The sequence below is a fragment of the Spermophilus citellus genome (genome assembly GCF_964194105.1).
Source record: "Spermophilus citellus genome assembly, chromosome: 4".
NCBI lineage: Eukaryota > Metazoa > Chordata > Mammalia > Rodentia > Sciuridae > Spermophilus > Spermophilus citellus.
In genome coordinates, this window is record NC_138185.1 from 140,712,665 (window position 1) to 140,784,753 (window position 72,089).

Consider the following 72,089-nt stretch of genomic DNA (forward strand, 5'->3'; position numbering starts at 1 on the left):
GAGATGATACCTCCTTTTAGATATAATTTCAATGTAGATATCATTTTAATTTGGTTTCCTTAATGATTAGCATTAAGCAAACATTTTTTCATGTATCTATTGATCATTTGTATTTATTTTATCGAGAAATGTCTGTTCAGGTCCTTCACCCACTTTAAATTGAATTATCTTTTTCTTGCAATTGAGTTTCTTACATATTTTTTATATTGACCCTTTGTCAGATGCATGGATTGCCTGTTTTCTTTTATCTATGGTTGTCTCTTCAATTTGGTAGCATTCAGTAGTGAAGCCATGTGGTCTATGAGCTTTTCATTGATGGGAGATTTTGTAATACTGATTGTCTCCTTACTTGTTATTGGTGTGATCAGATTTTCTATTCATGATTTAGTTTTAGTAGACTGTGCATAGAAATTTATCCATTTCTTTTAGGTTATCCAATTCATTGGCATATAACTATTTATAGTAGTTTCTTACTATTGGTGGTGTCAGTTGTAATGTTTCCTTTTTCATTTCTGTTCTTATTTATTGGAGTAGTCTGTCTTTTTTTCCCCCAGTCTAGCTAAGGGTTTTCCAATTTTTCTATTTTTTCAGAAAACCAAATTTTAGTTTTGTTGCTTTATCTATCTATTATTTATTTATTTATTTTGGGGTACTACGGATTAAATCCAGGGGCACTTAACTACTGAGCCACATTTTCAGCCCTTTTTCAGAAACAATTTTGAGCCAGGGTCTCACAAGTTGCTTTGGGCCTTACTAAATTACTGAGTTTGGCTTTGAACTCCTGATTCTCCTCCCTCAGCCTCCCTGGACACTGGCATTACAGGGGTGTGCCACTGCACCCTGCTTGATTTTTTTCCATTGTTTTTCTAGACTCTAATTTCTTTCCACAGTAAACGTTCCTTCTTTTGCTAACTATGGCTTAGTTTGTACTTCTTTTTCTACTTGAGGTGTAATGTTAGGCTGCTTATTTGTAATTGTTCCCCTCTTTTTGATGTTGCTGTAAATTTCCCTGTGAAGACTGATTTTGCTGCATCCCATAAATTTTGGTATGTTGCATTTCCATTTTTGTTTGTCTCAAGGAATTTTTTAAAATTTCCCTTTTCTTTTGTGACTTATTGATTATTTACGACCATGATGCATAAATTCCACATATTTGATTATTTTTCAAGATTTCTGTTAATTGACTTCTCAATTCATGTCATTGTGATCTGAAATGACACTTAATATGATATGATTTAGACCCTTTAAATTTGTTAAGATTTGTTTTGAGGCCTATCATAGAGAAATTTCCATGGAACATTCTATATGTGTCTGTTAGGTCAATTTAGTTGTATAATTTAAGCCAAAAGTTTCTTCTAAATAATCTGTATATTGTTGAAAGTGGGATATTGAGTTCCTCTACTATTATAGTATTGTGGTCTATCTTTCCTTTCAAATCACTTAATAAATAATTTCTTTATTTATTATTTTGGTGCTTTGAAATTGTGTGTGTGTGTGTGTGTGTGTGTGTGTGTGTGTGTGTGTGTGTGTATGTTTTAGTCAGAGCCCCCAGTCCATAGATGCCAGCCCCATTCCTTGGGGCCTGAGGTGAGGTACAACATCATGACGAAAGAGTGTGGAGAAGGAAAAAAAAGGGAGAATATGGCAAGAAACACAGAAAGAGGGAGCTCCTTTTAGGGACAAAATGTATGCCTCAAAGGCATGCCCTCATTGACCCACCTCTTCCAGCCACACTCTACCAGCCTAGGTTACCACTCAGTTAATCCCTATTAGGGGATTAATGCACTGATTGGGTTAAAGCCCTCATAACCCCTTCATTTCATCTTTAAACCTTCTTGCATTGTCTCACAATGCAAGAGCTTTTGGGGGGCACCTAAATCAAAACCATAACAGAGTATATTATTAGTAGTTGTTATGTATTCTTGGTGAAATAACCCCTTTATCACTATGTAATAAACTTTTTGTCTCTTTTTATAGTTTTTATCTTAAAATGTTTTTAGGACATATTTTATGATTTAGCTACATATACTCTCTTTGTGCTTGCATTTGTGTGGAATACCTTTTTCCATTCCTTCACTTTATGCGTGTCTATTAGTAAAGCAAGTCTCGTGTAGGCAGCATATGGTTAGATTTTTTTAATCCATTCAGATAATATATTTTTTTTTTAAATTGAAGAAATCAATCCATTTACATTCAAGATAATTATTGATGGCTAAAGGCTCCTTATAGCTATTTTAAAATTTATTTTTAAACTTTTTTTTAGGGCCTTAGCTTCTTTTTGTCTGTCTACCTTCATTGCTTGATGGCTTTCTGTGGTTGGCTTTAATCTTTTCTTTTAATATTTTGTATAATAAATGTAGGTTTAGCTTTGTGATTACCATCAGGCTTTCATAAAATATCTTACTTTAAAACAGGGGAATTTAAATATTTATTTTTTTAGTTGTAGTTGGATCCAATACCTTTATTTCATCCACTTATTTTTATGTGGTGCTGAGGATCGAACCCAGGGCCCCAAGCATGCTAGGCAAGTGCTCTACTGCTGAGCCACAATCCCAGCCCCCAAACAGGCTAATTTAAACTGATGATAATTTGCTTTTAGTTGCATAGAAACTGTCTACATTTCTACACTTTCATTCCCTCCCGATTCACTTTAAATAATTTTTTTTTTGTATTGGGAATCTAACCCTGGGGGCATTTTACCACTGAGCCACATCTTAGCCCCTTTTATTTTTTATTTTGAAATAGCTTCTAGCTTTTGCAAATAAGTGAATGGAGTTGGAGAATACTATGCTAAGTGAAGTAGCCAATCCCCCAAAACCGAAGGCCAAATATTCTCTCTGATAAGTGGATGCTGATCCATAACGGGGAGGGGGGAGGCATGGGAATACTGGAGGAACTTTGATTAGGCAAAGGGCAGTGAGGGTAGGGAGGGTGCGTTGGGGCAGGAAAGATAGTGGAATGAGATGGACATCATTACTCTAGGTATATGTATGACTGCTACATATAGTGTGATGCTACATTGTGTACAACCATAGAAATGTAAAGTTGTGCTACAATTGTGCACAATGAAATTGTGTACAATCAAAATGCATTCTGTTGTCATATATACACCAAAATAAAATAAATACATTTTTTATTTAATCATGACAGTAGAATGCATTACAATTTTTATTACACATATAGAACACAATTTTTCATATCTCTGGTTGTATACAAAGTATATTCACACCAATTCGTGTCTTCATACCTGTACTTTGGATAATAAAGATTCTCACATTCCACTATCATTAATAACCCTATGCCCCCTCCCTTCTTCTCCAACCCCTCTGCCCTATCTAGAGTTCTTCTCTTCCTCCCCTGCTCCCTCTCCCTATAACACTATGAATCAACCTCCTTATATCAAAGAAAACATTTTTTTTGGGGGGGGATTGGCTAACTTTACTTAGCATTACTTCTCTAACTGCATCCATTTACCTGCAAGTGCCATGATTTTATTCTCTTTTATTGCAGAGTAATATTCCATTGTATATATATGCCACATTTTTTTTATCCATTCATCTATTGAAGGGCATCTAGGTTGGTTCCATAGTTTAGCTATTGTGAATTGTGCTGTTATAGATAAATATATTAATTAAAAAAAGAAATAGCTTCTTTCTAAGTTGCTGAGGCTGGCTTCTAACTTGTGATACTCCTGCTTCAGCCTCCCGAGTTACTGGGATTACAGGCATGCACAACCTGTGCCCAGCTCACCTTGTAGGTTTTGATGTAAAAATTTATATTATGTAATTTGTATCCCTTATGGATTTGTTGAATTTACAGTCATTTTAATAATTTTCCTTTTTGCTCTCCTAGTAGGAATAAATTTTTTTATACTCCTCTTGATAATATTAGAGAATTATGAATATGTCTGTTTATTACGTGTGTGTGCATGCGCATGGTTTTGGGGATTGAACCTATGTCCCTATGCATGCTAGGCGAGAGCTCTCCACTGAGCTACATTTCCAACCCTTGACTATTTATTACATACCAGAGGTTTTTTTTTTTTTTTTTTAATGGAAATTCTTTCATTTTAGCTTAAAGAACTCCCTTCAGCAGTTCCTATAAAGCAGGATTGGTGATGAACTCCCTTAGATTTTGTCTGTGAAAGAGTTATCATAGCAGTTAAGCAGGAAAACAATAACACATCCTTTCATTATTTATGAGTTAAATGACTCATTTTACTCTGATGAAAAGTTCACTTTAAAATTTCAGTAAATTGTTCTTCTCTTCTACTCCGTGCTTTAAATCCCAATTTCTTGCAGTTTTCACATTTTTATGGCCTAGTATTAAATCTTCAAGTGGCATTTTAAACAAAAATTCCCCCTCCCCTTTTGGAAATGGAATGTTGGAATAGACAGCTCCATAAACCTGTTTATTTTTGCCCCAGAACCTGACAACTCCAAGGTTCAGCTCTACCTCAGGCTGTAATATCACTGATGTGGAGTCTGACTCAGGCAGAATCCAGGCTGTGGGGACCGTAAACAGAATGTTTGTATCCCTTAGTATTCAGATGTCGTATTTTAAAATGATTTATTTAGCTCACAGTTTTAGAGGCCTGATCTGTTCAACCCTTGGAGAGGACCTCCTTGAAAACATCATAACATGACAGAGAAATGAAAGGCAACTGGCTGAAACAGAAGGGGCCAAGCACGGGGTGGCTTTGCTTCATGTAACCCATGCTTATAAGAACTAACTCACTTCATGAGACTAGCATTAATTTCATGTAAAGGCAAAACCTGATGACATAATTACATCATAAAGGTGCTTCCTCCTCCCATCACTGTCACCCTGGGTCTTAGCTTCCATTACTTGAACTCTTGTAGGACACACTTGAACCATATCCAAACCATAGCAAGGCCCTCACTAGGGACTAAATTGACTGATACCTTGATCTTAAGACTTCCAGTCCCCCAAACCAGGAGAAATTAATTTCTGTTGCTTAAGTTACCTGGTATATGATACTTTATTATAGAGACTAAGATAGCCTGTCTTCCTGTTTTCTCTGACTTTGTCCTCTTGATGTGGCACCTGTGCCTGTGCTTCATTCCTGTGAAGTGTTCAACCCTATTCTTCAGTTTTGAGCTGTAGACCCCATAATTCAGGGATTCAGTTCTGGCTAATTCTGCATTTAGATTGTGTTCTTGTCAGAGCTTTCATGCGTGGATCTCTGACCATAAATTCTTCCCCAAAGCTTGGGACCATCTAGAGCTTCCACATCTCTTTAAGGTCCTGCCTATTCAAGTCCCCATGTTTCTGTGGTTTTCATGTTTAATGGGGGCATAGCCCTGTTGTCATTACTTGGATTTCCCTGGTTCTAAACACCTGCCCCATCTCTCTCCTTTGCCTATACTTGCTCTCTAGATCTCAAAGTCTTCCCAGAAACCATCCTTCCCTTTGCTGCTGAATCAGATTCTTAATTGCTGCCCCTTCGGGAAGTTGTTTTCCATTCTAGTCTCAGCCCTTCCTAATATGGAATGTTGTGTAACAGGAGAAATGCTTGTGGTTATAATATGAATGTATACATTGAGGTATTTCCTATGAAAATGAAAACAGATACTTTAGAATGAGCTACATTTTGAAAAATCTATTCATGGAATGCAATTTGGTCATCTTAATCACATGTCATTGTAGGGAGTTGTTTTCACATATAATGTGTTCTTTTTTAAATTTTTTTTTTAGTTGTAGTTGGACATAATACCTTTATATTCTTTCTTTCTTTCTTTCTTTTTTTTTTTTTTTTCATGCTGGGGATTGAACCCAGTGCCTCACACGTGCTAGTCGAGCACTCCACCGCTGAGTCACAACCCCAGCCCCTATAATGTGTTCTTTAAGATTGGACTCTGCTGCTATTCTGGAGTAAAGGTGCTCCCCTTAAAACTTGACCTTTTATTTCCACTATTAATTGATTTTTGCTTGGTTCCTTGTAATATTTAATAGCTGTCTTTCCTAAGAAAATGTAAATAAACCAACAAAAATAAAGCTGAGTGTTTTCTAAAGCCAATTTTAGTTTTGAAGAAAATACCTCTGAGAGGTCAAATGCAAGATAATTTTGGAATTCTAAACAGGTTTTATAACCTCTATTGGCAAGAGATCTGTATTTGCAGAATCCATAAAGCTTTTAAGGTATAGTTGATATTGAAACAATAATGACCCTGGAACAGGATATTTCCTGGAGATTAATGACCAACTGGGAGGGGTTGATGGCCTGAGGTGTAGTTGAGGGCCATTAACCTCAGACAGTCATTAAAGCCCAGGAAATGTCCTATGTCTAGGTCGTTATTGTTATTATAAATTGAAAATGGAAAAAAGAAACAGGCATACAGATTATTTGAAGGGTGACTCCATTTCCAATGGTTTCAACAGGGAGCGGTTCTGGGAGAATTTATTCCCCATCCATTAGCCAACCGATCTCCCTGAATCCTTTGTCACTTTGCCCTTCAATTGATGGGTCTTTGTGCTGGAAATCCCTGAATTCCCCAGGTGATGGTGCAGGGAAGACTGTTCCTCTCCTTGCAGCCGCCTTTACTCAGAGTGACTGGATGAAACAAGCAGGAGTGGTGAATTACTTTGCCACTGCTCTTAATTGCATCCTACATTACCATCTCCTTGCTTCCCTTGGGATCAACTGTTTTCTTCTCTATTTAGCTGCAGTAAATTTCCCACAGCTAAATTTTAAGGCCTTGACTATTTTGTTTGACCTTATATCCCAGATCCTTAAGGGTGAAAGTGCACATTATTTGCTTAGCAGTTAGTTGTGTACCTATGACATTCCAGTCCGATGCTTTGTTTCTTTCTTTTAAGTAGTATAATTCAGATGTATTTTGAGTTTCCAACTAATAGATAATACTTCGTTTTGAATGCACTTGTTTCCACTTCTGTATTATAGCAGTAGAGTCACCTTGGTCTTTGTTTCCCAAGAAACTCAGGAACATTCAAACGGGAAAGTTATCACTAGGGTTTCCAGTATCTCTTTAGGACTTTATAATGAATAGTTGAATATGAAATATTTAGTGAAAATATTCTGAAATAGAGCCTGCCAAATTTATTTTCATCATGAATTATAAGAAATCCATTGTTGGACTAAAAAAAAAAATCACAAATCACAGAAGTCTGACCTGAGGATCACACACTTGGGACTCTGTGAGGCAAACATTTTGTAAGGGTCCGGCGGAGCATTGGAGAAAGAGACCACACGAGACTAGCTTCATGCAGTGGCAAGGGGGATTTATTAGGGATCCGTTCCAGCGCGCTGGGGCTCTGTGCTCACTCAAGAAGGGAGAGCAGCCCAGAGCCCAGAGCAGAGGTCAAGCAGAGCTTAAGTACACTTTTTGGAGAGGGCGGTGGGCTTTGCATACATCAGAACAAATCATCATGAGGTGCGGGAAAATTGAACAACAACTCTGAGACGGGATTAGTACATTCATTGGCGGGAACAATCTGGGTAGAGGTGATTGGTCACTTCTAAGTGGGGTACACATTTAAACTGATTGGTTTTGGGGCCTAGATGCTTACGTGCCAAGTTACCTGGAGTCCTTAGCTATTAAACAACCAGGGAATCAATGGAGATATTTATTGGGCAGTTCCCGCATTGTCCTAACAATTTACAGAGATTACAGGTTCCGGGGGTAGCAGAGGAGTTGTAACAATAGACTTTTACAATTGTAACAATTGTCTTTTACTTTTTAGCCCAGGCCTTGTAATCCAGAAGCTTTACAATGCCCAGTCTTTTACACTTTAACTCAAGCTTTTGCAGCTTGGAATCAGCTTAGAAGTTTTACCTTTACAATTTCACTTATTCAGTGGTCACAAGGAAGTTTGGGCAATGAGTTAGAATAGCTGAGCAGTGAAAGTAAAAAACAAACAAAACCAACTCAAAACATTTGCATGGATAACAGCACTCAGAAACACTAGCTTTGTAGAATAACATATTAATATAACAAATTTTGTAAATATGCAGTCTATCCTCAAAAACTTCCTTTTCTTGCTATAGTGGTTTCTGAAATTCCCATGTTACTTGTTCTAAGATATCAAAAAGCTCAGTTAAAATACAGTGCTAAATTTTCAACCATTTTTACTTATATTATAATCTTAATTATTAAGTCTTCCAGACTACAACCAACCTAGAGATTCAGTATAACCAAAGTGGTAAGACTTGCAAGTAATAAGGAAAAATATTATGAAAAGTTTTTTTTTGTTCAAATTATTATCAACATAATCCATGAAATACCTTTTCTTGGAAGAGTCTTTGGACTACTTCACTTTCTAGAGAAGCCTATAGAAGTCCTTCTGTGCCACCATTTCATTTTCACTTTCACAGGCGCATGTGGAACACATTTTTGGTTGCCTTCTTGCTCCCTTCTTTAAGCTGATGTCCTTGATGAGGTAGACCAGTTTCCCGAAGGCTTCAGGATTTGTCATTGACTTATGGTGGCATGACTCCTGTTGTGAATGTCATCACATAGGGCTGTAGTGTTTTTGCAGTGAGGTAGAGATAAATCTCTTCCCAATGGCTACATTTAAGGAAGACTGCTGGCCTAGAAAAGAGAAGGCTTTCTAGAAATCCTAAAAGAAGTCTAGAGGGATGAGAACTACTGTTCAAGGGTTGCTGGTGCAATATTAACTGTCAACAGAGGAAAAAAAATCATTTATGGCTCCCGTTCATCTTCCTTCTGGAAAAACAGACACAAATATATTAAGAAGGGATCCAATCACAAGTAGTGAGAGGAAGCAGAGAACAGCATCAGGCCCTGCTACATCACCCCCATGGGGCAAAGAACCAACAAATACGCTTTTTTTCTGATTATCTTTTTCTGACTCTGATTTCTGATATCACCAAGAGTTTTTTTTTTTTTTAACCAAGAAAAAAAGTAGAAAAGGAAAGGGATTTTGAAAACCACGGGATGATAATTTTGATGTCAGTCCTAAGCATCATTTCTTCACTAGATTCTTAAGTAGGTGGTTTCTGAGCAGTTAGGAGGGGAGTGTGATCACTGGGAGCAATATGGGTTCCAGAGGAATGACAGCTGGCTAAGCAGATTTCATCCTCTTTTCAGTCTAGTACTTCAAGGAGTAAAGTTAAAATATAAGCTATCCTAGATTCCACAGAGCACCTCACATTTGGTCACAGCATTCTTAAGAAACATAATGGGAAAGGAGAGCGGAGTATTGCTTAGGTGGACTCACAGCTGTTTGAAAACCCATTCATTCAGCAAGAACCTTGGATTCTTGTGTTCTAGGCCTCAAGATGAAAGTTTAGAGAATGAACAGTAAGTGTCTGCTATGTACCATGCAAAGGGATTTAAACTTGTGATTTCTGTTACTTGTCTGAGAGATGAGTATCATCTCTATTTTACAAATGAAGAAGTGTTGTTCAGATAGTTGCTCAGGATCGTAACACTAGTACACGCTATAGCTGAGATTTAAACTGTGTTCTGCCTGATGATAAAGCCATGATTTTCCCATGGCATGGTCTTTATTGCTTCAGAGAGTAGAACTAGGTTAATGATTTGAAGTTGTCGAGAGTGAGTCAACAAAAGAAAATCAACATAAGATGCTGGGTCAATAGGAGAAACTTTTCATCTCGGAGAGCCATGAACATCACCATTGTGAATGACCTCTGAGCCTAGTCCCTCCCACTCTCACTGCAGCTCTTCAAATAGAAAATAGATGACTGTCAGAGGTGCTGTGACTGTGATAACTGTGTTAGGGAAGATGTGAATCCACACGACTCTGAGATTCCCTTCCTGGGAGTATCCTTTGAGTCTGTGACATTTCACATACTGCTGAAAACTATAAAAAGAGTTTTAAAAGCTTCTCTTGATTTCAACATTGTGCTTATTACAGGCAGAGTGGTAAGTAGTATTATAGAACAGTAGTAAGAAAAAAAAAAAAGAAATATTACCCAGCATCCCAGTGTGAGTCATTATAGTGCTTGACATAACTTCTTCCCTTGTCTCTGTTTACCTAATTTTTTAAATAGTCATAGTCATAAGTTTGTTTACTGCCTTTTTAACTTACAGATATTGTGGAAATATTTTACTGTGCTTTTGAGAAACCCAGTAAATGTCATTTTTAATCACATGATTTTTCAAGTTTCTTATATGTGTTTTATCTCTGTTTCAGATAATTCGTAGGATAATTCTTAGGATTATTGTAATGAAGTGTTCAAGGGTCCAAGTATCTACATATCATCCAGTGTTTTATAGAAGATATTTATACAGATACACACCTGCAAGCAGTGCTTGAGAATGCTGGTCTTTCCTCATCTTCACTTCCATTTTGTATGACTCTTAAAAACTTTTTAGTAAACTTTATAGGTGAAACATGGTATCTAAAATATGTTTTAATTTTATTTCTTCGATGATTGATGTGATATATTTTCAATTTTCATGTTTGTTATTCAATCATATTGTTTTTCATTTTTCAGTAGCGATAGTTTTTCTGGTTTTTATAAGTAATTTATATATCTGGAAAATTGCTACCTTTATGCAATGTTAGCTATATATATTTTTTTCTTATGTTGAGTTTTAATATTTCTTTGGTTGTAAGAGACAGAAAGTCACTTCCAGATAGTTTAACAAAAATGGAAATTTACTATTTCATGTCACTGAAGACGGGGGAGAATCGCCCTTAAATAAGGTGAGTTTAGGAACCTAACGGAATCACCCAGGTTCAGAATCTTCATCTCAGTTGTGATTTCCTCTGGGTTGATCTCATTCAGGCTGACCTTTCCTAACTGGAAGTCAAATGACGAGGCAGTGGCCATTCAGCCAGCTCTAGCCAGCTCTGTACAATGAAGATAGATTCTCTTACCCAGGTAATTCAGTACAGCCTCATGAATTGAGTCTCACAGGATGGACAAACACCTTGTGCCTATTCCTAACGTAGTCAATTTGCCTAGAGAGACACAATGTGAGACTGACCCCCAAGTATCTCAAATGTGTATTTTTGGAGAGACGAAGACAGCCCCAATTAAGCCAAGAAGTAACACTGTTTGCTCAAAGAAAAGTTAAAAGTGCTGCTACTAAAAATATTAGCTGTCTATTATGTTTTAGATTTTGATCCATGGTGTTTTCTGATATAAAGACTCAAACATGTTTCCAAATTTGACATTTAATTTCTTATTAACTGTTAAGCTTTAGAAATCAAATAATTGATAAAATCATCTTTTATTTTCTCCTAATTTTTATAGTTTAGATTTTTGTACTTTTAAGTAAATTAGGTACTAAATAGATTCAAAAACCACATAGTTAACTAAATATTTTAGTAATATTTGTTGCTGAAACTGATTCAGGTTATACATTTACTATACATAAATATTAGTTAACACTTCCATTTCTAAGTCATCACTTTTTTCTACATATTCTTATGTCAGAACCACAGAATTTTAGTTGTTGTAGATATGTAATATGCTTTGTTGTTTGATGTTCAGCTTGACTAGGAAAGGATAAAAAGATCTGGAATCAGAAACTTGATGTACCATTTGGAACCTGTTTTTACCCAGAAGGGGCTTCCTGTGCACATGGACTTTCCTGGAGTTGAGGTTAGGAAACAGCTGAAAAGTAAAGAGAAAGTAAGAAAGGAAGGGCATTTAGGGCCAAAGATTCTAAAAATTGCCTAAAGATACAAAAACATGGTGGTATTTGTGCTAGATGTGTTGGTGTCTTCTTTATTTGAGGCTTAAGAAAATGGTTAAGAAGGCAATTTATTTTTTTCTTTTAGATTTTTTAATTTTAGTTGTTGATGGGTCTTATTTTATCTATATGTATATGGTGCTGAGACTTGAACCCAGTCCAGTGCCTCATACATGCTAGGTAAGTGCTGCACCACTGACCCACAATCCCAGCCCCACAAGGCAATTGCTTTTTAGCATATTCCTTTTAAAATTCTTGCTTGCTTTTGACATCTCCAAATCAAGCTATCCATGCCACTCATGTTTAGAGAATGACATCAGTTAGATGTTAGTGCTTCATAAACTTGCTGATTTCAGGGCCTTTTGTCAGGGAGAGGGGCAAAACTTAATATTAAACAATGACCTTCTAATAGTTAGATTTGATGCTGCTCTGAGAGCTGGAGAAGTTCAGTGAAAGAAAGGGCCTCCTGTGCTTCTCAGCTAGTATCATGTAAGTGGTGTCTACTTTATCCCACTGTAAGGCTGATTCCACCTCTACGCAGTTCACAGAATCTAAGGGAGATATCATGCCTCTTTTATCCATAAACTGTACTGAACTCTAATATCTGCTTGGGAATGTGCTTGGTTCTGGGGATTCTGATATAAATAAAACACCATCCCATTCTTGAAGGAGTTCATTTGCAGGTAGACAGTCATAATTCTTCACACTTGTTTTCCCATAGTTGAAGCTCCCACTGTGAGGACCTAAGACCCCTGACAGTTCATCCCAGCACTCTATTTAGAAGTCAGGATAAATTGCCTTGCATATTAGATGGGTTCTGTAGCCTTCATGGTTCCCACCTATGCTCACATTGTGGCAGAGACTACTACCCAAAATATTTACTTTCCCCATCCCATGTCTGCCTATTCGTAAGTGTAATAGAACATTTTTTTTGAGTTCTATTCTTGATATGGTACTTTGCTTAGTTTTTCAAACTCATCATGCCCTTTTTGTCAATGTTTATATGATAAGATTTTTCTACCTTGAAATCTTGATCTGAGTTTTTCAAAGAGCAAGCTTTAATCTGCATAGCACTATTACTGCATTCTCCATGTGTTTGGTGCTGATTTTAATGATTATGCCCCCTCAAAGATTGTGCTGAAACTTAATTCCCAAGGCAACAGTTTTTGGATGTGGGACCTTTAGGAAGTGATTAGGCTATAATGGCTCCAGTCTCATGGATGGAATTTATGCTTCATAAAGCAGCTGGAGGGAGCTAGGGAGGCCTCTTTTTGCCTTTACATTCCATCTGCCATGTGAGGACATAGCACTTGTCCCCTCTGGAGGATGCAACTTTTAAGATGCCATCTTGGAGACAGAACCTTAACTTCACCAGATACTGAGCCTGTCAGTGCCTAGTCTTGGATTTCAAGCCTCCAGAACTGTAATAATTCAATTTCTATTGTTTATAGATTGCCCAGTCTGAGACATTTTCTCACAGTAGCACATTTTATCTTATCCTGTGAAATTTTGTTGCCGTCAAGGAATTTTGGTGGGTCTGAAGACCAATTCTTTTCAATGTTGCAGAAATGCAGTTGTTGTGGGTTCTCCTCAATGGAGGCAGGACGTGCTTTTTTTTTCATTGATCCTGCTAAGTGGCAAGATCCTGTCTTTTGGGGTGAAAAAATCTTCATGTGATTATATGTTCTAATTTATCATGTGATGATCATATTAGTTCTGTCACCCACCCTTTTGCATTCTGTCATCCTAGCCCCACTGGGAGGTGAGGCTATTACCCTTCACAGAAAGGTGCTGATTTACTCATCACAAAGCTCTTGACATATCATATTTCATACATTAGAATCAAGTGGGCTATGAACTCCCATTTTTACCCCAAATACAGATTGCAGAATCACATCGGTTACACATCCACATTTTTACATAATGCCATACTAGTAACTGTTGTATTCTGCTACCTTTCCTATCCTCTACTATCCCCCCTTCCCTCCCCTCCCATCTTCTCTCTCTACCCCATCTACTGTAATTCATTTTTCTTGATCATGTTTAATCATAAATGTAGAAAATGAAGATTGATTCAGTAGCAGAGTTTTTTCCCCCAGAGAATTCGTTCTAACGTTGCTTAAGGAGAGTTACTGACCAGCCCTAATTTGGCCTGTCCTTTGGATCAAAGCATTTCATTTCACACTCTCCCATTTTTCCTATTATGAAGTTCTCCTGCTTGGCTCATCATTTCTAGCTGTCATGAATAAGGTATGGAAACTTAGGACCAGATTTCTTACCAAAAAAGGATAAATTCTCTGATTCTCAACAATTCTGAATTAGCATATTTCCTCTAATATCATCATTGATTTTGTTTTTTGTAGTGGAAGTAACGATTTGTTACCTGTATTCTGGTTTTATATATGATGTCTTTAAAAATAATCAGTGATGCATGTAATTACATGTTATTTGTATAACTATCACAACCAAAATATATGTTTAAGCCTTTTGAGGATCAGTCTCCAAGACATGTGTTCATCTTGGCAACCTCTACTATCTGAAAAATTTTTAATTTTAAAAATTTTGATTTATTCTGCAATTTTTATTGCCTCTGATTCCATTGTCTGTACCATAAAACAAATTTCTGTGAACTAAACAACTTAAAAATTAATACATAATGTAACATGTACTAATTAGTATAATCTTTTGATATTTTAGCCCAAACTTGGAATCTAAATTTAAGTTAAAAAATTGACTATGTGTTTTCCACTAGTAGAAATAGTTCAACTGAGGTTATTGGAGAAGTGTTTACCTGTTCGCTCAGTGTACTGGTAATGAGGTCTACAGACAATTCACAATTTATTCTGCTGCTTGGATGTGGTCAGATTTTCTTTAGACATCTATTCTATGTCTCACTTTTAGAAATGTTACCATGGAAAAATTGTTTCTTAGAAACCAGAAAACATGAGGTATAACTTTTGTTAATCTGGTATAACTTTCTCCTTCTTTCTGTCCTGCTATCAAAGGCAAATTTATATTATTATTATTATTATTATTATTATTATTATTATTGTTTGTTTGTCACACTCACAGTCCTGAAAAGATTTAAGGAACTGAAAGTCACAAATACTGATGATATTGTGTATGAGCAAAATAAAGGACACTAAATTGGCTGAGAAGCTTGGAGAGGGTTTTGGTATCATCTCCTCTTTGGAGGGATTCTTTCTGTTAAAACATCAGAAGCTTCCCCCTTGCTCTTTGTCCTGCCCAGGGAGAGAGAGTCAATGGGCAGGACATTTAACAGATTTATCATGTTCTTCCAGGACAGAGAAGGGAAGGCCCAACACCTCAGAGCTTGGGCCTCCGAATGAAAAATTGCCATGAATTTGAATGAAGATAAGAGAGAAGGGGACAGTGAAGGATGTTCCAGTGGTGAGGGACTGTTGGTGCTGGCGGCTGCCCATCCCTCTTATCTCACCTAATGGCGGGCGCCTGCCAATGTTTATTTGGCCATTGCCATTCACCAGCTGCTCCTCTACCATGTTGTTTTTCTTCCCAGATGGCAACACGATGTTCCACGATAAAACTGACACAAAAAACAATGCAAAATTTGTCTAAGAGAGGTTCAGCAAGCATAAGAAAAACATCTGATATCTCTCAGAGCCCGCCAAGTTCACAGCTTACGGTGCCAGAGTAATTATGGGATGATTTGAACAGAGGCAATGCATGGGGAAGCCACTTCCAAATGTATCAGGTAGGTTTCCAGAAGAGGCAAAACATCCGGCTCTCTCTCTTGGTCCTCTGGCACCCTGACAGAATCAATGAGTAGAGTCTGTGGCTCCCAGAAGCCTTATACATTACTGAATCCTGTGCTTTACCCCATACTGCCTAATTAATGGCTCACTATTTTACAAACTCTTTTATTCAATTAGACTCTGCTTTCAATAAGATAAATACTCCTCCTATAAAAATCCTAGGAAACCAACATTCTAGGTTGCTTTCTTGCCAAAGCACCTGCTTTTCTGTTGCTCCTGGTTATCTTATCCTATCCAGTCTGCATTTGGCTATTTGGTTTTATAAAAATGGACTGGCATATTGGGGATTAATATGAAAGGAGAGGGTGTCCCTCCCATCTTATTACTATGAGGGCTATTTCCCTGGTAGCCTCTACACAAAAACAGAGACTAAAGAGAATTATATTGTTATTTTTATTGATTACAAAGAGCCACAGATGATATTTAAAATGGGACCATTGGCTAGGTCTCATGTTCATCACAGTCAGGCAAAGTACAGCCTTTTACATGGGTTACCATCACTACACTCTTTGTCAGACTAGATTTTTAGGTGAAATGCCAGAGAGGTCTTTAATTTCATCTTGTGTTTCCTCATTTGACTCAGAGTTGTCTCCAAGGGATGACGGTATTCCTGTCTGTCTGGTTAGAGTTTTCAGAGTTATTAAAGTTTATTTGACTTATTTTAGAGATAATACTGAGAAAGAATAGTTTTTAGAAATTCTGTTTGGAATCTGAAGAACATGTCCCAAACTCATTTTACTGTGATATCTTGGTTTTGGATTGTTAGTAATGAAAAATAAAGAAGAGAAAATGCCCAATAACCTTTAGTGAAAAGTGCTATTGTTGTCAATGAATTAACTTTTCTGACTTATAAGTGGTACAATGTATTGATAAAATTTAAGTACAGATTTTACATTTATTTGATCTGGGAAGAGAGTTGTTACTGTAGGTAATATCTAATAGGAAAACTTATCCCATAAGCCTTGACACATTTCCATACATAGGGAAAGGCTGTTGAAAGGCTCAAGATTTCCTGAAAAAGATCTGAGTTCAGGTCTGAGCAGGGCCATTAACATTGGATGAGTCTTGCAATCTCTATTTCCTTTATAGAAAATGGAAACATGAGTGATAATTCTCAAATACATTTATTATGAGGATCAAAGCAATTGACAGATATAAGAGTTTTATAAATCATGGTACAAGAGGATTGGAAGATGGCGGCGAAGGGAGTGCATCACCCCAGTGCACCGCGTCACTGTGCGGGAGAAAGACGAGGTGAAACAGCTGAAGGCTATCTTGTTGGGAATTTCCAGTGAAATTGAGGTGCTCCAGAATCTAGTGGACGGATTTCCATCGCGCGAGGTTTGGCTGCGGGGGCTCGGACGCGGGCGATTTCTCCGCACAGAGGGTCGCGCCCCGCAGCTGGAGTCTGCGGCGCACACTGGGAAGCGGCGAGGTGCCGGAGCGGGGGTGCAGCGATGCGGATTCTGGGGGCTCCTGCCAGTGGTGCAATGGCCGTGCTTAGTGCTGAGTTCCGGCTTTGAGACAGAGGAGAGAAGCTGTCCAGTTCAGTTCTCGACACCGGTCAGACCACGGAGGAGGACAGCAGCCGCCATCTTGGAGAGCTGATGTAATCATCCCAGTTTTCTACTGATCTCAGCTCATTCAGCTACGGAACAGGTGATTTCAGGCTGGTATTTGCCTGCGTCTCGCAGACAGATCGCTCAGGCTCGGGGCTGGAGAACCAGTGGAGAATACTCCTAGGGGCTTGCTCCTGGCAAGGCGTGCGCCGGGCTCTGAGAGGCCGGATTCTGGTTCCCGGGGCTGCTTTGGCCCAGGGCTGGGGAACCCGCGGAGACTGCGTGTTGAGGCCAGCTCCAAGTGGAGCGTGCGCTGAGCTCGGGGTGGCTGAGTTCTGACTCCCGGAACAGTTTTGGCCCGGGGCTGGGGAGCCTGCGGGGACTGCGTCTTTGAGCCTGCTCCCAGCGGAGCGTGCACCGAGCTCGAGCTCGGAGAGCTTGGAGCGGCCGGGCTCTGGCTCCCGGAGTTGCTTTGGCCTGGGGCAGGGGAACCCGCGGGGGTTGCTCCTTGGAGCCTGCTCCTAGCGGAGCGTGAGCCGGGATCGGAGAGGCCGGGTTCTGGCTCCCGAAGCTGCTTTGGGCCAGGGTTGGGGAACCTGCGGTGACTGCTTCTTGGTCCGGGTCCTGCTGGGTGCTGTGGGGGCCAGGGGGGCAGAGTGGAGCTGCCGCCTGCACCCAGAGCAGGCCAAGTGACCCGCCGGCGTGGTATCACGACACCCCAACTGCAGCTGGGGCCGAAGAGAGTAGCCGCCCATGCCTAGAACAGGACCAGCGACCCGATGGCGTGGTAGCCAAGTCACCCCATTTGGAGTAGGGGCTGTGCAGAGCCGCCATCTGAGCCTGCAAGGTAGGCAGACCTGCGTCCCACTGGCAGGACAGGCCCGGTAGCCTGCCAGTGTGGTGGACACGTAGCACCGAGGCAGTCATGTCACACTGGTTGGAGTGGGGGTGGAGCAGAGCTGCCACCCGTGTCTGGAAAAGGCCCAGCGACCCGTTGGAGAGGCAGTCAGGTACCCCCATTGGGAGTGGGGGCTGAGCAGAACTGCCGCCCGAGCCCGCAAGGTAGGCAGACCTGCGACCCACCGGCGGAACAGGCCTAGAGGCCTGCCAGCATGGTAGACACGTCACACCAATTGGAGTAGGGGCCGAGCAGAGCCGCCGCCCACATCCAGATCAGGACCAACGACCCGAGGGTGTGGTAGTTACGTCACCACAATTGGAGTGCGGGCAGAGCAGAGCTGCCACCCGCGCCCGCAGGGTGGGCAGACCTGCGACCGACCAGAGTGGTAGACAGATCACCCTAATTAGAGGAGGAGCACAGCCACTACCAGCCCTGCAAGGGAGATTTTCCAACTATACAAGAGCAATATAAATAAATAGGGGGAAAATTTCAAAAACACAACAGTTTCACCAAGCAGAAAGAAACGCGAGCAGTATGAAAAGACAAGGAAAGAAAGGACCACAAGCAATGCAGGTCAACTCAACTTTAGAAGAGGTAATAGCTGCAACAGATGGAATGTCAGATAAAGAGTTCAGGATATACATGCTTCAGATGATCTGGAGTCTCAAGGAAGACATGAGACAGCAAAATCAGACAATGAAAGATCACTTTGACAAGGAACTACATAAACAAATCCAGGAAGTAAAAGATCAATTACACAGGGAGATAGAGGTAATAAAAAACAAACAAATAGAAATCCTAGAAATGCAGGAAGCAATAAACCAACTTAAAAACTCAATTGAGAATACTACCAGCAGAGTAGATCACTTAGAAGATAGAACATCAGACAATGAAGACAAAGTATTTCAACTTGAAAAGAACATAGACAGCTCAGCAAGACTGCTAAGAAACCATGAGCAGAACATCCAAGAAATATGGGATAACATTAAAAGACCAAACTTAAGAGTCATTGGGATACAGGAAGGCACAGAGCTCCAAACCAAAGGAATAAACAATCTATTCAATGAAATAATACGAGAAAGCTTCCCAGACCTGAAGAATGAAACAGAATCCCAAATCCTAGAAGCCTACAGGACGCCGAATATGCAAAATCATAAGAGATCCACACCTAGACACATTATAATGAAGATGCCCAACATACAGAATAAGGAGAGAATTTTAAAAGCTACAAGAGAAAGGAAGCAGATTACATTTAGGGGTAAACCAATCAGGATAACAGCTGATCTCTCAACACAGACTCTGAAAGCTAGAAGATCCTGGAATAACATATTTCAAACACTGAAAGAAAATGGGTTCCAACCAAGAATCGTGTATCCGGCGAAATTAAGCTTCAGGATGGAAGATGAAATGAAAACCTTCCACGATAAACAAAAGTTAAAAGAATTCGCAGCTAGAAAACCATCTCTTCAAAAAATCCTTGGCAAAACATTACAGGAAGAGGAAATGGAAAATAACAATGAAAACCAACAGTGGGAGGTAGGACAGTAAAGGGGGGAAAGTAATCAAAGAGGAAAACAAATCAGGTTTAGTAACATTAATAAACAAATATGGCTGGAAGAACAAACCATATCTCAATAATAACCCTAAATGTTAATGGCTTAAACTCACGAATTAAGAGACACAGGCTAGTTGAATGGATCACAAAACAAGACCCAACAATATGCTGCCTACAGGAGACGCATTTGATAGGAAAAGACATACATAGACTGAAGGTGAAAGGTTGGGAAAAATCATACCACTCATATGGACTGCGGAAACAAGCAGGAGTGTCCATACTCATATCAAATAAAATAGATTTCAAGCCAAAGTTAATCAAAAGGGATAAAGAGGGACACTGCATACTGCTCAAGGGAACCATACACCAACAAGACATAACAATCATAAATATATATGCCCCAAACAATGGTACAGCTATGTTCGTCAAGCAAACTCTTCTCAAGTTCAAGAGTCTAATAGACCACCATACAATAATCATGGGAGACTTCAACACACCTCTCTCACCACTGGACAGATCTTCCAAACAAAAGTTAAATAAGGAAACTATAGAACTCAATAACACAATTAACAACCTAGACTTAATTGACATATACAGAATATACCACCCAACATCAAGCAGTTACACTTTTTTTCTCAGCAGCACATGGATCCTTCTCAAAAATAGATCATATATTATGTCACAGGGCAACTCTTAGACAATATAAAGGAGTAGAGGTAATACCATGCATCCTATCTGATGATAATGGAATGAAACTGAAAATCAATGATAAAAGAAGGAAGGAAAAATCATGCATCACTTGGAGAATGAACAATAGGTTACTGAATGATCAATGGGTTTTAGAAGACATCAAGGAGGAAATTAAAAACTTCTTAGAGTTAAATGAAAACACAGACACAACATATCGGAATCTATGGGACACATTGAAGGCAGTTCTAAGAGGAAAATTCATTGTTTGGAGTTCATTCCTTAAAAAAAGAAAAAACCAACAAATAAATGATCTCATACTTCATCTCAAAATCCTAGAAAAAGAAGAGCAAAACAACATCAAAAGAAGTAGAAGGCAAGAAATAATTAAAATCAGAGCTGAAATTAATGAAATTGAAACAAAAGAAACAATTGAAAAAATTGACAAAACTAAAAGTTGGTTCTTTGAAAAAATAAATAAAATTGACAGACCCTTAGCCATGCTAACGAAGAGAAGAAGACAGAGAACTCAAATTACTAGCATACGGGATGAAAAAGGCAATATCACAACAGACACTTCAGAAATACAGAAGATAATCAGAAATTATTTTGAATCCTTATACTCCAATAAAATAGAAGATAGTGAAGGCATAGATAAATTTCTTAAGTCATATGATCTGCCCAGATTGAGTCAGGAGGATATAGACAACCTAAACAGACCAGTAACGATAGAGGAAATAGAAGAAACCATCAAAAGACTACCAACTAAGAAAAGCCCAGGACCGGATGGGTATACAGCAGAGTTTTACAAAACCTTTAAAGAGGAACTAACACCAATACTTTTCAAGCTATTTCAGGAAATAGAAAAAGAGGGAGAACTTCCAAATACATTCTACGAGGCCAACATCACCCTGATGCCTAAACCAGACAAAGACACTTCAAAGAAAGAAAACTACAGACCAATATCTCTAATGAACCTAGATGCAAAAATCCTCAATAAAATTCTGGTGAATCGGATTCAAAAACATATCAAAAAAATTATACACCATGATCAAGTAGGATTCATCCCTGGGATGCAAGGCTGGTTCAATATACGGAAATCAATAAATGTTATTCACCCCATCAATAGACTTAAAAATAAGAACCATATGATCATCTTGATAGATGCAGAAAAAGCATTCGACAAAGTACAACATCCCTTTATGTTCAAAACTCTAGAAAAATTAGGGATAACAGGATCATACCTCAACATTGTAAAAGCAATCTATGATAAGCCACAGGCCAGCATCATTCTGAATGGAGAAAAATTGAAGGCATTTCCTCTAAGATCTGGTACAAGACAGGGATGCCCTCTCTCACCACTTCTGTTCAACATAGTCCTCGAAACACTGGCCAGAGCAATTAGACAGACGAAAGAAATTAAAGGCATAAAAATAGGAAAAGAAGAACTTAAATTATCACTATTTGCAGATGACATGATTCTATACCTAGCAGACCCAAAAGGGTCTACAAAGAAACTATTAGAGCTAATAAATGAATTCAGCAAAGTGGCAGGATATAAAATCAACACGCATAAATCAAATGCATTCCTGTATATCAGCGACAAATCCTCTGAAACGGAAATGAGGACAACTACTCCATTCACAATATCCCCCCAAAAAATAAAATACTTGGGAATCAACCTAACAAAAGAGGTGAAAGTCTTATACAATGAAAACTACAGAACCCTAAAGAGAGATATAGAAGAAGACCTTAGAAGATGGAAAAATGTACCCTGTTCATGGATAGGCAGAACTAACATCATCAAAATGGCGATATTACCCAAAGTTCTCTACAGGTTTAATGCGATGCCAATCAAAATCCCAACGGCATTTCTTGTAGAAATAGACAAAGCAATCATGAAATTCATATGGAAAAACAAAAGACCCAGAATAGCAAAAGCAATTCTAAGCAGGAAGTGTGAATCTGGAGGTATAGCGATACCAGAGGTCAAACTGTACTACAAAGCAATAGTAACAAAAACAGCATGGTACTGGTACCAAAACAGGCAGGTGGACCAATGGTACAGAATAGAGGACACAGTAACCAATCCACAAAACTACAACTATCTTATATTTGATAAAGGGGGTAAAAGCATGCAGTGGAAGAAGGATAGCATCTTCAACAAATGGTGCTGGGAAAACTGGAAATCCATTTGCATCAAAATGAAACTGAATCCCTTTCTCTCACCATGCACAAAAGTTAACTCAAAATGGATCAAGGAGCTTGATATTAAATCAGAGACATGGCGTCTGATAGAAGAAAAAGTTGGCTATGATCTACATACTGTGGGGTCGGGCTCCAAATTCCTCAATAGGACACCCATAGCGCAAGAGTTAACAACTAGAATCAACAAATGGGACTTACTCAAACTAAAAAGTTTTTTCTCAGCAAAAGAAACAATAAGAGGTAAACAGGGAGCCTACATCCTGGGAACAAATCTTTACTCCACACACTTCAGATAGAGCCCTAATATCCAGAGTATACAAAGAACTCAAAAAATTAGATAATAAGATAACAAATAACCCAATCAACAAATGGGCCAAGGACCTGAACAGACACTTCTCAGAGGAGGACATACAATCAATTAATAAGTACATGAAAAAATGCTCACCATCGCTAGCAGTCAGAGAAATGCAAATCAAAACCACCCTAAGATACCATCTCACTCCAGTAAGATTGGCAGCCACTATGAAGTCCAACAACAACAAGTGCTGGAGAGGATGCGGGGAAAAGGGTACACTTGTTCATTGTTGGTGGGACTGCAAATTGGTGCAGCCAATTTGGAAAGCAGTATGGAGATTTCTTGGAAAGCTGGGAATGGAACCACCATTTGACCCAGCTATTCCCCTTCTCGGTCTATTCTCTAAAGACCTAATAAGAGCATGCTACAGGGACACTGCTACATCGATGTTCATAGCAGCACAATTCACGATAGCAAGATTGTGGAATCAACCTAGATGCCCTTCAATAGATGAATGGATTAAAAACATGTGGCATTTATACACAATGGAGTATTACTCTGCATTAAAAAATGACAATCATAGAATTTGGAGGGAAATGGATGGCATTAGAGCAGATTATGCTAAGCGAAGCTAGCCAATCCTTAAAAAACAAATGCCAAATGACTGCTTTGATATAAGGGGAGTAACCAAGGACAGGGTAGGGATGAAGAGCTTGAGAAGAAGATTAACATTAAACAGGGATGAGAGGTGGGAGGGAAAGGGAGTGAGAAGGGAAATCGCATGGAAATGGAAGGTGATCCTCAGGGTTTTACAAAATTACATATAAGAGGAAATGAGGGGTAAGAGAAGAATAATACAAGTGGAAGAAATGATTTACAGTAGAGGGGGTAGAGAGAGAAATGGGGAGGGGAGGGGTGGGGAGGGGGGAGTAGAGAATAGGATAGACAGCAGAATACATCAGACACTAGAATGGCAATATGTAAATCAATGGAAGTGTAACTGATGTGATTCTGCAATCTGTATACGGGGTAAAAATGGGAGTTCATAACCCACTTGAATCAAACTGTGAAATATGATATATTAAGAACTATGTAATGTTTTGAACGACCAACAATAAAAAAAATCATGGTACAATATCAGGTATTAGTGTGTTATAGATAATGTTTCTCTGTTTAGTTCTGTCTTCACAAAGTCTTACTTTTTCATAGACTATAATTTTCCTTCAGTGGAATATTCATTTTTTAAAAAAATTTATAATTTGTTATTGCAACCTCAGAAATCCTGGGAGGATAGGGCAGTGCAGATTTTATGACTGTTGTGAATATCTGACCTTCTAATGGCAGAGGAAAGATCTGAATATATTAACATTTGAGGTCACGCTCTAATTCAGTTTTGTAGGAAGCAACATCATTTGACATTTCAACCTTTTTTGCAGGACAGATTGTTGGGCATTTTCCAAGGTACCAAGAGCTGAACTTTTCCTTCCAGAATTGAAGTTGTTGGCCATTTATATACAGGTGGAATTAATATACATATTCTTGTTCATATTCATGTTGGATCAGAATGATTCTATGGATCCAGAGGAGAACAAGGTCACGTTGAGGACTCTCAGAATATTTGAGAGAGAGGCTGATCTTACTAATCCATGCCTGTTGGGGCTCATATTCATCTTAAGTAAAGCAGTGGTTCTAAATTCTGGCTTAAAATCACCTGCTCAGTATTTGTGTTTGTCTGGTTGCAGTTTTTCATGGCTACGGTAGCTTACTTAGTTAGAAGAACCCACGTTCATACATTCTGATTTAAATGGTTGAAGGTGATACTTAGTCATCAAAAATCTTTTATGCTTCCCAGGTGATTCTAAGTTGCAGGTAGGCTGAGAACTATAGGTAAGCAGTAATAAAATACCTACCGATATCTACACAATGCTTAGGTAGTCGTTGAGGTATGGTTGGAGTAGTTCTAATTTTTGAGCAGTCAGTGGAACCAGTATTCATAATGGTTTTAAAATCATATGTTTTTTGAATTACAAATGTTGACCCTAAATTTTTTACATTCATCAGAGGATAAATTTATTTAATTTTTTAAAGATTAAACTTGGTATTCCAACATGAATTGTTAAACATGTGTTACCAATTTTTGAATTTGAAGTATTGGACATAACAGGTTAAATTTCAAAAATGGTACATATTGACAGATATAGCCCATGCACACAAAAGCTCTTTGGGGATGAAGAGGTAAAAGAGTCATGAGACCAAAATATTTGGGAGCCACTGCTCTTATTCATGTTTTTACTTTCTTCAGAGCTCTTATGTCTATCTGAATTATCTTCTTTATTTGTTTGTGCATTAATATTATGACATTCCCAACTATAACATAAATATTCTAAGTACAGCTTGCTCACCACCAAACTGCAAGTACCCAGAAGTGTCAGACATATAATAGTTGTTATGGACTGAATTATGTACCAACCCAAATTCATGAATTGAAGTCCTAATCCCAAGTATCTCTGAATGTGACTGAATTTAGAAACAGGGGTTTTGAAGAAGTAATTAGTTAAGAGGAGGCCATCCTGGAGAAGGGTGGGTTCCTCATCCAATGACTGATGTCCTTATAAGATGATGGTTAAGTGAAGACACAGAGATGCACAGGGAGGACACCACATGAAGACTGGAGTCCTGCTGCTCCCAGCCACGTAGCGATGAGAAACTAGGAGAAAGGCCGGGGGCAGAGCCTTCCCTAGTGCCTTTGGAGGGAGCATGGCCCTGCCAATGCCTTGATCCCAGACTTCTGGCCTTTGCAACTGTGAGGCAATCAATTTTTGTTGTTGTTGTTCTGGTTTGTGGTACTTTGTTAGAGCAGCCCTAGGAAACTAATATGGCAAATATTCAATGTATACTGATTGCATGAATCTCCTTGTTTTTCATGTGAACTATCATATTAATTTTCACAACAACCTGACCAAGTGATTGTTATTATTTCTGCATATGAAGAATAGGAGGTTTAGCGAGATTGAGAGATCAAGGTTATTGTTGTGGTTTAGATGTGGTATCCCCCAAAAGCTCACATGTGAGACAATGTAAGAAGATTTGGAGGAGAAATGATTAACCTAATCAGTGAATTAATCCCTAATGAGATTAACTGAGTGGTAACTAGAGGCAGGTGGGGTGTGGCTGGTGGAAGTGGTTCATTGGGTACATGGCTATGGGGTGGGGTATAGATTTTATATCTGGAGAGTGGAGACCTCTCTCTCTGCCTTCTGATTTTCATGTGAGCTGCCTCCCTCTGCCACACTATTCCACCATGATGTCCTACCTCACCTTGAGCCCTGAGGAATGGAGCCAGCCTCTTATGAACTGAGATCTCTGAAACTGTGAGCCTTCAAATAAACTTTTCTTCCTCTACAGTTGTTCTAGTTGAGTCTGTTAGTCACAGCATTGACAAAGCTGATTAAAACAGCTATATCTCTCTGCCTTCTTTTCTGTGCTAGTCAGTTTTTCATTGCTATGAGAAAAATACCTGATAAAAACAACACAGTGGAGGAAAAATTTATTTGGGGCTCATGGTTTCACAAGTTCAGTCCATGGTCAGCTAACTTTATGTCTCTGGGCCTAAGGTGAGGCAGAACACCATGGAGGAAGGGCATGGCCAGGATTATGAGGAGCCAGGGACCCAATATAATCCCCTATGGCCTACCTCCAATTATAGTCCACCTGCCTATAGTTACTACACAGTAATCCATTCAAATTATTAATCCAATAAATGGATAACCCCCTAATGAGGTTACTGCTGTCATAAGCTAATCATTTTATTTCTGAACATTTCTGTATTGTGTACCATGAGCTTTTAGGGGGATACTTATATCCAAACCATAATACTCCTTAAGCCAGAGCTTCTTATAAGCATGTGCTGTGTGGCTTGACACATATATTGTATAACTGGCATATATGAAAATGAGAAGTTGCTACGGGCAAGTGCAGTGCAGAGAAAGAATACTCAACATTGAAGCCCAGTATATAGCATGTCAGACATTCAATCTTTCACTCAGTTTAGATTTTCTCCTGATATCTGCTCCATAACTCCCAGCCTAGCTGCCTCAGAAACTTTCAGTGGGGAAGGAGCATGTACAGTTTGTCTTTGCCATCTGTATTCTACCTTGTCATGTTCTCAAGGTCAAGGTGAGGCAAAGGAGAGAAGGAGAAGGATGGTCATGAATATGGCTGTAGCCCTCTGGGGTGACAGATGGGATATTTGAGGGTTCCTTGGGGACTTCTACTGCAGCATGTTCCCTGGCACAGGAGATGCACCCTCTGGCTGACTGACCCTGAGACCCGATTCTTTCAATCAGAGTTATCTTAACCCAGAAAATGGCCACTTGGAATTGGCCCTTTGCTGGCAGATCAAGTCCTACTACTTTCCTTGGCATCCATTCTGACTCAAAGGAAACATTTGGCTCTTTTGTCACATAAACTCTGGAAGTGCAGACTGCTCCCACCATGGCTCTCTCTTCTTCCTGGCCATAAAAGGCAGCAGCTCATGCAAGCTTTGCACATTTGGATCCTTTCCAGGCTAGAGTCAGGCTCCAGGCTCTATGTCCTTCAAAGTCTAGGGATTTTGTGTTGAGCTTTCTGAGAGTCTTTCTTGAAGCATCCCTCACTTGACTTGAGTGGTTGTGGTGGGAAACATTCTGATTTTAAAGATGATTTCATGATATCATTTTAGATTGATATTGCTAGGAATGTTATTATGAATAAAAAAATAAAACTGGGTAAATTGTGAATTTGAATGTTCCAAACCATGGATCCCTCATTTTAACATTTTAAATAATTCAACTTCTCCTACTGAAAATGCACTAGATGGTAGGCACTATACCAGGACAAGAAAGATAGCCCTAAATTTCTAAATTTGCATGCAGTACATTACTTTGGACAGTAGCTTGGTGTGCATGTTAACAAACCTTGGTTGAGGGCTAGCATATGGGCAAAGCATTAGATAAATAGAGGATAGCTGTGTATGTATGCACTCACATGCCTGCACTGTCAGCCAGGTGAATACTGCCATGCCAGGCATGTCACAGGGGTAGATGCAGAGAGGTGAGCTTGAAGGGTTGCCCCATTTTTTATATAGTAAAACCTAAGATTTCCTACCACACTTTGTGCAAACAAGAAAAGACATCATTATTTTGCCAACTTACCACCATTGCATGGGTCTGACACTGTCACCGCTGTGTAAGTGGATGTGTATTGGGAAAGCCAGGACTTCCTGTGAAATATCACTTACCATCTTGTTTATTTTCCCATTTATTTAAAACTTGTAGTTACTAAAAAGAATATTAGGACTTGAACTAAGAGCTATATTGGGTATGGTGTTTGCTGTAGAAGTTCTGTGGTCTTTTAAACAGATTTTGTGGTGAAATAAAAAGATCAGTAGACTGGACATTAGAAAATCTACATGTTTATTTTGGTCTGTGAATTTGAGTATATGCATTTTTTTGGACTTTAAATATTTTTCATCATTAAAACAAAACAAAGGAGACATGGCTTACAAGGTCAGTTCTAGAGCTGACATCTAATGGGTTAATGATTATGTCTTTATTCTAGGGGCAACGTATCTTCATGGATGGTGCAGAATCATCTGATTCAGTTCACTTTGATGAGAAGTCACTGACAATATTAAAGTCTAGGTATGATACCAAATGCCGTAGAGAACAGCAAACATGAGGAATTTATGATCTTTGCTAAAAGGGCATAGTGTGCTAAGTCCTAAGGTGAAAGGCCAAAGTTAGAGGAATAGAGATTAATTCTAGCTAGAGTGTTCATTATAAAAGACCTCCAAGAATTGCCATTATAGCAGCCAGACCTTGAATAATGAGTGAGATTTTTATAAGTACAGATGAAAAGAAAACTCTACGTTGGATGGAGGGCATTAGAAAGATAATGCTGATAGGAAAGCCCACTAGCATTTTAGACAATAGGGAATAGTTTAGCTTGGAGGTCAGGGATGCATTAGGAAGCCTCAATGTCCATCCAAGGAACAGCAGACACAATTGAAATCTCAATTTTGCTTCAGTTTAAAATTTCTTTTCTTGGACCTTCAATTCCACTTCCTACTGCCACCGACCTGAACCTACTTCATTCCTTCTGTTTTTTTTTTTTTCTCAAGATGAGCTCCCAAACAGTGCCTTGACTCTCTTCTATCTGACATTTGTTTCAATTCAGCTTTTCAAACTCTGTCTTCATCCAGCTCTGAAGTTCATGCTTCCCAATACCAGATCTGCAGCCAGAATACCATTTAGAAATAGTACTTAGGGGTTATCTCTGCATTTGAAATCTCTGGATCACTTCTCACTCAACATTAAATTTAGGCTTTCCCTATTCCAGTAAAATATCCAGATGTATTTGATCACTTTTTTTCTTTTAACGGTTTATCATTTAATTCTTGAACATTCTCTCCCTGTGTCATGAGGTCTATAAACAATTCAGTGCTTCACTAATTGCCCTTGACATGTCCATGAATAATCTTAAAATGTATAATATTAAGCATTGCTTTTTCTCATAAATTCAGCATTGTGAAGATTTATGTAAGTTGTATCAATAACCCAGGAGGGAGAAGTAGACACATTTTATTCCTAAACAAGGAATATATATTACTGTTCTGCTACCCAAATCAGACTACTAAAGACCTGTGTGTCTGTACTAGAAGACTGCATTAGAGAATTTTTAAGATAAGGGAGTTGATGTGCATGGGGGTGGAAGGAATGATATCTTTTCACTAACCTCTCACTGAAATGTAACATTTCTTTCAATTAGCAATAAGGCAATAAACCACATTAGTTTTACTAATATCTGTGAATTTGTTACTAACAGAAATCAGATACTTTTTATAGCATACTATAATTGTTGTAGTTCTCTAAAAATGACCTTTATGTGCATTATTGTTTTAAAATTATGGTAGTTATTAAATCAACCTCTGGAAATTGATGTGTTACATGTTAAAGAAGTACATATGTTGCCATACTATATTTTTATTTTAAAATGTTTTAAATGTATTTAAATATAACTTCTTTCCTTGTAATTGTTTGTGGTTTTTTAATATGTATTTAAAAATAATATTCTCAGAAGGGATTCATAGATTGCTCCAGACTGTTCAAGGAATCCATGTCACAAAAAGGGTTATGAGTGCTGCATTAGGTAACATTTGAAATGATAGCTCATATAACATTGAGATTGTATTTGATTAGATTAGATAGAAAAGATACCTATCATCTTAAGGAAAAATCTCCCCTTTGCTCTTCCTGTTTTCATGATGTAGAGGATGATCCAGTAACATAGTCTTAAATCGTTGACAGTTATCACTACTGCAAACAATTGGACAAATTTTTTTACAAAATCTTTCTCTTCTGTCTAACTAAATGCCTATACATAGTGATGAACACAAGACACAGCCCAGAGAGTATTTTTAAACCTGGAGCAATCTTAGAAATACACACACACACACACACACACACAAACACACACATTTAATAACATTTTCTTTAGTATGTGTTTAGGAGAAATGCTAACAAATAATTTATCAGTTACTCTACTGATTGGAATATTTCCACAAGAAACTATGTTTTGATATTATGTATGTATGTATGTATACATCACACACACATCTCCAAATATATTTACATGCAGGTCTGTAAATATATCTATAGGTTATGTAGATTCACAGCATAGATAGATATCAAGATTTTACGTACTGGACGGCTAAAAAGTTATTAATGCTATCCTGTAGAGCTAAAGATTAAGATGGCAGTTTCTCTTTACTTTCATTTATAACTCATATTCATTTATAAATCAGTATTCATTCATGAATCTTATTTATAGGTTTTTGCAAAAATAAATTTATAAAATTTATAAACTCTCTGCTAAATAATCTCCTTTGTCCCATTAGATTATGTCAGTATGTCACATTGCAATTCAATCATCAGTTCCTGAAATATCAGTATAAAAAAAGAGGTAAAATTTGGACTTTTAAAAATTACTTTTCAAATATATTGTTTATTTCTGGCAAAGATATTGTTCTATGTATGTGTTACTATAACTCTTTTTCTTTGCTGACCCTTCATTTTTGATCCTTTGCCAGATTCTTAATTGAAAGCCATGTTATTAAATGAGGTTCTTGGTAAAGCCTTTCTGTACTAGTGGTTTATATCTTCTACACATATCTACCAATAAGCATTGTTCCAAGGATTCATTTGTTCTCTCTTATCTTTGGAGATGTTGAGTAGACCATATGCTAAGCTCCATTACCATCTTGTTGAAATAGGCTTAGTTCTATTCATATACTGGGGTGTCTCCAGGTAGGCTCATGTTTCAGCCACTTTCTATATTTATAGAAATCTAGAGCCACTCAGTTGTGTGAATTGAGTCCCTCTGCTTGGGAATAATGTTTCTTGGTACCATCTACGGCCTTGCCAGCCCTTTACAGTCAAGTAGCTAGAGAAGTGCTTCAAATTTGAAAGTAAGTGTAAATTCATGACAAAGAATAGCCCTATCTGATCCAAGTATGCTCAGAAAGTTTTCAATACTCTTGTGATAACTGCTGATAAAACTTAATTTGGTTACCTAGGTGGCCATTATGAGTTTGTATTGTGTTGTATGCATAGCCATTTGATTGTTGGAACTTCATAAATTCTCTCTCTCTCTCTCTCTCTCTCTCTCTCTCTCTCTCTCTCTCACACACACACACACACACACACACACACACACACGATGTAATAGCGGAGGTGTATGTCTCATTTAAGAAATTTCACTGTAATTTATCAAGGAAGCATCTTCAACATACCTCTGCATACCCAGCAGTAGTACTAACCACAATGGTGAACTTGTCAGGCAGATTACTTCAGAAAATATTTAATTAAGATATATTAAGCCACCTCAAGGATATCTCTGAGGTAGCATTTTCCATGATAATAAAAGATTTATTGATGACTTAGTTTTTAAATTTGTTATCTGATTAGAACCAACTGTAGAGCTCTTTGCAAAGGTAGAAGTCCAAGAGTTGCTACTAACTCTGTATTACCTATTCCGTAGATTTCTTAAAGGCAGAGTCCCTAATGAGGAGATCATAAACCTCTGCCTTTGAAAAAAATGTATTCTACCCTATTGGGTTCTAATTGCTGATGTTAAACTCCAAGGCAACTACATGGAAAGCTAGTGAAAAGTTTACCAGGAATTAGAACAAAATAGATTGAAAGAAGAAAATTAATCCCCAGAATGATGCAACAGAAGATATTCCACAAATGAATTATCCCACATCCTGTGATCCTTCCAGTCATCATAGAGCCCCAACGGTATGCTAAGCCCAATGTTGGGTTTGGGGATATAAAGACAGACCCTATGTAGTCCCTGTCCTCAAGGAATTGACAAGCTGTTTTGTTAAATAGCTAACCATGGTAGAGAACAGGATAAAATAAATGCTAAGGGGAGAAAAAGGAGGACAGTAACTGTTGGCTACAACCTGTCCTTGCAGGCAGCTTATAAGACAGAGTGCTGTGTGCTCCCTGACGAATTGCTATTAAAACCTAGTGTTCTACTCCAGAGGGTTAAGAATGAGCCTTATTTGCCGACCAGGGTTGAGAGATGTATAATGAAACTCATTTAATGAGGCTTTCTGAAAGCAGAAGTGCTTTGACTAGAGGCAACTTCCATTTTTCTAGGCATCATTGTGGTTTGCTCATAAGTAAAGGGCTTTGTTGTAAACACATTTTTTTCCAAAGGCTCCTTTGACAATAGAAGAAGATTGCAGTTCTCTCTGCAGGCCAAAAGAGGGCACTTGAAGCTCTTGGTATAGCTTTTACAGCGGGTCTGAGCAGGCACTTGGCTCAGATTTGTTGGGATGTTTTCCTATTCCCACAGAATAGACCTAATTGAATACTGTTTGGGTTCTGGAAGGGATGTGGAAGGTACAGTTAGTTAGGCTCTGGCTTTGGTCTTTTCAAGCCGAATATGCTTATTTATTTAAGCATATCTAGTATTAGTAGATTCATAATCTTTTTCCCTATATATTTGTAGAGGAGGAACATATTGGTGTTAAGAAGAGTGTGTCCTGAAAGCCATGGAATACAGCAAAATAGACTAATATTTATGTTTGCTCTGAAAAGGTACCCATGTAGATTCTTTGCCCAAACTCTGCTCAGTGGTGTTGTGTTTGGACATTTGTTTGTGGGAGGCTTCCCCCTTTCCTTTTAGCTTCTGTCAAAGTGATCAGTTTCTTAGCTGAGGATATTGGGTTGTTTTGAGGTCTATAGGACTATGGCAGCTCGTAAAGTTCTGAAGATGGGGCCATTAAACTTGGAAATAACATCCTGAAGACTGGTTTTTGGAGCCTGTGTAAACACGACGGACCAACATTACACAATTGTAAGGATTAGCTTATTTTTGTTTTGCCTTTAAGAGCAATCCTTCCTAGAGGCCAGGATGAACCAGGAGATCTCTTGAGGTAAGATCAAGGACTCCATAAGAATTTTCATTAATCCTTTAAAAACAAAGTAATGAACTGTCCAGAGCCTGGATGTGAACCAGGACTCATGAGTTTTAGCTTCCATCTGAAATGGACTGAGTTACAGAGTGATCCGAGAACCTCACCTTTCTGCAGTTTAGCTGTCTACCCAATTAAGTGGATAAAATAGAGCTACTTTAGTTCTTTCAGATGTTTCCAGCAGGATTAATTTTCAGAGGCCTGAGTGTAAAAGCTATATGAGAGGGTATGGAGTATTTTTTCTTTTGTTTTTGTTTTTCATTTCTATCCCTATGCCAAGCATAGCTCTGGCTCACAGTTGTAACCCAATAAATATTTGTTGAATAAACAAAGGAAAAAAAAGTATAAAATGTCTTTATTTATTTATTTATTTTGTTTTAAGACAGCACACTTTATTATTTGATACTTTATTGATTAAATTTTCCGATAGTGGTGATGATAATAATACCTTATGTATGTACACATGCATACACACAGTGCTTAAGAGGCTTACAAAGCACATTTTTATGTATATTGTCACAATTTTGTCCTCAGATCTGTAATTGAAAAAAACAGGGTTCTGAGATTTTTAACAGACTTTCAAGGTCAGACACAAAGAGGGTGGCCCTGTAATTCGTTGTTCAATGGGGATACTTTTGCGAGTGAATGACAGTGTCATTTATAAGCATGGCTATGTTACAGCACCAACTAGGACTGACAGGAAGATTCCGAATGTGTGGTCATCCTATCAACAAGTGACAAAGCTAGGACTTGAATACCTTGCCTTACCATTTTGGCAGGTATCTCAGGGTGAGAATACCATCATGTTTTCAGATTTTCTGTTGGACTTTTGTCCATTACAGATTGATTTCTCTTGTTAGTATGTTTCTATCCCTCACATATTAGGCATATATATAGAATTGAAAATATTTTTGTTTTAATTGGAATGATGCAGGGGTGGAGGGATGGCTCCTACATCGAAAATAAAAGAAGCAATTTGGAAGCCAGGGTGAAATCACACAGAACGGGCTCCTGAAAGTGTATGTCGTGAAGATGTTCTTTCTGAAGTGCTGTGATCTCCCTGGACTCCACTGTTCTTCCTGTCAATCGGATGGATAATGTATTTCCTTGAATCTTCCTTCTTCTTTTTATCTCATTTCCAGTTATTTCTTGCTGTCTGAAATTAGTTTCAATAAATTAGCTTATACTGTGGTGACAACCTGAAATTTTGTATGGCTTACAACCCAAACCGGTTAATAATAAATTTGGAGCTGTTCTTTGCCGGGGTGTGCATTCCCCTTGCCACAGTTTGCATCTTCAGCACCTGGAGCACCCTCATCAAGCATAAATACATTGTGCTTTGCGACATGCTGGGAATTCACTGTCTTCTGCGGGTCTCATGTTCAGTAGTTGAAAAAAAATGTGTTTTGTTCTGTCTCACAACATCAGATGAAGGAAAATTAGTGGAGAATTTGTTCACAGTAAGTCTTCAAATGTGATTATATTTTCATTTTATAACACTTAAATATCCGGATATGAGAAATGCAAAAGTGGACAATTTGTCTCTGTGTAGTATTGGCATAATTCATAGGAAAAATAAGTCTATGCAGGGTATTTTTAAAAGTGTATGTGTGTACATGCGTATATATATGTATGAGGGGGAAGGAGATATGATTCTTAGCCTATGTTCCAGAACTTAATTTTGAGAACAAGAAAATGTATCTCTTCTTCCTTCATCTCCTGAATGAAAGCCCCCAGTGTAAGATCCCTTAAAAGAAGGCTGTTATTCAAATTCTTTACAGATGATGGGGACATGGAGGTTCAGAAATGGGGAATGGTTTGCTCAAGTCACCAGCCTCTTAGTGGTAGAAGCAAGGTTTCTGCTTCTTAGGTCAAAAATTTCTTCTTGGTCCAGCAGGGTCTCTCACTTTTCTCTAAGCCCACGGAGGCATACATGTCAGAATGTTGGCATCTGAATTTCACATGAAAGCAAATTTGAAATATGCCCGAGATACCCCTTAGATATGCCTCTAAACATTTGCTTTATAGATAGAGGGATACTGGATTAAAGCTCTGTATTCTGGGCACTGACCTTCTTCCTCAGTGCTATTAGTCCATTTTTATTCTTTTCCTTTCTGGATCCATCTCCCAGGTCTCACCCTTTTCCCACCTTTGTGGATATGCACAAGCTTGGAGAATAGCAACTGCATTCCTTTGGAAGCCAGGAGTTATTCTCCACAAAAACAGGCCTTCATCTTATGTCACTGTTCTTGCCTATGTGTCCCTATACTATTCCTCCACTCTACTGTATTTCTTGAGCCTCTTTTCTCCAAGCTCCCTGGTCTAACCCTGACATCTGATAAACCATGTTGGGAAAGCTTCTTCTGGAATTTCTATGCATTCTACACATTCCAGATAATAAATGAAAAGAATTTGGTTAAAAAAATGAGAAATGAACCCCCCTCAAAAGTTTACTTTAGACTGATTTATTGGCGGACCTCTCTGTACCTTTCTAACAAAATTCCTATTAAAAACAGGCCCATCTATCCCAATTCACCAAATTAATGGCTGACTTTCCATTGTATGTAACTCTATAGAGATTCGCAGGCAGACCTATTTCCAGCACTTAACTTCCCAATGACTTTAATGACAACTGAACATGAGGAAAACACTTCAAAAAATTCCATTTCAGAGATTATTATAAAATATTTGTAAACAAGTTGATTAAAATCCACCTTGTGGGTAGTTGCAAAATATTTATTAGTGATAATGTCTGTGCAGAAAGAAGAGAGACTGCAGTAAGTCAGTAAGTTTGTTTGTTTGTTTTATCTTTGTCTCTGACATTTGTTTTTGCTTCTTGTGGACAGCCATTACTTCCTGTGCTCAATACAAAATGAAACATTAAGGGAAATCTCAGGAATGGATAGCCATTCCCATTTTTTCAAATCCATGTTTTCCAAACTTCTTAAACAGATTCTTGAAAATTTTTAAGGCAGTTTTATTCACTGCAAAAATTTCGAAGAATGCCATAGTAATGTTTAAAGAGAAAAAATATGGTTTGGACTATTGGCATGATCTTGTTGGGAAGCCCTACTTTGTAGAAGGTCTGTAGGGCAGAAAATTATAAAGCAGCATCTCCAAATTTTGAAGAGAGTCACATCAATTTCCTCTTTACTGATTAAAAATTATGTGATAAAGTAAGAGAATTGTGGGGGAAAAACCCTCTGTTCCCATACCCTGTCTGGCTAATTCAGACCAACTGGGAAAAATCACATGATGGAGAACACATCAAAAATCCAGGCTAAAAAACTGCCAGATCTATGAATAGCAGATATGGGAACCAGCCCAAGGCTTGTGTGTAGAGGGGTGACAGATAAAAATAGTGCTCTAAATTTTTCAAAGGTGATTTGAAACCTCCCAAGTATACATGACCTTGCTACTGAAAAGAAGATGACAAGGGGAAAGTTGAAATTAGGACCCCTTCCAGGAGTCTCTAGACTTAAACTCATGTTTGAGAAAGAAGAGCTTTTCCCATCATCAGCAAGCTGCACACAGGCACAGAGAACTTCTTTTTCTTTGCCGAGTTCTTAATATATTTATCCTTCCCCTCTGCTCCTTTCAAGAAAGGAAGGCAGCAGCTCTGGATGGGTGCACTTTCAAAGCCTCCCATTTTCCATTTCCTCCTGCTGATGAAAGCAATGTGCAGAAGACAAGAGGTAGGCTCAGCGTCAAAATAAAATAAAAACAACCTTCTCACATGCTACACCATCCCTCTTTTTGCTGGGCAGTCTTCACAGTGCCACTGTGTCCACAATAGGCTTTATATCAGTGGGGGTGTGGCTTGCTGCTGCTGAGAAAGTAGTTTTCAGAACTTTCTGTTCTCCACTCAGCTACATAGGAAGATCAAGTCCATGCCATTTATTTATTATTTTATAATAAATGAGAAGAGAAGAAAGGAGGCAGGAGGAATTGAAGCTGTTTTTCAGTGTCCTTGTCTAAAGGGCATCTCTTCCAGGCCCTGCTGTTGATTAAAATATCTTCATATTCTCCAAAGTTCTCGGGGCTGGATCGGGAGAATTTGGTGACAGAGCGGAACACCATTAGTGAGGTCTCTTTTGGTGACAAACAGATGTAAATGTGTCCATCTAATTCTCTACTCTCAGATCTCTGTCTGCAGACGGATGTTAGTAATTAGCAGTTGCACCTTCCCCTTCTTTATCAAATTGAATTATCCATAAATTCATCATCTCTTTCTTTTATTTTCTCAAAGTAGCTGCGTCCCTGACAGCCTCTCTTTGTTGTTGTGTTTATAAATAATGTATAACAGAAATATCTCTTCTTAGTCTTAAAACATAAACTAATGAAATAACACAACACACTGACCCAAACTACCTTCCACTTGGAAGGTGGGGGAGAGGTGTAGAGTGTCGTTCTAAACAAAGAGAAACTGAAGATCATGTGGGAGAAAAGACAACAAACCAGTTTCAGCCTGAATGCAAATTTTAAAGTTTAATTCTGCTCTTCCTTTCCAGATTCTAGCAGTTTAAGGCAGCTCTAGACAGCAAAGGCAAATTCTTCTGTGATTTCTTCTCCAGATAGTATACCTTGTTCAAATTCCCAAAAAAGCAATGCATTTCATTAAGCTATACAGAAAGGAGACTATTATTCACTTAAAACATCCACCGACACTAAAACATACCATGCTACATTTATTCAACAACTGTATGCTCATAACCCATGCACAATCTTTAAGCACCAAATTACAGGGATTCGGTCCAAATTAGCAATAAAATACAATGTGTTTGCCCTCTACTGGGTAGTAATGACTGTGTAGTTTTCCTTGCATACCCAGTGGCCTTGTAGGCAGCTTCATAACTGTTTTATTTAGTCACTAACACAGTGTTATAAACAAATATGGCTAGGATTTGTGCTAATTAAGGTAAACAGAACAATGTCAAATCAGTTTTTCTAAGCTAAGATCTTGTGTGGAGGTGGTTTAAAATTTTTTCTTATATTGCTCTAGGCTTGCACATCACATCACAGGAGATAGCTTATAAGTCATCATTTGATATCCTGGAAATATATTCAGGTTGTAGATAAATAACCCGCCTAACAATGCTAATGCAGAATGTCTGGCATGTAATTTAGATAGGAATCTGAACACCTCCTTACATCAGCTGTTAAGATTTTGCACTGAAGCAGAAATAACGTCTTATCTTCCATCTGGAAAGGGGACATAGAACTGTGACACAAGTTATTTACAGAGTTACTGCAAAACAAGAGCAGTAACAGAGTAACTACAAAGCAACTCCCTGGGTTACTGCTGCAATATAATGCCAGATAAATAATCATGCCAGGGTAAATAAATTGGGAGATGCCTTATTTTATAGAGCATAAGTGTAACTCACATTCCTGTTGGGGTCGAGCTTTCCTTTACATACTGACATCTGAAGCATCTTTCCAAGTCTTAACTGACCTGGCCGAGCCACAGAGTGTGTACAGAGCACTCAGATCACTCCTACCCTTGAGGGGGAGGAAGCTGTGTTCACTATGGGGATGGAGCCTCTGTACAGTCCAGAAAGACACACATACCTTTGGGTTTAAACTGATTGAACGAAGTGACTGGGTTAGATGGGAGAGGAATTTGGCTGGTATTCCAGGTCAGCTCCTCTCACAGTCCCAATTGTCTTTCTCTTGGCAAATGATTTATTTTTCTCTTAAAAATGGGGTGTGATTAATATCCTGACTTGGGGTTTGGAATGTTTTCTCCCCAGAAACAACAGCCAGCCAGCATTATTGGTTGGAGTGATTCAGGCATGAAACATTAAGGGTAGCCTTTTTTTTGTTGTTGAAGGACTGGGGGACAAAATAATTACTGGCTTGTACCACAGCCCAACAATTAGGAAGAAATGAAATCCTTTCTTTGGCTTAAAACCATTTCTACATAAGTACTAGGGCTCCGCCTCCTCCTACTGGCCCACCCACAGGATATCTTTGCGGCCAGGGGGACTCTGCCTTTATCTGGGGTCTTTTGGAGCAGGGTGGTAGCAGTAGCAGTAGATCTTAGATAAACATATTTTTTATTCAAAGCACAGAATGTGAAATGCCCAAGTGTCTACTTTGTTGTTGTTGTTGTTCCTTTAGAAATTGACATAAGTAACTTGACAGTGTATGAGGGTGGGAATGGGGAGAGGGAAGCAGGCAGGATGGGAACATTACCTACTTTGGGGTAGACTTCACATGGGGAAATCACGGTGTTGACTTCAAAAGGAGACAGTTTGCTGTCATTGAGACAACTGAAGGAAGAAAACCCTGCAAAACTTAGATATTGGATAATATATAATTTGATGGTGGTCTGGTGGGATCAGAGCATCTCCTAAAATTCTGGAATTTCCTTGACTGACTCCTCTGTCATAACATATAAGGCAGGGCATTTATTTCTTCCTGCAAGTCCTTACAATCTTGCTAATTCTGAACTTAGCTAAACGGCTGAAGATGTTTTGGTTTGCAAGGCGACTCTTGTTCCCAGCTGCATTAAGCTGCTATTATTAATTGCCTCCTTTTGGCCTAACATTATGTCTTTCTAACACACCTATTGTCGGGCTCTCTTCGATCATTGGAAGGCTGTGCCATACACAAGGCATTAAGCTTAAAACAATAGAAGCTGCTTATTTGCTAGTAGAAGATGTCAGGTGCAGACAAGCACAGTTGGCTAGGACTGACTTGAAGCTCGTCAGAGGAAATAAGGGGAGAGGTGATCACAGTGCGGCATTAACGGCGCGTGAGAGACACAATTCTACATGGCGGCTTCCGTCGTGCATTTCCCATGGAAGAAGGGGGGAAATGGGCGCTGAGTAAATGATGGGTGAATACAGAATCAATTGTCATGTATGACAAGACACTTTCTCTCTTTGTTTAATATATAAATCAGGAGCACTTATGAATTGATATTAATTAAAATAATGTATTTGCTTTCTTTCAACAGTAATGTCAGCCTTGTTAAAAAACGGAATGCTAAATCTTCATTAGACTTTCAATATTAAAAAAATCTCCCATGAAATATGAATTAACATTTAACTTGTTGCTAGTTAGATGAAAGGAGAGAAAAAGCAATAGGCCGTCAACATCGTGGACCAAAGCAGAAGCGGCTTTCCCAAACCTGGGAATAAGTTGGTGTCCAGAGCTGCCTGGATCAGAGAGTCACCCATCATCACCCTCTAACAGGAGGGACTGCATCTCAAGTGGAATGACGGATTCTATTGCATCCATAGAAACAAGTTCCTGCCTCAGAGGCTAATGCATGGTGAATCGACAAAATGTCTGAATGTGAAAATTTAGCTTATAAAGATTTGTAGAGTTCTGCTGATATATATTTGGGGGCATGTGCAAAGCATTCTTTGTCTTAGAAGAATGCACATATACATCTTACTGTTCCACAGTCTTTTTCACATTTAGGAAAATTACAAAAAACTCAGTGTTGTTACCACTTAGCTATGTTAAATTTTGTAAGTCAGCAACAGAACAGTTGGGTAAATGCTTTTGCTCATTCTCTTCAGGCAGATGGATATTCTATGTCCTCTGATCTTGTTTCACCAGTGGCCTGAAATTAGAACAGATGTAATTGGAATGGCCAAGCTGAGACCTCATATTGCATCCCAAAATACATTATGAAACTCCAGTGGTCTTATTGGCAACGTGTTGTCTTAGGTGAAAGCTGCTCTAAATGCGCTTGCTTATAAAGTACACCATTGATCTTATAATTACATTCCACCTGGATTTATATGCTTGGAAAATGTGATTGAATTTAGCCCTCTCTCCAGGGGTGGTGTGCACATGCCCAGCAAAACCACATGGTGGTGGTATGGTGTCACATATTTTTAAAAAGAACAACAAGAAAAGGGGGTTTGTTTAATGAGCTTGCACTCACAAGCCTGCTCATCTAGTGAACTGTGACTTTTCAAATACCAACCTATTAATGTCAAAGGCAATACTGAAGGGAACGGTTCTGTTTGATTTAAAAAATACAGACAATGTGAAGTCCACTATGGCCTAGTATCTATCACCTATGGGGCTCCATTCATGCCTAATGCTTTATTCAAGCTAAGACCTAGTTTTTAGATATCAGATTAATACATATCTACAGCTTTGCACCTTTCTAGTTTGATTTTTTTATCACCAGGGCTCACCGGGGCCATTTTCATTCCCTTACTATAGCATCTGCAAGCAGGTGGATTAGAGATAACTCTCATTGTGCTTTGTTTTTCTCCCGACACTGTCATTAATCATTCCTTAAGCCACACTTCAACTTCTAGTAATCAGGACTGGCTGCTCCTGAGCTGCACAAGAATTGCCTCTTGCAGTGTAATATGGAATTGGAAGCGAATGGCTGAGGCCAGATGCCTCCTCTGCATTCCCCATCTATCTCATCATTTAGGTATTTATCCATCTCGGGCTTGTACGGGGAGCACCTCTCTCCTTCCCACGAGGGCGCAGATTGCAACAGAGGATCAGATTTGTTACCCAGGCTTTGGGCTTTGATTGTCCTCTTATAAGTTCGGGATTAAAGTGAAATTTCCCACAGGGCTATGCAGGATTTGCTAGCATTTAACTGTTTAACCTGGCTGTTTGTGAATGAGAATCCTGTGGTCAACTATCCCGTAGAGAATATTATGGTAAGCCGAGCCTGAATGGTACACATTCCGGTGTGTTCCTGTAAAGATGGGCGCAGTTGATTCCAATTAACTTCATATCCGATATCGGTTGTTTTCATGTACACAGAAAGCAGTGAGACTAAGGTAAAAAGAAAGTCAAAAGCATTCCCTTTTATGAAATATAGATGTTGGTTTTAAATACATGCAAATCTGCTCCCTCAAAATTATGATTTCCATTTGTGCTTTTTACAGTAATTGGAGATTTAATCAGTCTCATGTTGGGTTGTTTTCTATTTTGTGTAGTTGTTTTATTTTCTCTAATTTGTTCATCAATCTAATCTAATGATGATTTGATTCTTTATTCAACATACCTTTGAATACAACCAAAACAGAAGCAGAGATTTGAATTTATTTACATTTACTATATTTACAATAATAAATATGTATTAAGATCATCTTGGGTTATATGTAGAATTGACACAGATGTGATTTCCTAATTTTTTGTTATTTCTGAGAGGAAGAGTCTTCTAACATGTTCTTTATTCCAGAAAGCTAAGAGGTAGGAAATTGAGAGAAAGACAATTAAAAAATGAAGTCCATATCTTTTTTTCTTTTGTTGTTATCTACTTAAAGACAGAATTTGAAATAAGTCAAAATTACTCTGTTACCCACTGTTAAGGGAGTTGTACACCAATCTCCGGAGTTATTCTACTTAATGTGAATATGTTTTTTAAATGCCTCGAAGGATAGGGTCTATTTTATGTGTTTTCCAAAGAAACAGAACAATGAGGCAACAGAAATATGGAATTTAGCAAATCATTTTAAGATTAAGCTTATGATGGAGTCTTCTTTTGTAAGAGAACTAACCAAATCATTAAACATTTTACTCTTCCACAAATCCTCCATTATATTTCCTAAAACCTAATTTTGTGACATTAACAGGTAAAATACACTAAAAGGAAAATAACTTCCAAAAATATGATACTTGAATTTTTTTAAAAAATGTTGGTCACGACAGATTTGAACATTTAAAATAAAACAGTTTTAAGCATGTCAGTGGAAATTCTTTTGTGATGGCTACTCTAGGTAGCAAAAGGATCATTTTGGAGGAGGTGAGGGAAGGGAAATTGTGAGGCACCAGTGATCTGTAGACTAATTTATTTGTTTTGCTGTGTTGGAGTCAGATACCCTCTTATTAGGAAGCAGCTTTCAAAAGCTGCCGTGATGGACACTGATCTTCAGCCTGGTGGGAGCTTCGCTTGGGGTTAGAAAACAAGAACACGGCAGGGTTGGTACTAAATATCTTTAACCTCCCTTACGATAGCCATAGAATTGAGGCAGCAACTGCATTGTGGACATGTGGGGGCAAAGCCCCCGCTCTGTCTCTGAAATGCAAGCAAAATCTCCAGATTCACATGAGTAATTTTCAGCTGTGTCTTATGCTCCTGAAGTAACCTCTTCATTCCCATTGTTTTAGTGTGAAATCATTTCCTCGGGAGATAATTAGAGTTGCTCCATTTATTACATTAAATGATTAGCATGCACTTGAAATGATCCAGTGTATTTTCCTTTATTGCTGATGACTCTTAAATATGGGCCTCCATTCTGAATGGATAAATTAAGGTTGTCTTAGCTCTTTGTAGCCGACTGTGTAGCCAAACAAGAGAGACTTTCTTTTCCAAACACAGGCCAGGTGTGCTGTGGCTGAGGTCTAGGTCTGAAGAGAGTCTATTCATATAGATACCCACCTGGTTCAACAAAGAGCTCCATAACACTGCTTAAAGGTTTCTCTCCCAGCCCCCTTAATAAAAATGCTTTTAATGACAGTACTTTATCTGGCATTACTCATCCTACGTGTGGAGTATGTAAGTTTAACGTAAAGTGACCCACGATCGCATTTCAAAAAAAGTGCCTCACTGGAAAGGCATGTGCATTATCTGAGTAAGCAATATACCCTCCAAAACCGTGGAAAAATGATATTTTAAGAATTACCAAATATAGATTTCATTTGGATGAAGTGCTTTTTGCTCCCTTTGAACTGTCCTGGTTGTGTCACTGACAGAGCCATCTAAAACCCTCTGGAAAGTTCCGATGGAGCCGGCACTGCATGTTAAATAGGCAGTATTGTATACATAATTAGAAAAGCAGGAAATACACTGAATGAATCTTGTAGTTAACTTATATGTTCAGATTTGCACAAGATGATAATAAATGGAATGAGTTCGGCACTCGGTTAGAAAAATTGAAACCAGTGTGTAGCTACAAGATGTAAACATGCACAGATATAAGACGGACCAGAATGAGGACTTCCACTTTTGCCCACTTGATCGAGATGTGAGTTGATCTTTCATAAGATTCATCATTAAGAGAGAGAATTTTACATAAAGAGAGAAAATGGTTTCAAAGAATATAATAAAACATCTCCTGCAAACTTCAAATCGTTTTACATATTTTAAGCAAGAGGCATCATTTTTCTGCCACCTAGATGTGATGATTCAAAACTGTCATTTTGCTTTTATTGATTTGTTTGTGTATTTATTGTGTTCTAACAGCATTGTTACTTTCAAGAAAACACTGCAAGATGCTGCAGAAAGTTTATGGTTCACAGCAGCAACTGGAGAATTAAAAGGGGAGAGTAGAAAAGAACAGGGGGTGGGGGTGAAGTCAGAACTGGGCACTGCTGCTCCGTGGCCACAGTGATTCTTCCTGAATAGGGTGAGACCGTTTAGATTCCCACACTAATTTCTCAGGTACTGTGAATGAGGAAAAGGTACCAGAAATCAGGTATTTTCTCAGCAGGTGAGAAGAGGAATTTACTACTTCTCTCATATAAGGCATTTACTACTTCTCTCTCTTATAATCCATATCCTGGGAACCATGACATAAAATTCTGTGCAAACAGTAGCTAGAGTTCACCACTACAGAGCCAAACAAAAAGTACCATGGAAAAGTTCTTTGTATCAGAACTATGGTCTTCAGAAGAGAGGACTGTCCATACTTAGTGGAAAGAGGCTTTATGTTTTCGACCCAAAATACTTGAACAACAAAAAGAACAACAAAAGATTTTCTGCTGGGCTTTGTTTTCTTGGAGGCAATCTTTGCTGTGCAAGCAATCTGAGCCAATGTGCAGAATTTCTTTTTAAAAGTTATTTAAAATGTAATAAATTAGAAACAGTAAGGCTCTGGTTAAATATCTAAATAATTTCAAATAATAGTGGTACTTTCTTGTTCATGCAAACAGAGGAAAACTTTCCTTGTTTTGCCTTTCACATGATAGTCAAATGCTGCTGGACTGTAGGAAGGTACACTGATTTTAGGAAACCCGATTCTGAAGAGATACCGTGGAACAACATTCTTTCAGCTGTACGACACATTGTCCTGCTTATGTTTACTCAGATGAGACACATCATTGTAGGGGAGGAGAGAGGCTTCTAGATCATCTAGGCATTTTTTTTTAATATGAAAAATGATAGAGATCTGTAGACATGCAGGGATTTTTCTGGACGTGTGGAGTCAACATGTCAGGACTTCGACCCAGTCCCCTAGCTCCCTGTCCAGGGCTCCTTCTACCACAGAGGCTATACAGAACACAAGAGAGACACCCAAAATACCTCCTCAGCCTCCATTCTATAGTTAGAAATATTATTTGCAAATGGTAAATTGGGAGCATTCCAGTATGATTAGGTATGATCCTTATTGATGCATATTGCCCCAAATATGATTTTAATTCTATGCAAAACATTTAATTTAAATTACTTTAAGTGGATAATAGTCAAATTGTATTACCCTTTAGCTAACCATACCAAAAGGATCTTTAGGAGATGGCAGATTCAATTAATATAAAGGCATTGACAGTCTATTCATGGTAAATCTATCTTTAATTTCTTTACGAACTTCTGAGAGCATTGTCAATGCATGGTGCTCTGAATTGGAGGAGACATTATCCTAAAAGAGTGCTGTAGTGTTGTTTCACTCTGACAGGAGGCTTCTCAGGGAGAGGATGCTTGCAAGTCTTCATCAGTGTCCTTATAGAAGGAACGATCCACTTGCATATGATGGAGATGGAGAAGAGGTTTAAATTGCATTTCTTTGTATAACTTTGTGAATTTCTTTTTAGCATATGTCTCCTTTTCAAAAGATGAAGTTATAACAGTACTAATACTGGTGGCATGAAAGGTTACAATGGCTGAACACCATCTCCCTCAAACATTTATCCCATTTAAACAAAAATACCTGATAGCATTTCCATTATTCACAAGAAATCACACACTATAATGGTTTCTAGCACTCCTTTTGTAATAGCTTATTTAAATGCTTGGGGCTCCAATTCAGATTTCTACTTTGTTCAGACTTCACAGAAACACTTTATTCAATTGATCACATTTTAAAATTCTTTATTGTACTCCAAATCACCTTTGATTTCTTAGAACACCAGATTCTAAAAATCAGGTTTGTACTCACGTAAAATATAAAGTTCTTCTCCATGCATTTACTTTTTGTGTAACAGCAGCAGCAGCAACAACAACAACAATAAAACTAAACAAAACAAAAAAGCAATAAATACAAACACAAAAGGAAAAAAAAACTCTTCTCCACTGGTAATTTCATGAGAATTTAAATACGTTATGTTAAAGGACAACTTTTTTCTATGGGTTGTTTTCTATTTTTGAGATTTGATATTTTGTACAAATAGTTTTCTGTAGGTGGGAATTTTGTTTCTCCCAGCATTCTACTGTGACATTAGACATTGATGAAGACAACTAGAGACTTCACTTGATACTTTCAGTGATTACATCAAATTATAGAAAACATCACCCCAAAAAGCCAATCTCATAAATAAACATGAATTCATAAAAACTGACTTTTAACTTCTAAGTTTTAATAAGCTTTCATTTTAGTCAAGCTTTAGTGTTTTAAGTTTAAATTTAGAAGAATAACTATAGCCATTGTGGCTGATAGGTCAGGGTGGCCTAACTTTGCTTTATTAAAATTTTATGTCAGAATTTTTAGTCTAGAAAAAGCTCTATAGTATATCAGTGCATTTCTAGAGAAAAAAAAGAGAGAGAGAAATAAAAAATTAAAAGAAAATGATGGTAATGTGAAATACATTAAGTTTATTTCAAAAGAACTTTAATTTTGCCTTTATGCAAATAAGAGAAAGGCTGCTAAAATAAATTCACAGAAAAAGAGCAATTCAATTATTACAAAGATGTTGACATAAGCTGCCAAAGTGAAAGGAATTCAGACTGGGGTAGGGGCATTTTACTTTTTAACTAAGTCCTTTTCAGGTGAAAATGGAGTACCTATAAAGGAGTATGGGATATTTGACTTTATTATGGTAATGCTGCAGCCCCTGAAGGAAAGATTCATGGAAACATACCAGTGTGTGCCTTGATATAATACAAGTAAAAGACTCCACGGTTACAATACATAATTTAACTATGCAAATACAGACTTAGGTGTGTGGTGATTTATCCATTTGCAATAGCTTGAAATTCTTTGAGAGGATTTTTAAAGACTTTATTGTCTAAAATGAATATTTATAATGCTTTAAAGATAGAGGTTACTTACCAGCTAGGCAATGATGTTTGGAACCAATAAAAAAATGAAATGAAAAAAACATATTTAGAAAAACTTCTGAGTGGGCTTTGGATATATTCTATCAAGACATGTACCAAATTACTTGAATTGATATAACTCCTTTTAGAATGTGATACCAGTATGCACATTTGTCAACTAAGTATATATATATTCATTCAAAAAACCTATGCAACTGTTGAGTTTTATTCAAATATTCTTAATGTCAATTAAGGGACTCATCTATTTATTGTTCATTTTTCTTTATTACCAGGAGAATTTAAGAATTTTTTTAAGATCATGTGAACATGTTTTTATATATTGAAACAGAAACATCAAAATTCATTAAGAACAAAGCTCTGGCATATTAATCTGTCTGCCAGTTCTCTGCCTACTGTGAATTCATCTGCTTGTAAGCCTTGAAAGTAGATATCAAAATAAAAATATTCAGTAACGATTTCAGTGGTATTAACAGATTTGCCTTTTATTAAAAACACAAAAGCCTGATAATCTTGAAATGTTTGCAATCTGAATACATTGATCAGTAATTAAAAAAAAAAAACAGGTCTCCTTCCCACATTTTAACCTAAATCTATATGAAGGAGCATCATTACTTGCAAGGTTTCAAATGTTATTTGATTTATATGTACTTGAAAGACATTTTTTCCCTTGGAATAAAAGGGGACAGAATGTCCAAAGACATGGTAAATATATAGTTTCTTACTTGCAAAGCCAAAATAGATTACACACAGCCTTGCAAAATCTAAGACATCTGCTTTGTTTGAGGCAAGAAGAAAGACATCTGGGGGCCTGAATGTTTCTTTGTGACCTGCTCTAGTGTGAGTAACCTGTAGTTAACTAGGCATTTAGTCAGGTCCCAGAAAGATCATTGCCCAGACCCTGCCTTGGAGGCTGACGAGGACCCAGCAGGCCAAAGCTGAAATGTCATACCCAAAAGATCACTGAAGCCAGGCAGTCGGGGTGGAAGAACCGTAACTGGGGCAGTGTAATAACAGCCGTCAACCATTTATCTCTCCAGCAATCACAAACCTACACACATGAAATAATCGATGGAGCAGAAAAAATTTTAAAACCTAAAAATAAAAATGTCAGCACCAAATCTTCTAGAATCATTTTTTTCTTGATTAATTTGTAATTCTATTGTTATTTTCAAATATCTTTAAATGCTGTTTTTCTTTCTTTCTTTTTAAAAATCGTACAGGGAAACTTTAGTGATTTTGCATGGTGTCAGGAGAATACATTCACATTTAAAAATTTCAATTATGGGGCTTCTGCAATTACATTTGACATTGACTTCTATTACTGCAAAGAAGCCCCAATAAAGTAGCTCTTCTGCTGTTTGGTTATATTCCTGGATAATGTTATGTGTGTTCAGTCTAGCACAGAGCAGTTTATTTTCTCAAAGCTGCCTCCTTGATGTTTGGGTTTATTTGCTTGCTCATTGGCCAAAATGAGTATCCTTCTCCTGGGATTCCTGTCCCCCATGTGACTTTGTAACAGAGTCCAGATGCAGTGTGAGAACTCGTGCTGTTTGACAAACAAAACTAAACCCAAACTGCCTGCGAGTTGTTGATAAATCTTTCTATTGGAATTATACTTGTCTAAGTGGCAGAGATGCAAGATTCCCTTCTTATTCAGTATTTGAATGCGCAGAAGGCAAATTTAATTGCTCCCCATAGGCAGGAATTTGGCAGAGAGAAAGCAGCGTGTTTTAATCGGTCTGTCTAGCTATATTTTAAAGCACCCCTTGCCACAGTGCCTGCATATTCGAGTTGGCATTAATAGAACAAAAATATGTATTGGACTTGAAAGGTGTTTTGATGGTAGGTAAACACATTTATTTTTCACCTGACTCTGTTTTCTGTACTTGTTCTGCCAAAAAGGCAGCTGAGAAGATGGTGCCTGTATCAGAGGGCATTAAGAACCAAAGTACCACCTTCAGAATGCAAATATAGGGTGATTCAACTCAGTGAAAAATGCCCAATGGTAGCATTGAGAAAACAGTCCCAAAGAGCAAAGAAGAGAGGTATTTGTACATAAATAGCAAAACAGCTGCCAGAAAACCAACGAGCCAAATGCTTTACTTTGAAAATATATGATCTCCTTGACCAAAAAAAGTGATTATTTTTTTCTGTTCATCATTACTCTTTTAAGAAATCCTAACATAACAAGTGGTCAATTCTCACTGTAGAGAAAAACAGTGCAAGTAGCCAGACTTGGCAAGATTTTGTGAGCATCAAAACATTGAAAGCCGATGTTGATTTACGAACAATATTGCCGATAGTTTAAATAAGAAAACTTTTTGTACTTGAGTGCTGTGCATTTCCTGATCTCTCTCATATATCACAGAAACATCTCTTTCACCATGAACATCCCTGTGTTCAGATATCTTACTTTTGATGTGTCTCTCATTGTAAATTATTCCTACTTTTCCTCTTTAAATAACTTATATTCTTCTACTGCATTTTACCTGGAAAACTTCTTGTGCTTGTTTTGAAATAATGTAGATTTTAGAGGCAGACAAACTGAGCTATAATATATTCTTCTTCCTACTCACAGGCCATTGAGATGCATTTGACTCCCTTGTCCCAGCCTTTCTACAATGACCAATGGAAATAATGACACCTCTGCTTTACCTTGCCACTCGCCTCCCAGGTTGAAGCAGGATCAAGTTACTGGCTATGTGCAAGGCACCTCTTTTCTCCCTCCATAATGCATTGGTTATTTTGCATTATATTTTTGAGATGTCACGAGTATATAATAGGAGTAAACAAAGTTTTATGCTTTGTCAGGAAATTAACAACATACCAAAATAAAAATAAGTACCAACAGCCTGCTGTGTGATGAGAAGCGAGTGAAATTGAGGCTGCTGTCTTGACAGTTGAGAGAGCAGACTCTTAAGGAAGAGGGAAAAAAAAGAGAAAAGGATTTTTCTATAAATTTAAAAAATTTCTCCCAATTATGTCTCCGTAAAGAATACTTTTCTGATGTTTAAGAGCAGTATCCTCTATTACCACAGTTATTATAGCAAAATGTATGAATGCATGAGTGGTGGGTGTTTTGTTGTGACATCTGAACTATTTGTAAATATTGTTCACAGCTTTCTTAGCATATTTTAGCAAGGCAACATTTCAGCAAAGTATAATTTATTGCACATGATATAGATGGTGAGCTTCCCAACCCATTTGCTGTAGATGTATTTGCACAAAAGAAAACTGGCACTAGGCATATTAGATCAAAGTAAGTCTCAGTCTGTGGGGCTGGAGCCCTGGTGTGGTTGAACTGCCTTTGTAAGACCATCAATGAGGTCAAGAGAGTACTTTACTTGATGTCAGGGTCCCAAGTAATGTAGGTTGGTTAGGGGGAAGAGTAATTTAATTCTCTGTTGGTGTGTCATGTGTGTGTGTCTATAGGCATACATGCATGGACAGATAGATGTGTTTACATATGTATTCATATATACCTGTGTGTACGTCCATCTGTATGTATGTATGCATTTTTGTCTGGGTGAATTTCTTGGTTGTGGTATGAAACCCCGACTCCACCATGTCACCATGTATGGTAATTTGTTTGTTTCATTTCCCATATAAAATACACACACACACACACACACACACACACATACACACACACACACACACATATATATCCCCCTATGGTTCATTTGGCTTTGTCTTATTCTTTCAAGTTTTCCTCAGAGGGAGATAAAAGTCTTGGAGGAAGTGTTAAGCTGGTTTCCTTTTTACCCTTTCCCCTGCCTACCTTAAGTGACAATGAAAACAAATCCTACTTTAGCTAATTTCTTTTTTCCTCCCCTAAGCTGTCACTTTTGGAACACAGAAAGAGTTGGGGCTATTTTGAAATGGAGTTCTGTTTTCAGAATACAAGTTAACAGTGAATTGTTTGGATAGTAAAGCCTATTTGTTTTCAATAATGGAAGTCTTGGCAAACTTCACCTTCCTCCCCTGTTTCTCCTCTTCCTCCTCCCTTTCTTGCTTCTTCTCCCTGTGCTATGTGGAATTAGGTCAGCTTCACATGAAAGCCACAATTATTGCATACCTACTAAGGTCTAGTTGCTCTGATAGTAACTTCACAGTATCTCTGTAATTGGGATGATTCCCATTTTACAGAGAGGTAAATTCAGACTTGAAGAGCTAAAATAAGTTGTCTGAGAACACACAGTCAGTGAGGCATGCAGAGATTTCAGTGTAGGGTTGTTCTTCAACACTATGCCCTGGGCTAGGATGTGCTTAGTGGAAGAGCAGTATCTAGCATGTGTGGTGTTCTGTGCTCAATCCTCAACACCACATACACACACACACACACACTCTTTCCCTTCTCCACAATTCTTATACAGTAAAGATCAATTACAAAGGAGCAGTTATAAACCAAGGCTTGAAATCAGAATGACTTCTGTGAAACTTTAAAAATGATGCAAATGCTCAATTTCCATTGCTGAAAATCCAGTCCAGCAGATGGAGGGTGGGGAACTGGCACTGGTATGCTTTTGAAACACCAAAGGTGATTCTGATGCCCAGTCAAGAGCCACAGGAATAGGGTGTTTCCTTCCCCCAGTCATGCACTGAGGCAATTTGAAAACACATGAGACATTTGTGCTAAGTTGGCACCAGATGAAGTACTTGTGCTCTTTAATGTGGTTGATGTGCTGTTCTTAGTTTTCATTTGTAATTTCTTTGCATTCATTTTTTTCAGGGGTGGGGGATAAGATAATCCATAATGGCCACTGATAAATGCTAGTAAGATGGCTATTAGAACTGTTTTCAGAGGCATTTCATCTGTCGAAGAGATCCATCACAAGCAAAATGATGATCTGTGGGCTGAAGGCATTTACCAAGTCACTCATTGTAGAAGTAACTTCTCAGTTTCCTTGGCTGATGGTCTTTGTTTAATTGGATATCACTTTCAGTGGTTCTGAGTCCATAGCTGATTCTCAGTGTTGTCAATATTAGTGTCAGGAGGGATAGGTGGAAAGCCTTATTTGCCCACTAATTGCACATTTGCTATTTGGATGATTAATGTCATATAATATGAAAATGAAGAGCAACTAGAATTCTTCTTTTAACTCTAGTAGTCTTGTGTATTGCTTACATTATACATTAATAAACCTTCTGCAGTTTGAATAGGAGCACTCATGCCCTGTTTATATCTGCCTCTGGGCATTGAACAATCACATGTGCTATAGTGTAGTTCTATAATGAATTTTCTGAATATGGGCTAAAATGCTTTTTTCCCCTATAATCTTCCAGTTAATGGCTTGTGCCAATAAATTCACTATTTGTGTAGAAACCAGCAGAATATGAAAATGCTCAGCTTATGGCTTTACTAAAACTGGAAAAATGACACATATTGCTGATTTCATTTACCTTAGTGTACCTCCCAAGTCTCAAAGACATATTTCCAGGCATTTTGCCACCAATGCATATAGCTGATCTCGTGAGAATTACTCAAACAGCGACTCCAAAAAGCATCCTCAGAGAAATTTGATCTCAACTCCAAACTCTATTTACCAAGCAATAGTCAAATTAAAATGGAAGGATTGTGAAAAAATCAATAGCTCAGGGGTACCATTCCTAGTCTGATACAGGTACTTGCTGGCTTACAAAATAAAATTGGTTATTTTATAAAATAATTCTTGGTATTTGTAAACAGCATGCCTGGGCATAAAACCCATACACATATCTTCGTTAGAAAAAAGCACTATTCAATGAGTTTTTACAATGAAAATGTTCCTTCTACTCTTTACCTCCTTTCTCTGGCACTTCACCCCCTTCCTTCTCAGAAACAAAGGCAAAGATGCTGAAGCAGCTGAGGCACATCTATCTCTGTAACAGAGAAGTGATTCTGCATGACTGTCCCTAATGGTACCAGCACAGATCTCTGCCTGGCTGACCCCAGCAAAGACCCGATGATTCATGGATGACTTCCAAACATTCTCCTGCTCTCTAAGTGAAACCATACATTGAAAAAGACCCTCAGTTTATATATAAAGTATAAGCAGCAAAGGTGTGCTGTCTTAATTTTCAGCCTAACCCTGGAGACATCCTCCATGGCGTCAGTAGTAAAGCAGGAACCAGGACTAGATTTTCCTATTCGATAATAAGCTCTGGAAGTTGCATGGGGTCGAGTCTCTAGGAAATCCCCTCTTTCTTTGAAAAAATGTCATTGGTAAGATAGGAGATTGGCACCACAATGAGCAAAATATAGTGCGGGCTGATACGCATTGTCAGGTAGAATTTGGTTTGAGACACTGACTTTTGTCTGCGTGGTGTCTCCGTTCCAAAGAAGATGGAAGATGCAAAATTGCAAGTTTCCAATCTCTGGTTAATGTGGTCTATACAACTGAATAATGTATAAGGAGATGTTCCTTTGATAATGTCACAATTATTCATTGTACAGCCATAAACTCAAATATTCACATTAACAGCTAGGTATTATTTTTCTTCTCTGAAATTAAGTGAGCGGCATCAGTGGTCATAAATGAGAGCATTCATCAAAGGCGGAGCCATGGCAGAGGATTAAGTGAATGCTGATGAAGTGTCCAGATTCCCATAACTTGGAATGGAGCTGCATTCAGCATTCCTTTATTATCCATCTGCCACATAACAAAAAGTCTCCTATATTTAATGCAGGTTTGCCCTAGGCCACGTAATAGGATTAGGAATAATTTCTACAAATTTACAAAAACAAATCACATGGGAAGGCTTAGAATTTGCTAATAATTTCTCCATAGCTGGGAGATCAAAGGGATGTAAGAGTCCCTAGCCAGGCGGTGGTTTGACCCTGGCCAGGCTTTCTTAATGAAAGGGTTAATCTTCTCCGAGGTGACCATAGAGGAGCAAATAGTGTGACCAAAGGCAGATTCAGGCCCCCAAAAAACAAGGAAGAAAATAGTCTGAAAAGTACAACAGCAAGAAAACATTTACAGAATCACACTACATTTTCTGGTTAGAAAAAAAAATAAAACTGCAGAACCTCATTGAAAGGGGCAAGACAAAGAAAGAGAGCTGGCTGAGAAACAAGCCCAGGGAAGATCAAAACCCCTCACCACTGCACTGCCTGGAGGAATAAAAGAAATTAGGCTGCTGGCTTCTCCTTTTAAAGGTTTCCCCATTGTGGTCAGGTGAGGGCTTCAGGCATCTTGAGCTCACTCATACTGTTCCTGTTGGACTGTCCAGAGGAGTAGCCCACGGGGCAGGGTTCTGCTGCCACACAAAGCCAAGCCACTGTCAGGCAGGCATTTCAGGTGTGCCACTTGGTAGATAGGCAAATTGGGGCTGAGAATCATGAATTCTTACATGGACTTTCACCACTCTGAAAGGGAAATGAAAGTGAACAAAAGCATACTAAAAATACCCAGGGCAGCTGCGACCAACAGGATTGCTGCAATGTTTTCCAGGTTCTCTCTTACTAATTTAGACAAATGGCAACCTTGAGTCCAGATGGCCTATTCTGCCTTTCCTTCCTAGAGGCCATAACAGGGTGGCCAGGTGCACTTGTGTCAACAGCCCCACCTGCCCCTTTTCTAACAATGGTTATGGGATCCCCCTGCCAGCCTGCATGACTTTTGTAAGACAGCCTGAACACAGGTCTGAGCTTCTCCTTCATCTAGTACACCACTCATCAAATGGAGGGGAAAACATGGAATCCATCTAGCATGAGATGGATATCTGAATAGTCTCACGGAAGGGAGAACGAGTCCTTTTTGGAGATGAGAGGCTTTCTGTTACCGAGTCGCTCAACCTAGCCATTGATCTAGCTAGAGGGAAACCAAAGGTACTTGTCAGGCTGCCTCTACCTCTGCTGGTGTGTTAAGACTGAGGCTAAGACTGAGATCAAAGTCTTTATGGAAAGCTCCCCAAAGAGATGAAATGGAGAGAAAATGAAGGATGTTGGTTGAAAAGATGTCTCAGTAGTCAAAATGGTGGTCTCAAAATGAGAGAAATTTGTTGTTTTGGAGTTACACCTCTCTTTTTTCTCTGGCCCCTGATGAGAAGCAGGCCTAAAACTGTTGGCTCCTCTCTGTGCAGAGGTGAAGAGCATTGTTCACTCCTTTCCCCCAGTGCCCTCTGATTCTCTCACTTGTCTGTGGACTGTTCTGGATCTCCATGGGGGTGGTGGAAGAGAGATGCCAGTGTAGACTTCTGAAAACTTATGACTGTGTCTTCTGGCTCCACACAATGCTAGTTTTCTTGGCAGTGTAAAAGAATGGAGGTCTTTTGAGATAAACTGCAGACTTGAGAGAGAAAGTACAGATGACCTTACTATCCACTCAGGAACTCAGGGAGAACTAAGGTTACAGCTAGTCACATTCAGGTAAAAAGCTCCAAAGTCAAATTTAGGTCCACTCTTGGTTGGATTGTTCCCTGTCTGGCAAGTGCTTTGCACATACTGGATACTGTTCTAAACATTGTATGTGTATCAACTGATTTGATTTTCACATAATCCTGTGGTAGAGGAATATTTACTATTTATACCTTATAGAAGAGGAAACTGATACTTAGAGAGGTTATATCATCTACTTAAGGCTATAGCAGGAAAGTGGCAGAGCTAGGCTTTCAACCTGCATGATATGGTAGATTGTTTCTTTGTTCCTTTTTCTTTTCTGACTATTACTTGTAATTAAAGACTAAGAGATGTGGAAACTTTGAGGGCATGGCTTTAAAAAATATCAGATATGCCAGGCCTGGTGGCACATACTTGTAATCCCAGTGGCTTGGGAGGCTGAGGCAGGAGGATCACAGATTCTATACCATCCTTACTAATTTAGTGAGGCTGTAAGCAACCTAGTGAGACCCTGTCTCAAAATTTAAAAAAAAAAATTAAAAAAAAGAGCTAGGGATGTGGCTCAGTGGTTAAGTGCCCTTGGGTTCAATCCCTGGTACCAAAAAAAAAAAAAATCAGATTATTAAATTGAGTAACTGACTTATTTAAAGTTGTAAAGCTAGCAGCTGAGCTTGGATGAGAGAATCCAAGTGCCAGACTACCTACCTGTCCAGGACTTCCTCCCCATCTCTTCTTGGCCTTTTGGCTAAGATGAAGTATAGAATTCTCTCCCCAAAGGCAAGTATGCTTGTTTGCTTCTCCACTGAGTAGAAAGTCCAGCCCTCTTTCAACATCAATTTCCATCAATTGTTTAGATGGAGAACAGAGAAGTTCATTCCTTTAGCAATTATTAAGAATCTACCATAGTGTTAAATTGGGAGATGTGAAGATAGTCTCTCCTCACCCTTGAAACTATAGAGGAAAGGTGCAAAGAGAGAGCTAGAAACCAGGGAGAACAGTACCATCAATGGGTATCTGTATCCATGAGCTATGGCCACCGGAATGGGGAAGAGAAATTTTCATGATAAAGCCAAAGCTTGCTTTGTGGAGGAGCTTACATTTGAAGTGTGATGTCTTTACCTAGAGAACAAGAAGAAATACATCTCTGAATAGAAGGAGGGAGTGAAACCATGGAAATATTAAAGAGAATGATTCATTCAGGAATTGGATTCAGTTCAGTATAGATACTGGACTATATTCACTTTGAAAATGTGAAGTAGAGGGCAGCTAGGAAATTCTGTGTCTGTGAGAATGGCAGAGAAACCAAATTTGATGGCTAGATGGGATTGACAGAATTTAGAGACTTGGGAGAACAGGGACTCCCATGTTTTTCTCTTGGATGGCTAAGTGTCATGTGAGTAGACTCATACTAAAATAAGAAATATGTGTAACAGAGTAGATAAGGAAGATAATTCTAATCACAGGAGGTAGATTTTGTGTGTCCATTGGATAACCAAGAGCTCAAGGGATGCAACCAAGTGGGAGATGAATATGGGGCACATAGGTGGGAAAGGGAGCTATGAAATATTTGAGATCTTTCAAATGAAGTATATAGAGTGAAAAGAGAGTGACATCCAAATGTCCTGGGACAGGCAGGGTACAAGAAGCCCATGAACAAAACAGGAAGTGTTTGTAGAGAAGCAAGAAAATAACCAACAGAGAAAGGTTTGTAATCTAGAAGGGAAATGACGGGGGAGGGAGGTGTGATACAGAAGGTGTTTTTCAGAGGTCAAGGAAATTAGAGACTGAAAAATAGCTATTCTGTGTCCAAAATATTAAGATTGAGAATTGAAATAAGAATAATTTTAGAACCATGTTGCAGGAGCTTCATGAGTGAATGAATGGTTAAGAGCAAGGATAGAGTAGAGTTAGGAAATAAAAGGAAGATAGAACAACAAAGTATTGCTCCTTAGGTAAAAGACCAAGGCATAGGAAACCTCTGCAGGCTGAGAAAATGGGGCTTGAAAAGAGGACTAGGTTGAAGACACACAACACAACTTCAGGGAAGATTCTGGAAAGAGTACCTGTGGCCAGGCTGCCTTGGTCATGACTGCTTCATTGGGCATGAGTAGAGTTAACTTCTTTCACTCAAAGTTGCCTTCCTTGTAACAAATGGCTTATCTAGTTGATGGAGCTTCCTGGAAGGGGCTTTAGGAGGGACTGAATGGTAGAGACAAGGAAGGGGATGGGGACTAGATGGAAGTCAGATTATAGGGGAAATATGTTCTGATGGTGGTGCATAGAGATAGGAAGAAATACGGTATGCAAGTCATATTTAGGGGCAAGATGAGAGAAAAAACTATACTGTATAATGGAAGATGATTCTTGAGAGGAGAGCTTAACGGCAGCAGGCCTCAGAACTAACCGATGTTCAGGGAGGAGTGTTACTGCTGTCATGTATGCCACCCTGCCACCTGTGTGTGCTCTGATAGGTGATGGGGGGTGTGTGCTCCTTGAAGGAGCTCTTACTCAAAACACCAGAACATTCTGGGACAAAGCCACTTAGCCCCCCTTCTAGAAATATTCATACACAGCAACAGGGAAGTCGTGTTCATTCCCCCTTTTCCATTAACACCAAAGGAACAGTGGTACCTTTGCCCTCTGTCGTTTGGTGAGCACCAAGAGCATAGGATTTCAGTTTGATAAGTGTTGTAGCTCCAGCAGGAGGTTGGTGGGTGGCGGGACTGGTAAGGCTTATTTCAGAGAAAAAGGTCCATCTTATTGAGGTCTGAGACATTCCAGGTCTCTAACAGCGTTCAATTCACCATCTCACAGGAGCAGGGAAGGAGGTAGGGTTCTTATTTTGGGAAAGCATTGTTAGCCATTCAGCAGGAATCAGTGCACAGGTGATGGCGGCTGTGTTGGTGGTGGCAGTAGAGGCTTTACAGGAGGGGCTGGTGACAAGAGAGTCAGCTTTCTGTGTTCTGGTCAGGACTCCCAGCTTTATTTGCCAAGACCAATTCAGGAAAACATTGAGAAGGAGCCTTTGTACTTCTCAAGCCATGGAGAGGAGTGCTTAAAAGCCACACAGTTCTGAATTCCAATCACATTCTCCTGAGTACTGGGGCAAGTTATTAAATCGATTGAATTAGATGGTGGAACTCAAGTGAATGGAGCTTGGAGTTACTGAGATTAGAATGTTAATGTTAATAGCTATATTCATGTCATAGGTTGGGGGAACATGGACATTTGATTACATTATTTCCCATCTTACACTTAAGCATAGTAAGCAAGTTTACTCAAAGTTAAAAATGAAAGAGTGCTACTAAGCTTTCAAAAGCAAAGGATTCCTAAATTTTATTTAGGGATATATTCTGTTCCTTTCCCTTTTGTACCAATTTTGTTATTTCTGCCTCCAAGCAGTTGTTCATCATTTAAAAGAGATAGGGGTGCATCTATTTACTAGTGACATTATTGCCTACGTTAATCCTACCTAATTCTAAAAAAGTTCACAGATGTAGAGAAAACCGCAATCTTGGCTGATTCATAGCTATACTGTGTTTATTAAAGTGTGTTTTGTAGAGTTTCTAGTTGGATGTTGATGCACGTATGAAATAAAAATCCATATTTCATAGTTTGGGAAAGCTGTTCCAACAAGTTTTATTTCTATAGTAATAGTTTTCCAGAGACTGACTATGCTAATAACATGCATTTGAATCTCCCAAACTTACTTGACTTTAGAAATATTTTCTTTCAGAATGATTACAGAACTTGTATTGCATGGGTCAAACTTTGGAAACTTGTTTCTGGGAAAATATAGATAGCCTGGACTCTTGGAACCAACAAACGCTGAAGCAGAAAGAAATTTCTCGAATCTTTTAGACAGTGAGAGACAGAAAAGGCAGGTGAGTCTTTAGGAACTAGCTGTTGATGTTCTGTGCTTTCTCTACAACATGATCCTAATCTATTTTATTTGAATTTTATCAGAAGCAGGAAGTATGAAGTGGGGGAATTCACTGGTAATTCCCAGACAAAATTCCTTATGCTATTCCTTGGATGGAAGGAAAATGTTATTCTGTAGTTTTTATATCAAAGACTGATTGATTGGCTGTGTGTATTTGTTGAGTGAATTCCAGCAATATCAGGAAGCAGCAACTTCTATAATAACTTTTCCAAACAATGATCAGGGTCATGGATATGATGTATTTTAAAATGTCATAAGAAAGGATTATGAGAGGTTATGAGGGGCAAGGAGGAGGGAAAAAAAAGGGAGAGAATTGAACAACAGCAGGGGAGGTAGAGAGGGAAGATGGGAGGGGAGAGAAAGGGAGGGGGGATAGTAGGGGATAGGAAAGGTAGCAGAATACAACAGTCACTAATATGGCATTATGTAAAAATGTGAGTATGTAACAGATGTGATTCTGCAATCTGTATTTGGGGTGAAAATGGGAGTTCAAAACACAATTTGAGTCAAATGTATGAAAGATGATATATCATGAGCTATGTAATGCTTTAAATAATCAATAAAAAATAAAAATTAAAAAAAAGAAAGGATTATGGATTTGTTCTTACTCAGGACTTTTGTCTTCCATGTTTTAGATCTTCCAGGTGTTCTGAATGATTATAGTTTAACCAATACATCATGGGAACTCTCTCCTTCAGAACACACCCATTCAGTGTTTCAGTTCTACCAGCTAGTCCATTTGAAAACTTGTCTACCTCATCAGTGTGTCTTAGCAAGGATTAAGTAAGCATAGAAAACAGCTGTATAGCTGTGAAAAAAGTCTGAGATGCAACCCACACCTAGAGATGCTCATGCAGTGAGATTTGAGAAGGGCTCTAGTTTGTGTTTTTACAGTTCTCCTTGGGTGATTCTGATGCACACCTTGAGCTGAGAACCCTTGGGATAGATATAATTAAAATAGGAAAAATGGATTGTTTTTCATTTATGAAACAGCATGGTATGCTAAACTTCATGCAGTTCTCATTGATGATGGTATTTATAAGAATGTATGTTAAAGTAAAAATGATTAGACATTATGCTTATTTGAGTCTGTCTTATATTCTGAACATTATTTAGGAGACAATTTTGGTATAAGTGGTACAGTGCCAGCACAGGCAGGAGACAGGCTTATCATCACGTAGGTTGTTATTACAAACTCCCTTTGGCAAGGCACCTGTGAGTGTGGTTTATAGGCACTTTTGATTAAGGGAAATACAAAGTTTCAGGATAAGGAAAATAAGGAGCAGTGGGTTCTCTGGGGGATGTTATATCAAGAGAGGTGATAATGAGAAAGAAGTAATGGAGCTGAGCTTTCATATCTTCGCTTGATGTTCACATCAGCTCATCCTACTCAGATCATTGGCATAGCTACCAGTGATGATATTTTGGATTTGCATATAATATAGAAACTGAAGCCACCCCATGTTCCCATGAGGACATTGCTTTAAAAATGACAATGAACAATTTTGCAGAAAATGGGATGTTCGTCAAATTAGAGGATCAAATTCTATTATCCTTCAGTGTGAGTAGGAGGAAAATCTGGTTAATAAAGTGTTGCAACATCTCTAAATCTCCCAAATAAGCTTTCTAGGATGCAGTGATGAAATGATAGGTTATTGTGCAGAGTGGAAGATCCAATTACCTTCAGAGTAACAATTTTACCTTTTGTTTTGGTTGTTTTTCTGACTTGCTGGCATGCTAAAAGAATGGATTTTGAGAAAAGGTTGGGATTTCACTAACTGCTTTTGGAATAGCTGAGAGGGTGATCTGTCTATGACATCTGTCACCATGCTGATCTCTTAGGTTAATTCAGAACTGTCCTCGAATGGAATCTGAGGATAAGTTGGACACTACATGGCTCAGAACATGGTTTTCCTTAAGTAGCTTGGCTTGGAGACTAATTGTCTCAGTCACACAGAACTTTGAGAATCTGGGATTCTCATATTGTTTCTCCTAAGAATCCACCAACTCAATCTATACTTGTCAATATGTCTGAGGAATTGTGCATGATTTTGTTATATACTGTGCAAGCTTTTACATTTGCATATATCTGTTTATTCAAACCATAAGGTAGATTCATGACTGTGTCCAATACCTATTTTATTCAAAATGAATCATTTGCCTAAATTTCTATACATAGCACCTGAATGGAATCATCACCACTCCCACCCCCACCCAAAACTCCACTCTAATATTGCCATATAATTGAAATTAGATTAAAAAATTAAATGACATTTTGTGAACTGTTTAAAAGGGTCAGCAATGTGTTTGAGCACTATGAGATTAACCTTTGCTCATTTGGGAAAATGCAGACTTCAATAGGGATTCTGTGGCTGGGGTTGTACTTGCTAAAAGTTTAAAACAGTAATTTTTTCCTAAGAAAGGTCATCTTGAGCTAAAATGTCAAATAAATTATTTAGATTACTGAATTAGAAAAGTGAGGATCTGACAGGCTGAATTTTTTATGCACATTAGCCACAGCTAGGGTCTCTCTATGCTCTTTTTATTAGGTAAAGTGCACCCCTTGCCTCTTATTAAAAATCCCTCCATTTAGTCCAATACACTTCCTTTGATAGATGACTGCTGCTTTTGAGCATCCAAATACATGAGGTTGCTGAATGCATATGGCCTGTATTCATTTTGCATGTCTCCAGTCCAGATTCTAGTGAGTAGATGCAGAGGTTACAGAGAACATGTACAAAAGCACAAACAGCAGCAACACACATTTGTGTATATGTGCGTACACAGACACACAATGACATGTCCTCAAGCATGTAGGTAAACATCTATAAATTTTTTTAAGTGAGGTAACTTTGGACTTCAGTAAAACAGAAATCTTCTCCAAGAACCTATAGTGTTTCTGGTAGGGAATGAATAATATTACCAGATTGTTACCATTTAAGAAATAATGCTCAAAACACACATGGCTTTGTGAGAAAATGACCTAAGCAATATTCTTGGAAGAAGAGTTATCTTGAGAGGAACCTGTATGTGCCACTGCCACCTTGGGAGTATGGTAATTTTTCTGGTTAGTACTTATTTAATAGAGTATTGTGAGCCTTTCAAAAAACTTTCTGTTACAGATAGAAGATGCTGGTACTAGTTCTATTTTACACATAAGAAATTAAATTATAGAGCCATCAAGTTAGTGGTAGGGCATGGTTACTATCATAGATTTCCAGACTTGAGTCCTAATACTGGCTCCTGGCTTCTTCTCCACCAGTATATCTAGGTCAAATATCTGGTTTCTTAAGCTCAGAGTTCTTTAGAAGGTTTAATGAGTGTTTTTATTCCTATAGATGGAAATCCATATGGCATTTCCAAGGGTCTTTATACTTTTTCTATATAAAATTGAATATTCTATATTTTCATAATGTTCTTAATTTCTACTTTCATATATAGCTCATAGATATATTTTTTCCAATTTTTCTTTTCAGAGAACTTTATTGTCTAGAATTGTTGTTTTTCCAAGCTACTTTTCACATGTACCTCAAAGAAATTCTCTTTCCTTAGCTAAGAATCCTAAGACTTGCAGAACTTAAATAGTGCACAATATGGGGGTAGAATTCAGATGCGAACTCTGAATTTAGAGAGTCTTGGTTCTAAATCTGTATTGAATTACAGTAATTTATTTTCTCTTTTTCCTTTAAATTCCCTTTTACTCATTTCTTGTGAAATTTCCCCTTCTCTCGCCGTTCTCTTATTTCCTCTTCAATTCACCATAACTCTCTTATTTGGGAAATGTTAATTCCCTGTAATTTTTTTTAATCTTCTTTCAGTTGGGAAGAGGTTTGACTAATGGAATGGGAGTAGAAATGAAGTGTATAGTTTGGGGTTGAGGAGATGGAAAGCCGTCACCCCTCCTCTAGCTCCTTTGAACGCAGTGGCACTTGTGGAGAAGGACTGTGACTGTGATGGTCAGACTTTTGCTTTGAATTTGACCATGTGCAGATGCCCAGGAAAGGCACCAAAATCTGTAATGTATTTTTAATGAACAAAATATGAAGTTTTGCTGGGGTAATTCTATGAAGTTTTAGAGTTATTTGTTATCCAGCACAATCTCACTAAAGCAGGCTGAAGGCTCTTCTTTCAGAATTTATTTTCAATAAAAATTAAACTTTTGGCTCTTTTTGTCCCACTCTTGACCCTTTACTTAACTGTTTTTTTCCTCTTATGTAAGGTTTCAGTGAGTATCTACATTCATATGAGGCAAACAATATTTTTCTTCTGTCTTCGATGACTTTTCTCTGGGACATTGTTAGAAATGGCTCTGCTTGACATCTTCCTATGTGTAATAGGTAATGAGAGAGTGGGAGGGGTCACTCCCCACCTCCCCCACACAATGTTAAATCCCATTATTTTTTCCATCTATTTGAGGAAAACAATGCACTGGCAATGGTGGAATTTACAAACATCCAATTCTAGAGAAAGTTCAAAAAGAAGAAAATGAAAGAATTTTACTATGTCTATTTCTTTTATATTACTGTAAAAATAAAGACATATTGCTTTACCCATAGCCCATTAGGTCACTGAAATTTGGAATGCATGACTGTGGTTTTCAATTGATCTTTAATTTGAAAGCATCCGAGAAGTGTCTAGGAATTGCTGGGCCCTAAATATAATTTTCCAAATATCATCTGAATTTTTGGCATTGGAGTTACACTAAATTTAAACTTACAAAATTGGCTGATGCAATACAAAGGAGAGCTCAAACTTTCCCAAGCTTAAATTCTGTGTAGAAGGTAATAAGTCTCTCAGGTTAATGTCTTCCCAAACAACTTTCTGAAATTAAGAAAAGGCATCTTTGGCTTAGCAGACTTTTATTTGTGACCTCAACTTTTGTTTGTGTGTGTGTCTGTGTGTTTGTGTACATGGGTATGGTCTTGAGTTATATGGATCAATGAAAGTTCAAGCAAGTCTATATTGTGCCCCTTATTCATCATTCCATACCCATATGACACTTCTAGAAGATTCCTACAATGAGAGATTTCAGTGACTCCTGAATTGAGTCTTAACTCCTTTGCCTCTGTTTCTCCATAATTTAACGTCTCTATGAAAACTGCTTTCATTAAGCGCATTCTCTGATGCAGCTGACCAGTTCATTCTGAGCTTAGAGCCTTTGTTCTTACTGTTCACTAGCTGGGAATTCTTTTCCTTCCTCCACCTCTTATCCATTTTCCAAGAGCCAGTGCCAAGCCCAACTCTTCTGATGAACCTTCTATCACTACAAAAAGCAACATATTTCTAGTGTCCGTTCTTGAGACTGAGGTATGCTTTGTACACATTACCTAATGAACCATAAACCTCGGGTAGGAGGTCTAAGCTACAAGATAGGATAATTCTTTACATATGAGTCCAGGAACTGAGTTAAACTTTGGAAACTCAGACGTGACCAATTAGTCATAACACAGGAGACATAAGAAAATGAGTGAGAATTGAAAATGGAGAACCAAAAAAAAGCAGAGAAAGTTATATATGGAAAATTTGGGGACTCATTTTCTGATTGCTGAGTGTCTGCTAGGATGTTCTTTTTTTCCCCTGTAGTTCAATATCCCTTGTGGAACTAAGAAAATACCCCAAGAATTTGTTTACCAACATTCTATCTCCCTTAATTACAGACAGACTAAGGTGTCTTTTGTAACGAAAGGCAATATGTTGCAAAGGATACGGATGCACTTAGATAGGTGGAGGCTTCCACGTATTCTTTAGTGGTTCTCATCTCTCATTCTACAAAATATGGACTTCTCTGTAGCAGAGGAATTTTTTTTCTTCATAAAATATTATAAAATTTATTTATTTATTTATTTTTAATATTTAATTGATTTTATTTTTTAAATATATGACAGCAGAATGAATTACAGTTCTTATTACACATACAGAGCACAATTTTTCATATATTTGTTTGTATATAAAGTATGTTCACAGCAATTCATATCTTCATACATGTACTTTGGATAATGATGTTTTTCACATTCCACCATCATTGCTAACTCCTTGCCCCTCCCTTTCCCTCCCACACCTCTGCCCTATCTAAAGTTCATCTATTCCTCCCAAGATCCCCCTCCCTACCCCATTATGGGCCAGTCACCTCATATCAGAGAAAACATTTGATATTTGTGTTTTGGGATTGACTAACTTAGCATTATTTTCTCCGATGCCATCTATTTACCTGCAAATGCCACGATGTTATTCGCTTTTATTGCTGAATAATATTCCATTGTGTATATATGCCACATTATTTTAATCCATTCATCTACTGAGGGGCATCTAGGTTGATTCCACAGTTTAGCTATTGTGAATTGTGCTGCTATAAACATTGATGTGGCTGTGTCCCTGTAGTCCCTGTAGTATGATATTTTTAAGTCCTTTGGGTATAGACTGAGGAGAGGGATAGCTGGGTCAAATGGTGGTTCCTTTCCCAGATTTCCAAGGAATCTCCATACTGCTTTCCATATTGGCTGCACCAATTTGCAGTCCCACCAGCAATGTATGAGTGTACTTTTCCCCACATCTTCGCCAACACTGATTGTTGTTTGTATGCAAAATAGCTGCCATTCTGACTGGAGTGAGATGATATCGTGGAGTAGTTTTGATTTGCATTTTTCTAATTGTGAGAAATGATGAACATTTTTTCATATATTTGTTAATTTATTATATATCCTTAGCAGAGGAAATTACTTGGGACTCTCAGTTGTAAGGAAAAGAAGCACAACACAAATGAAACTAATGTAATAAAATGGAAATTTATTAACCCCCACAATTAAAAACAAAGAAGAAAAGAAAGAAAGATACATAGAAAAAAAGAAAGAAAGAAAAGAAAGAAGATTTCCATTGGCAATTCTTCAAAAGAGAAGGTTATAATGTGAATATATCAATAAATTTCCACTACACCAAGAGAGCTACCTACAAGTATTTTGACTGTCCCTCTCTAACCACTGGGGCAGATCCTAAGAGTTAGGATATGCAAAGTTTTCTCTGTCCAGGCTGGGTTCATTGGGGAACAATAGGATTTAGGGAAAGGTGGATGGTAGATGTGGGAAGTATGCTGAAACAGATACATTCCTTGGCTCAGAAACACATTCTCAAGTTGATGAGCACTGGTTGTATGATAGGCTATTATCAGAATGACTTCCTCTAGAATGTGAAGGTTGATGGATGTAAAGTTAAAATCTATATATAACTTATTGGAAGAAAACACAAAAGCCCTTCTTTGTAAATTGAGGCTTCTTCAGGTGTTCCAGATTTGAAATGGGGGTGGTGGGATGAGAGAAGGGAAACAGCATGGTGTGTATGTGTTTGTGTGAAATCTATGATCTCAGTCAAATGGTATATAAATTGAGTCAGAATTGATCGGATAAGGCAAACTTGACTAGGTTCTTACAAGAAGACAAACTGCACCTGGGATGCTTTTGCAATGTAGTTTACACTTTTCACCTGGTTATCAGTGTGGGCTTGGTAGTGTGCAAGGAGGAGGTAATTCTTGTTCTCTAAAAGGGATCATATGAAACCAGGACACCACGGTGTCCTGGTCAAATCAGCCCATAGGACCAGTAAATTTTACATAGGAATAGGAGAAAGCAGAGTTCTCTCCACTGTGGTTATCAGGCTTCCTTACTACCTCTACCTGACCACAGGGCTTTTCTCTCTCCAGGTAGTATAGAAACCCTATCTTTGTTTGTGTCTAAATCTTGTTAGAAAATGGGGAACAGATTTCTCTACAGAGAGTCTAAGGAACCTAGACATTTTTCTCTTAGTTTCACTGATACATAAATAGACTGAATATGGGCCTGTATATTATTCCTATGTTGTTACTTCTTCACAACCGGCCAGGATAGTTAGTTTAACCCATAGTGTCCCATCATCCCAGATGAGGAGCACCTATTAAAACTCAAATACAGTGTATGATAAATAATAAGAATATAATCATATTTTAATAATAAGAATATAATTATATTTTAACATAATAATATCAATATAAATTAATATAATAATACATATACAGTCTGCATTACTGTTTCCATCTTATTTTAATGTGCCTGTGTCAATTTCATTGAAATATTAGCAGAATTCAAAACTTGGAATTTAGTGGGAGCTACCCTAAGGCCAAACTCTATATATCCATTTGCTTTAAATGTAGCCAAGATAAGCATATTTTAATCCATTTAGGGACTGTCTGCTTTATACATACCACAAAACTACATGTATCATCTGCCAATCATAGATAAGACAAGCTCTGTAGCTATGAAAGCTACATAACTCAGAGTTTGCTGAGTTACAAGTGCAAGAGAATAATCCCCAAAGGACAGAATAAAGTTAGATTTCAAAAATGAAGATAAATGTTAGAAGCAGACTATATGGACAAGCTCAAAGTCTGGGCATCAGAGGGCTTGGACAGTGAGCAATCATTAGTAATGGGTAAGCCAAGACTATCCTTCAATAGGAGGATGAAGCAGCATACTTTTGGAGCTAAATATGTGATGTTAACATGCTTCTGGAGCACTTTACATTGCCAGCACTGATATGTGACCAGGGGCAGATAATCAAAAGATGCAGCTGAAAGAGACCCCAGCTATTTCACTGTCTCTGGGATCCTGTTAAACTTGTAGTCAGCTACATAATTGAGCACTTATTTCATATCTTAGTCCTTTCAGCATTGGTTTTATATCCTCACAGCATATGCCACAATCTACTAAGAACAGAGTGGGTTGCACAAGGAGTGCTTCTTGATTGATTGATGGATAGAGTCTCTTATTTAGAGATATTTCCATGTAATTGAACCACTGTCTATTCATTTTATATTTGTAAATATTTTTCTAAGTGAGTATTCAATCTGTTCCTCATATATATCCAAATTCTGTATCTTATGCATATTTTCTTGGCTGCTTCAAAATCCAAATGAATTTCTCACTCTCACTTGCTGCCCAGCTTGGGACAATAGGTGATATTTCTGGCACTGAATTACCCATTGGGTGCATCTGTCTGGGCTCAGAGAGGGAGAGTAGAACATGAAGACTTATGGCTAGAGGGGAGCTACTTAATTTAGAGTTGTTGCCACAGCACCACTGTGCAGCAAGAAACAACAGGAAAGGGCTGTGGGATGAAATTACAGTGGATTTCTTCATTGCTTTGTATTTTTGAAAAGACTGACTCAGAAATTCACTTTAGCCATCAGCACCACGCAGCCAACACTCAAGATATTTGTTTTCCACTTGGGAAAAAGGAAGTGATTCTGGTGATTCAAATTTTGAATAATTGTAGAAGAATCTGAGTTGGAAAAAATTTTACCCATAACTGTGAGAGGGTTTTGTCTCCTCTTCCTCTATAGCAGTAAGGATGTAGCCACATCCCCAGTGTTAGGGTCTCTTTGACTCAGTTGTTTAAAAGACCCTAAGATACTCTCAGAGGTTAAAAAAAGCTATTGGGAGTTCAGTTAAAATCTAATTTTGTATGTATAGGCTTCTGGAGAGAAAAGAACTTCATGAAAGCAGATAATCTTTATGATTTCTGGCAAGTTATTCCCATCTAAGTGCTGATTAATTACCAGACCAGAGCTGACCATTCCGAAACCTTCAATGGTTAGCAGAGGAAGTGAAATATCTATTCTCAAGCTCCAGAAATTGGCTTCCCAAAGGTTCTAAGAGCAGAGCAGGAATTGCGCTTTGGAGAAGCTGTTTTCTTGGTTCTCCACAGAGTTGCTTTGAAGAATTCAACTAGTCATAAACCTCTACATCATGAACATGACACTGTTCTTGACATTGGTGAAAAAATTCCAAAGGCCAGTACTTCAGCCTGAGATGCTGGATTTTGTTAAACAATTCAACAGAGGGTCTCATGGTTCCTGGCAAAGACGACTTTTTTTTTTTTTTTTAAATAAAGGAATTTGGGATTTCTTTTGGTGGGCCTGCTGTTGGAGTTTGAGGATTCTGGGATTCAGGAAAAGGAAAATATGGAGGAGGACTTCAGTTTGGGCTAGAGAGCAGATCCCTAAAACCATGGCAGTATGGGAAACCAAGAAGAAGAGTGATCAGTGGGGTGTCAGTGTGATGGAATTATAAATCAGCTAAATGCAGAATTATATAATTTGATGAAAAAATTAAGACCATAGACTGTCCTGCAACCTATTGTTCTGTTGCATAATCCTTTGCATGTCAGAAACTAGCTATTTTCCTTATCTTTTCATTTGTTATACATAGTTGCTACATAGAAGTACTAGGAAACTCTGGATACCTAAGGTCTTATAGGGCTAATCAGCACACTAAAAGGGGAAGTACAGTCATCCCTGGGTACATGTAGGAAGTTGATTCCAGAACCCTCTATGTGAACCAAAATCTATAGATGCTCAAGTACCTTATATAAAATGGTATAATATATACATATAACTTATATAATCCTCCTATATACTTCAAATCATCTCTATGTTACTTATCCTACATAATACAATGTAAATATTATATGAATCATTGTTACACTGTATTGTTTAGGGAATAATGACAAGAAAAATTGTCTGCATATCTTCAGTACTGATATTTTTTTCAAAAAATATTTTTAACCAATCGTGGCTCAGTTTGTGGGTACAAAACCTATGGGCATGGAGGGCCTACTTAATCTTTTAAAAATATTACCAATTCACTTTCTGTATATCAGAAGAACCTACCATCTCCTTATTTCTAATTCTTAACTCAACCTTCCTTTAAAACAATTTAAAAATTCACAAATATCTAACAGCTATTCATGACTTGCACTGTTCTGATCATTTGGTCTGGTTCATGTATCAATAACAACCACCTTGGCCTTCTACAGAGCCACCTATACAGCAACTTTACATGCCAGGTAACATTCTGAGAGCTTTGCATATACTGACTTACTACCTGTTTACAGTAATCATATGAAGTGATATGGTTTACCTGTGTTACAGATGAGGAATTGGATATTAAGTTTCACATCTAACAGTTGGCAGAGCTGATTCGAACCCAAGCTGTTTAGTTCCAAACTCTGTTATGCATGACTGTATGTCTTACAATCTGTGATCCTTTCATTATACCTTCACTTTGTCCTCTGCTTTTGAAATATGATTTTCTCAGAATGTAGTAGTTTTTTTTAAATGAGCCACACATTGCCAGTCTGTTAGAATCTGCTTGAAATTAGAAACCTGTCTAAAGCTCATTTTTGTAGTTTCCATAATCAATATAATTACCCATATAAGGTGACAGCGCAATATGCATTGTATCTGACTAGATTACACTTGATAGTCAAGAATTTTTATACAGTTTTACTATTGCTTATTTTCTGTGTTACTAAAATACCTTGAATGCTGCCCACAGAGTGATTGAGGAATATGTTACAAATAGGAATGTCTATTGCAACAGGTATTTGAGTGCCTCCATTGTTTCAGGCCCTGAGAAAATCATTCCTATATGAATGAACTTTATGAACTTTAGATAAAGAGATATTCTAATAATCCACATGTAAGAATGCAGGTGTGGAAACTTCCACAGAGGAAGAGAATCAGATATCAGAAAGGGGACTACTGGGATTCATGTGGTCTAGGAGAGTCAGCAAAGGTTTCCTGGAGGAGGTGAGGTTTAAGATCTAAAGAATGAACAGGGGTTAGAATGGCCTCTGAGCTCTGCACAAGTCTAGCTCCTGCCTGTCTCTCAGCTCTCACTTTATGCTCTTCTTTCGTTCTTTTCAATCCTGCCTCACTAGCCTTATGTAAGACCATCACATGACCATCATGTGTTCTTGGATTCTTTAATCTTTTATTTCTTTTTTTCACCTTTCAACAGATGTGCTTTGGACATTGTTATCATTTAGAGTTCTCCAGAGAAACAAAACCAATTGGGGACACACACACACACACACACACACACACACACATGGATTTACTGGAAGGAATTGGCTCATGCAGTGTGGAGGCTGGCAAGTTTGGAAACTCAGTAGAAGTTAAGCCTCAGTATTGAAGCAGAGCATCTTCCCTGAGAAATCTTAGTCTTTGCTCTTAAGACTTCTTACTGGTTGGATAGTTCATTTACTTCACTGAGGGTAATCTCCTCTATTTAAAGCCACCTGAATGTTGATGTAAACCATACCTACAACACCCCTTACAACAACACCTAGACTAGTGTTTGATTAAATAACTAGATATTCAAGCCTAGCCAAGTTGACCCATAAAACTAACCATGACAAGCATTAGTATCCATGTTCACATAGTTTATAGTAGTGATAATTTTATGGCTGGCCTTTAGAAATATTCTTGACTTACCTTCATCTTTATAGGCCAGATCTTTCTACCAACTCCCTTCTTGGAGGTCTCATTCCTATATTTTAAGGACTTGCCTTGACTAATGTTTTCTAATTTGCATTTAAAATCCTTCTTGAT